At 36.2% G+C, this 72,089-nt stretch overlaps 3 protein-coding genes and 1 non-coding gene across 10 annotated transcripts; 3 read left to right on the top strand and 1 right to left on the bottom strand.

Moving 5' to 3' along the window:
• Positions 1–3,592: 3,592 nt before the first annotated feature.
• On the top strand, positions 3,593–3,699 carry LOC142164474 (small nucleolar RNA R71). The gene has a single exon (XR_012695242.1). It is a non-coding gene; the product is annotated as a small nucleolar RNA R71 (small nucleolar RNA).
• Positions 3,700–25,779: 22,080 nt separating this feature from the next.
• On the top strand, positions 25,780–28,943 carry LOC142164082 (uncharacterized). Its single transcript, XM_075221254.1, has 6 exons — positions 25,780–26,040; positions 26,341–26,558; positions 27,596–27,621; positions 27,778–28,293; positions 28,357–28,400; positions 28,485–28,943. Exons 1-6 carry the CDS (start codon positions 25,780–25,782, stop codon positions 28,941–28,943), a joined length of 1,524 nt encoding a protein of 507 aa, XP_075077355.1.
• Positions 28,944–45,359: 16,416 nt separating this feature from the next.
• LOC107796269 (uncharacterized) lies at positions 45,360–52,511 on the top strand. Its single transcript, XM_016619021.2, has 7 exons — positions 45,360–45,702; positions 48,026–48,081; positions 48,169–49,076; positions 50,765–50,960; positions 51,085–51,270; positions 51,409–51,785; positions 52,030–52,511. The coding sequence occupies exons 1-7, from the start codon at positions 45,506–45,508 to the stop codon at positions 52,171–52,173; spliced, it is 2,064 nt and encodes a 687-aa protein (XP_016474507.1). The 5' UTR covers positions 45,360–45,505; the 3' UTR covers positions 52,174–52,511.
• A 712-nt stretch (positions 52,512–53,223) lies between these two features.
• On the bottom strand, positions 53,224–67,134 carry LOC107796268 (E3 SUMO-protein ligase SIZ1). Of its 7 annotated transcripts, none has more exons than XM_075222007.1 (18): positions 66,847–67,134; positions 66,617–66,717; positions 65,538–65,618; positions 64,877–64,919; positions 64,214–64,286; positions 63,826–63,985; positions 63,200–63,336; positions 62,319–62,387; positions 61,546–61,633; positions 61,390–61,465; positions 60,959–61,032; positions 60,560–60,667; positions 56,915–57,076; positions 55,988–56,092; positions 55,797–55,877; positions 54,526–55,717; positions 53,836–54,152; positions 53,224–53,733 (listed from the first exon to the last, which is right to left on the bottom strand). In XM_075222007.1, exons 2-17 carry the CDS (start codon positions 66,638–66,640, stop codon positions 53,989–53,991), a joined length of 2,637 nt encoding a protein of 878 aa, XP_075078108.1. In that variant the 5' UTR covers positions 66,641–66,717; positions 66,847–67,134; the 3' UTR covers positions 53,224–53,733; positions 53,836–53,988. The 7 variants fall into 7 exon arrangements, with proteins under 7 accessions (XP_075078108.1, XP_075078107.1, XP_075078110.1 ...); XM_075222006.1 differs by having other exon boundaries at positions 53,840–54,152; XM_075222009.1 differs by having other exon boundaries at positions 53,836–54,128.
• Between the last annotated feature and the right edge of the window lie 4,955 nt (positions 67,135–72,089).

Genomic DNA, 72,089 nt, shown 5'->3' with positions numbered 1-72,089 from the left:
CAGTCATGCAGTATAGCATTCATCTCTTCCTCAGGAACACACCTTCGCACCAACTGATCTGCGCACTGCCTATATAAGAATGGCTCATCCCACATGTAGAGCCTCACATCATGTAAGAATCTTCTTCTATTGTCAGGTGTCAATTCTAGTGGCGTCACCCCACTTGCAATAAAATTCACATAATCTGCATACCATGGGGCTTCACCTGAGGTGACTGCTAATAATTGCTCATCAGGAAATATTTTTTTGATTGACCCTCCTTCAGCTACATGGTTCCGACTTTCTAATCTGGATAAGTGATCAGTCACTTGATTTTCTGTCCCTTTTCGATCTCGGATCTCTAAGTCAAATTCTTGCAAGAGGAGGACCCAACGAATCAGCCTCGGCTTGGCGTCTTTCTTTTCAAACAAGTATCTGATAGCTGAATGATCTGTGTAGGCAATGACTTTGGTTCCCACTAGATAGGATCTGAACTTGTCAAACGCCCACACCACTACAAGCAACACCTTTTCAGTAACTGTATAATTCATCTGAGCTGGATTCATAGTTTTGCTCGCATAATAAATGGAGTGAAAGATTTTATCCCTCCTTTGCCCCAAAACCGCTCTGATTGCTATGTCACTTGCATCGCACATCAACTCAAATGGTTGTGCCCAATCTGGGCCAATGATAATTGGTGCAGTCACCAATCTTCCCTTCAGCTCCTCAAATGCTTTCAGACATGCATCATCAAACTTGAAGGTGACATCTTTCTCTAGAAGCCTGCATATCGGAGAAGAAAGTTTTGAAAAATCTTTAATGAATCGACGATAAAAACCTGCATGGCCCAAGAAACTACGAATGCCTTTGACAAATGTCGGTGGGGGCAATTTTTCAATCGCCTTCACCTTTGCTTTATCCACCTGTAGACCATCTTTTGACACCTTGTGCCCCAAAACTATACCTTCACGTACCATGAAATGGCACTTTTCCCAGTTTAGCACCAAGTTCGTCTCTTCACACCTAGCAAGCACTTTATCAAGGTTCATCAAACAATTATCAAAAGAACATCCAAACACAGAAAAATCATCCATGAACACTTCTACAAATCTTTCAACCATGTCAGTAAAAATAGCCATCATACACCTTTGAAAAGTTACAGGTGCATTACAAAGACCAAAGGGCATTCTCTTGAACGCATATGTGCCATAAGGACACGTAAATGTAGTTTTCTCTTGGTCCTCTGGGGCTATAGCAATCTGATTATACCCCGAATAACCGTCCAGGAAACAGTAGTATTCCTGGCCAGCTAAACTATCAAGCATTTGGTCAATAAAGGGAAGGGGAAAGTGGTCTTTCCGGGTGGCATTATTCAATTTTCTATAATCTATGCAAATTCTCCATCCAGTGACAGTTCTTGTAGGAATTAAGTCATTATTTTCATTAACTACTACAGTCATCCCCCCTTTCTTTGGCACACATTGAACGGGGCTTACCCATTTGCTATCAGAGATTGGAAATACAATACCTGCATCAAGCCACTTAATCACTTCTTTTCTTACCACTTCTTTCATGATTGGATTTAGTCGGCGTTGATGCTCTACACTTGGCTTGTGTCCGTCCTCCATGAGGATTTTATGCATGCAGAAAGCTGGACTAATGCCTTTAATGTCAGACATTGTCCACCCAATTGCTCGCTTGTGCTCACGTAGCACTCTCAATAGCTTTTCTTCCTGCAATTTAGACAAGTGAGAAGAAACAATAACAGGTAAAGTGTCAGAACTACCCAAATAAGCATATTGAAGGTGAGGGGGTAGGGGTTTAAGCTCCAATTTTGGAGCTTCTTCAATTGACGGCTTTGGAGGAGGCCCACTTGGCCTATTCAAGGGATCAAACGGGTGTATTCTTTGCATGTAAGCACATGATGTATCTAGGATATGCATCATCTTCTCAACCTCATCATCAATCATCAAGCTATCGAACAACATGATTGCTTTTTCTAGAGAGTCGTCTAGATATACACTCGTGTCAAGAAGTTGCTCATCCACCTCTACAACAGATATCATAGAGAGCTCCTCATAGTGGCGGGGAAGTTGGATTGCTTTGTAGACATTGAAGACTGCTTCCTCGTTGTCCACCCTCATAATCATTTTCCCTTCTCTCACTATAATTATTGCATCACCAGTAGCCAAGAGAGGTCGTCCCAATATGATTGAAACTTGTTCATCAGCCTCAAAATCTAGAATAATGAAGTCAGTTGGGAAGATAAATTTCCTAATTTGCAGCAGCACATCTTCAATCACTCCTTCAGGGTAGGCTATGGACCTATCAGCTAATTGCAATATCACAGTGGTTGGTCTTGGAGCTCCCAGACCCAATTGCTTAAACAAGGACAATGGCATCAGATTTATGCTCGTACCCAAATCACAAAGAGCACGACCCACATCAATATTACCGATTCGCACTGGAATGGTGAAGCTGCCAGGATCCTTAAGCTTTTGAGGAAGCTTGTTTTGGACCCTTGAAGTGCACTCCTCAGTAAGTGCAACTGTCTCGAACTCAGTCAATTTCCTCTTGTGAGCCACTATATCTTTTATGTACTTTAGCATACTTTGGAATTTCACGAAGTACATCCACTAATGGAATATTTAATTGAACCTGACTCAACATAGAGAGAAATTTGTTGAACATGCGATCGTCATTCTTTTTCTGCAATCTCTGGGGGAAAGGTGGTGGTGGCCTTGTAGCCTCCATTCGCTCTGAACTTGCATCATTTTTCTTTGACTCGTGTATTGCCTTAGGGGTCAGCTCCCCCTCAGGTATAGGTTTGTCCTTTCTCTTCTTTGGCACTTCCTCTAGTTCTCTCCCGTTTCTGAGTGTAACTGCATTAACTTGAGGGTTCTTCTCTGTATCACTGGGAAGAGAGCCTGTAGGTCTAGTATTTTGATTTGCTGCCAACTGCCCCATTTGCCTCTCAAGATTTCTGAAATCGGTCCTGAGCTGTTGATTGTCAAGTAACAACTTTTTTAGCAAGTCATTCGTACTCTCTTCTGTTTGTTAGGGTGGCTTCTGAGGCTGATTGAAATTTTCTTGAGGCCTATACTGATTCTGATTCTGTTGATTTCCGCCCCATGAGAAGTTAGGATGATTTCTCCAATTTGGATTGTAAGTGTTCCCATATTGTGCATGCTGATTCATCAGACCTCTGTTTTGTTGCCCCACATAGTATATAGATTCAGGATTCGTGGGGCACGTGTCACTCATATGACTGTCACCACATAGTTCGCAGCAAATAGACATTTGTTGTACATGTTGCATCTGTTGTGTTTGTTGCATTGTCATTCTGTTCATCTGATTTGCCAGCTTTGCAATATCTGCTCTCATGGCTGAGACGTCATCAAGCTCAATCACCCCGGCTCCCTTCTGTTTAATTGCTCTTCTTGCGTCCCCATCTCCTTGCCAATTACGGTCATTAGCAGTGAAGTTATTTAGCAAGAGTTGTATTTCACTATACGGACTTGCCATACAACTACCCCCACAAGCTGAATCAAGATTCATCTTTGATGCCTCGTCTAGCCCATCAACAAAAGTGTGACCCAATACCTCATCAGTCTGACAATGATGTGGGCAGTCTCTGAGTAGCTTCTTGTATCTTTCCCAAGCTTGACGGAGTGTCTCGCCATCCCGTTGTTGGAACCCAAGAATTTGGCTCCTTAGTGATTTTGTCTTCTTAGTAGGGAAAAACTTGATTAGGAATTTCCTTGCTAAATCATCTCAAGTGTGGATTGAGTTCGCAGGCTCCTTTTGCAACCATTCCTTAGCTTCCCCCAACAATGAAAAGGGAAATAGTGTCAGCCTGACATAGTCCTTGGAAATGTTCGGATAATTGTAAGTGTCCGTAATTTCCAAGAAGTTCTGAATATGCCTCTGCGGGTCTTCATGAGATAGACCCACATATTGCCCTGTGGACTGAATCAGCTGTACCATGTACTGTTTGAGTTCATAATGCCCCGTGATATCAGGCTTTATGATAGCCTGAGTCATATTAGCAAGATTGGGCCTTGCAGCTTCTATCACCGGACGCTCCTCATTACCTGCCATCTCTATTGGCTGTGGTTGAGCTACAATGTCCAACTCTCTTTTTATTCTCGTTCTAGCTTCGACTTCCCTCCTTACTCTATGAAGTGTTCGTTCAATCTCTGGATCAAAAGGAAGGAGGTTGTTTGCACTTCTACTTCTCCGCATTCAAGAGAAGATTCTGCGTTAACACAAACAAGGCAAACTGTTGATTAAAACTTGAACTAATAAGTAATAAAAGCTTAACTCAGTCAAGTAGCTAATTTCTAAGTCCCCGGCAATGGCGCCAAAAACTTGTTGCGACCAAACACACTCACGCAAGTATACGTGGTCGTCAAGTAATAGAGTAGTGAATAAAGTATCGTTCCCACGAAGACTTATGATTAACTTTTGACTAATTCAAACTCGAATAGCTTATTGATTCAAGCGATTTCTTATAAAATAGATAATTGTCTAATTTACTACCTAAAGACTATCAAGTAATGAAATACTAAAAATCAACACAACACTTAAATAGTTTTAAATAACAATCAATGGAGGATAATATTCCAGGGTCACGGGTTATCTAACAATCATGTTGCATTCTTAGCTTAAAATAACTAATTGATTTATCTGGATTGTTGGTTGACAGGGTTGATATTACTCATAAGAATCTGTCGAACCCTTACTCGCCTATTCAAGCTAACTTAATACCTATATGTCTATGGAATTAAGATTAACAAGCACGCATTTACAATTTCTATATTGCAACCGAGCAAGGCAATTAGGTATATGTCTATCCCAATTGCGAATCCATTCCCCGATGCCCGGGTTTAAGACTTTGCTCTATTCGATTCTATATGCAATCTAGAATTCCCACTTTCGAGTTCAACTCTAGATTCGTAGATAGTATTTCACTATTAGCTACTCAGCAAAATAATTAAAAACAGAATTAAATAAACAACCCAATATGATAAAATCAACTTTGTCAAATTAAACTTCAAACATCAACATTCATGTATACCCATGACCCTAGAACAATAGGGTTCTTAGCCACTCATGTCCATGCAATCATCAAATAATTCACAAGAGTGCATAATAATCAATAAAAGAAGGAAAAATAAGAACTCGAGATGAATTCCGTGGTTCCCCAGCTTTTTCGTGGCTTGTTTTCTCTTTCCCTTATGTTAGATGCCCTAAAGGAGGCGTTTTTGGCTTATATATTGCGTACAAAAGTCATGGGCCAAAGTTCTCCTATTCCTAGTCCAAATCGGCTTCAGGGATTGATGCTAGGGTGGATGCAACGCATCCACCTCGTCCTCCATTTCTCAGCTTTGCATGCAAGGATGGATGCGATGCATCCACCCTTTGTTCCTCCATCTCAACTTTGCCCAGGTGCGGATGCTAAGGTGGATGCTATGGGCCGACTTCACTGCTAAGGGTGCACGAAATCTGATATTTTTCTAGATTGGATGCGACGCATCCAACCCCTCTTCCTCTGGCTAGAGCACCTTTTCTTCATATTTTGCACTCCAAACTCCTTAAATCATCACACACAACTCAATTAGTCATAAAACTAATAATTAAACCATGTTGGGCATTTTAAAGATCAAATAGCATCAAAAAACGGTTAAAATATGGGTAAAGTAACATCTACACATATCAAAATATGCCCAACATCAGTATTAATAACTTAAATACAAATTTTATACAATGATTCATACATTCTATAACTATTTTTTAACTTTCATATAACACTCAAATAAAAGAAATACATATAACTACAACATAATACAATTTACATACAATTATAATACAACTTGACTATAATTTTGTAAGTATATTGTATGTCATGTGTTCTTCTTCTTCTTCTTCTTCTTCTTCTTCTTCTTTGAGTTTCAATCTGAAATTCAGCCAAAATCAAGTCTAATCTTCACCAAGCACCCTCAAAATTGAGATATAAACTCCAAACAATATTCCCAATTGTTTGCAACAACACCCAAGCCAAACAAATAATATTTTTTGAAAACCCAAATTCGAATTCAAAGCTTCAAAGCTTTTTAATGACTGTCAATGGTAGAGAGTCAAATACCTTCAAAATTTATTGATTGAGAATTTCAATTTGAACACCAATTGTGCAACATGAAAGGAAAAATTCTAAGTTAAAACTCTATATTAAAACGATTAAAATCTATTGATGAATTCCATTAAAAATATATATAACATGAAAGGATAAAAAGTAAAGAACATCAGAGGAAGAGAAATTGGGGAAAGAACATATATAGAACGAGAGATAGAGAGACGGAGAGAGAGAGAGAGAGAGAGAGAGAGAGAGAGAGAGAGAGAGAGAGCGCAAGAAAGAGAGAGAGGCAGAGAGAGAGAACAAGGATTAAAAATAACTGATTCCTTATTCAATTCATAATATAAAGGGATACTCATTTAAAACTAATTTGTATATAATTGGTAAATTATATATAGCCATGTGATTAAGTTAAAATTTGATTAGGGAGGGTAATAAAGTTTTATTTACAGTATAGGAAGGTAAAAATTTCTTTTCTTTTCGATAAGTATATTTTTAACAAACGCGTGTTCTAATAATGTTTTTTTTCTCATATGGAGTTTTAAAATGTATGTTCAAGACATTAATTAGTATTAGATCATTACTGAACGTTTTAAATTCTCCTGTTAATACTCAACACATAATGGTGTTACCTTTGAGATGGAAAAATATTGATCCTTTTATCTGCTTAATTTTTTTTCTCCCAACAATGGCTAGTCCATATACGTAAGAATAATATGGAAACAATGTTTAATTATTCTTTCTAGCCTTTTGGCAGTCAAAAAGAATGTAATTATTTTTAGTAAAAATTCATAAAGTTGAATTCAAAGTTATCACACTATAAATGTTTCTCGTTCCAGGTCCTAAATAGTTACACCTATAATTATTTTGTAAAAATAGCACGGGCTAGCCAGTTTCGGACTGGTAATTAAAAAATAGTAAGTGTTTGCAAAGTTATTGAAAAATAACCACTATTTTGCTACAACACGAAAAGTTCCAGCATAATATACTCGAGATTGGTGCACCTGTGTATGAACTTCCAGCATATTATGTTAGAACTCCAGCACACGGAAAGTTACAGCATAATATACTGGAGATTGGAGCACCTGTGTATGAACTTCCAGCATATTATGTTGGACCAGTATATTATGCCGGAACTCCAGTATATTGTAATGGAATTCCAGTATATTTATACCGGAACTCCATCATAATATACTGGAGTTCCAGCATAATATATTGGAACTCCAGTATATTATGCTGGAAGTTCACATGTAAAAACTTTGAACTCCGGTATATTATGCTGCAATATTTTTCGAATTTTGAACAGTGGTTTCGTTCAGATTTATCTTTACATGAAAAGTGGCTAAATTTTGATTACTTTTGAAAATGTAGCTATTTTTCAATTACCACTTTTAAATCTGGTATATTGAGTAATAAATAATATATTCCTCACATATATAAAATATGCTAGATTTAGAGTACACACGTTGTGCGTGGAACCCTATATTAATGAATATAAGTTTTAAAAAGTTTACATAAATAAAAACTGTGTGGAGTTAAAATTAAATTTAAAGGAAAAATGAACTAAAATCAGTATATTTGTCTTGTATTGTATTTTTTATCTTTATGGTAGTCGATTTATACTTAAAATTAGTAACCAACATACATTATTGTTACTTTAGCCTTCAATTGGTGAACATAAAAAGAATTATGCATCAATTGCAAGGGATTATATATTATACCCAAAAAGTGTAACGACCCGACTTGTCGTGTTTAGAATTAATGTTTCGTTCAGTAACTTAAGGTCTCGAGCAGCTTCGCAATATGTATTATGATCCGCGGGTGTGGTCGAGTTTGATTTTCGGAAGTTTCGGATTTAAATTAAAAGAACAATTCTTATTTAGAAGCTTAAATGGAAAGAGTTGACCGAAGAGTTGACTTTTGAGCAAACGATCTCGGAATGGAACTTTGATGATGTCCATAGCTTCGTATGATATTTCGGACTTAGGCGTGTGTCCGAATTTGGATTTGGAAGTACGTAGGACAATTCGACGAATTTTAGCGAAAGTTGAAAAATAGAAGATTTAGAAAAGTTCGACCGATGGTGAAATTTTTGATAACGAGGTCGGATTTCGATTTCTGAAATTGGAATAGCTCCATTACGTCATTTATGACTTGTGTGCAAAATTTTGAAGTCATTCCGGATTGATTTGATATATTTCGGCGTAAAATATAAAAATTGGAAGATTTGAATAGTCATAATTCGATTCGACGCCCGATTCGTAATTTCGGCGTTGTTTGACGTGGTTTGAAGCCTTAACTAAGTTCGTATTGTATTTTGGGACATGTTGGTATATTTGGTTAAAGTCCTGAGGGCCTCGGGTGGATTTCGGAAGGTTAACAGAGCAATTTGGACTTGAAGAAAGCTGCTAGAAAATGGCAGCAGCTGTTGGAATTGCACCTGCTGAACTATGAGCGCAGGTGCGACCATCGTAGAAGCGAAGATTTTTCCCGCAGAAGTGGCCTCGGCAAGGCTGATGGAGAAATCCGCAGATGCGGCCACAATTGCGCAGAAGCGCAGGTGCGGCCATTATGCTCGCAGAAGCGGAGGCAGTACAGGTGCGCATCTTGGCTCACAAAAGCGAGGCCGCAGATGCGGAAATATGTCTGCAGAAGCGGAAACTGGACAGAATCATAAGGACCAAAAATGGTCATTTTGCCATTTTCGATTTTGGATTTTTGGAGTTCGGATTTGGGCGATTTTGGAGAGATTTTGTCACGACCCAATTTCACCTATAGGTCATGATGGCGCCCAACACTACAGCTAGGCAAGCCAACCAATAATTTAAAATAACCAAGAAAATAAGCAACTCTTAATTCAACCAATGTGTGTGCCAAGACCTGGTGTCACAAGTGTATGAGCATCTAGTAGATTATACAAAACTCCAAATACTGTCTGAAATAAAAATAGACAGAATTAAAAATACAAGAATAGGCACTGGTAGCTGCAGGACGGCTCAGAAAGGCAGCTCACCACTACGCCCCTGGATAACGAGGATGTGCGATGATAGGTCCTCCACTAGTATCTGTCTCAGATCCTGCACAAAAAGTACAGCAAGTGTAGCATGAGTACGTAAACAACGTGTACCCAGTAAGTATCAAGCCTAATCTCGAAGTGATAGAGACGAGATGGCCGACTTTGACACTCACTAAGGGTCAACAATAATAAATGAAATAAATTATAATTATTCAAATCAGCATGATTCACAGAGTTAACAATAATTTATTCAATTAGCAGAAATAATAAAAATCCTTCAAATGCAATAATTTTTAACCTATTAATTAAATCCTTCAATTTCAATAAAACCTCCAATTTATCAAATAGCTTTACGAGCTACAATTCAATTGTCCAAAAATCGTGTAATTATTATTATTATCAAGCACGATTTCTGCCGAGGTCGTACGGCCCGATTCAGAGTTTCGTGTACACTGTCGAGGGACGTGCGGCACGATCCGTAAATGCATTTATCATGCCGAGACGTTCGGCCCGATCCACAAGAAAGGAGGACATTTTCTTATGTACCTCCGGAATAAGAGTATTTATTATAAAATTTATTCGAGAGGATAACAATTTATTTCAATAATTAATTAATCTAAACAAAAATTAAGCATATGAAAATTTCATCTTTTACTACCTTTCATAACAATTCACAATATATACATCAAATAATTTAATTAATAAAGAATACAATTTACACAAGTAATTCATGCTTTGAGTCCTAAACTACCCGGACTTTAGCATTAATAGTAGCTACGCACGGACTCTCGCCACCTCGTACATACGTAATCCCCGCAATTAGCAATAATTATTTAATTTAATCACTTATAGGATAAATTTTCCCCTCACAAGATTAGACAAGAGACTTACCTCAACTTGCTCCAATTTAATCCACTAGAAGGCCCTTTCCTCGATTATCCAACTTTGATTGGCTCGAATCTAACCAAAAATAATTCGATACAATCACTAAAATTTATAGGAATCAATTCTATAAGAAAATACTATATTTTCAATTAAATCCCGAAATTAATTAAAAATTTGTCCGTGGGGCCCACATCGAGAATCCAGCAAAAGTTACGAAATCCGACAACCCATTCAATTACGAGTCCAACCATACCAGTTTCACACAAGTCCGACTCTGAATCGATACCGAAATCTCAAAAATTCGTTTCTATGAGATTTCTAAAATTTCCCAAATTTCAATCTCAAAACACTAATTTATGGTGAAAACAATGATATACTTGTATATATAGACCAAATTTGAGTTAGAATCACTTACCCCCAATGTTTTTCCCTTGAAAATCTGTCAAAAGTCGCCTCTGCTCAAGCTCAAGTTCGTCAAAAATGGCAAATGGGACGAATGCCCTCTCTTATAATCTGCCCAGGCAACCTTCGGAATTGGGCCTCGATCGTGGCCCTCGAGCCTGGGCTTTGGTCATGGCCTCGATCATGGCCTCGAGATTAGGACTCAGTCATGGCCTCGATCATGGCTTCGAGCCTGGGACTCGGTCATGGCCTCGATCATGGCATCGAGCCTGTGCCTTCGATCGTGACCCTCGATCTTGGGTCTTGATCCTGGCCCTCGAGTCTTGCCTTCGATCATGGCCCTCGAGCTGGACCTTCGATCGTGGCTTCGATACACAAGCTCGAGCCTGAGCCTCGTCAACCCTGGGCTCGATATCTGGGCTCGATCACAACCCATAATGTCCAACACAAGAGGAAAAATTGCAGCAGCTTTTTAAGTCCAACTTTTGATCCGTTAACCATCCGAAACACACCCGAGGCCCTCTGGACCTCAACCAAATATACCAACAAGTCCTAAAACATCATACGAACTTATTTGAAACCTCAAATCACATAAAACAATGCTAAAATCACGAATCATGCTCCAATTCAAGCTTAATGAACCTTAGAATTTCCAACTTCTACATTCGATGTCTAAACCTATCAAATCAAGTCCGATTGATCTCAAATTTCACACACAAGTCATAATGACATAACGGAGCTATGAAAATTTTCGGAACTGGATTCCGACCCCGATATCAAAAAGTCAACTCCCTGGTCAAACGTCCAAACTTTAAATTCCTATTTAAGTTATTTCAAGCCTAATTTAACTACGGACTTCCAAATAAAATTTCGAACATGCTCCTAAGTCAAAAATTACCATACGGAGCTGTTGGAATCGTCAAAATTCTATTCTGGGGTCGTTTTCTCAAAATATTGATCGAAGTCAAACTTGGCCTTTTAAAACCAACTTAAGGAGCCAAGTATTCCGATTTCAACCCAAACACTTCCAAATCCCGAACCAACCATCCCCACAAGTCATAAATCATTAAAAGTACATACGGAAAATTTTATTTTAAGGAACAAAGTTCTAAAAGTTTAAATGACCAGTTGGGTCATTACATTCTCCACCTCTTAAACAAACATTTGTCCTCGAACGAGTTTAGAATTGTACCTGGAGTGCGGAATAAGTGTGGTTATCTGCTCTGCATGTTTTCCTCGGTCTCCCAAGTCGCTTCCTCGACTGGTTGGCCCCTCCACTGGACTTTTACTGCAGAAATCTTCTTGGACCTCAACTGGCGAACCTGTTTATTAACAATGGCAATTCTCTCCTCTTCATAACCCAAGCTATTATCTAGCTGAACTGTGCTGAAGTCTAACACATGTAATAGGTTGGCATGATACTTCCGAAGCATAGATACATAGAAAACCGGATGAACTCCCGATAGGCTGGGAGGCAATGCAAGCTCATAAGCAACCTCCCCAACTCGTTTCAACACCTCAAATGGGCCTATAAACCTTGGGCTCATTTTCTCCTTTTTTCCCAAATCTCATGATTCCCTTCATCGGCGAAACTTTCAAGAAAACTTTTTCACCCATCATAAAGGATAAATCACGTGCTTTCTGATCTGCGTAACTCTTCTGTCTGGACTGTGTTGTACGAAGTCACTCCTGAATCAACTTTACCTTTTCCTAGGCATCCTTTACCAAATCAGCACCATATAACTTAGCCTCACCGGGCTTAAACCATCCGATGTACGAACGACATCGCCGACCATATAAAGCCTCAAATGGAGCCATCTTGATACTGGATTGGTAACTGTTGTTATAAGCAAACTCGGCCAAAGGCAAGAAACGATCCCACTGACATCCACAGTCAATCACATATGCCCTGAGCATATCCTCCAAAATCTAAATTGTCCGCTCTGACTGCCTGTCGATCTGTGAATGAAAAGTTGTGTTGAGCTCTACACGGGTCCCCAACTCACTCTGTACTGCTCTCCAGAAATGTGAAGTAAACTGAGGACCTCAATCTAATATGATGGAAATTGGCACACCGTGCAACCGAACTATCTCCTGAATATAAATTTGGGCCAACCTCTATGAAGTATACGTAGTCACAACCGGAATGAAATGTGTTGACTTGGTCAACCTGTCAACGATGACCCAAACTGCATCAAATTTCTGCAAGGTCCGCGGTAACCTAACTACAAAGTCCATAGTGATGCGTTCCCATTTTCACTCCGGTATAGTCATCTGCTGAAGTAGGCCACCTGGCCTCTGGTGCTCATATTTAACTTGCTGACAGTTTAGACACCTCGCTACATGCTCAACAATGTCCTTTTTCATTCGTCGCCACCAATAATACTGCCTCAGGTCACGATACATCTTCATAGCACCTGGATGAATAGAATACCGAGAATTGTGTGCCTCCTCTAGGATATTTTTCCTCAGTTCATCCACATTAGGAACACATAGACGACCCTTGAGTCGTAGAACACCATCCGCACCAATAGTAACTTCTTTGGCACCACCTCGTAGTACCGTTTCTCGAAGAACCATCAAGTGTGGATCATCATAGTGGCGAGCCTTGATCTGTTCAAATAGTGAAGACTGAGCTACCACACATGCAAGAACTCAGCTGGGCTTTGAAATATCCAGCCGCACAAGTCTGTTGGCCAAGGACTGAATATCTGAAGCCAATGGCCTCTCCTCTACTGAAATGAAAGCCAAACTACCCATACTCTCCGCTTTTCTACTCAAGGCGTCTGCAACCATATTTGCTTTGCCTGGATGATATAGGATAGTAATATCATAATCTTTCAATAACTAGAGCCATCTGCGCTGCCTCAAATTTAGGACCTTCTGCTTGAACAAATGCTGCAAACTACGATGATCAGTGTAAACTTCACAAGAAAACCCATATAGATAATGCCTCCAAATCTTAAGAGCGTGAACAATCGCAGCTAACTCCAAATCATGTACTGGATAATTCTTCTCATGGGGCTTCAACTGACGTGAATCATATGCAATAACTCGCCTTTCCTGCATCAATACACAACCCAAACCAATGCGTGAAGCGTCACAATACACTATATATATTCCCGAACCGGAAGGCAATACTAATACTGGTGTTGTAGTCAATGCTGTCTTGAGCTTCTAAAAGCTTACTTCACAATCATCGGACCATCAAAACGGAGCACCCTTCTGGGTTAATTTGGTCAAAGGCGCTGCAATAGATGAAAAACCTTCCACGAATCGACGATAATAACCTGCTAAACCCAGAAAACTCCTGATCTCAGTCGTCGAAGTGGGATGATGCCAATTCTGAACTGCCTCAATCTTTTTGGAATCAACCTTAATACCTTCGCCCGATACAATATGCTCCAAAAATGCTACAGACTCTAGCCAGAACTCACATTTGGAGAACTTAGCATATAGTTTTTGGTCCCACAATGTCTGAAGCACTACTCTCATATGCTGCTCGTGCTCCTCCTTACTGCGCGAGTAGATCAAGATGTCATCAATGAAGACAATGACAAACGAATCAATATATGGCCTGAATACCATGTTCATCAAATCCATAAACGATGTAGGAGCGTTAGTTACACCGAAGGACATCACCAGAAACTTATAATGACCATATCTAGTCCGAAAAGTAGTCTTCAGAACATCTGAATCCCGAATCTTCAACTGATGGTACCCCGACCTCAAGTCGATCTTAGAGAACACCCTAGCACCCTGCAACTGGTCAAAAAGATCATCAATACGCGGCAACGGGTACTTGTTATTAATAGTGACTTTGTTTAATTGGCGATAATTAATACACATCCGCATTGTTTCGTCCTTCTTCTTCACAAATAATACCGGTGCACCCCAAGGCGATACACTCGGTCTGACGAACCCTTTGGCTAGTAACTCCTCAAGTTGCTCTTTCAATTCTTTCAATTCTTTCGGAGCCATGCGATACGATGGGATAGATATAGGCTGGGTATTTGGAGCCAAGTCAATACAAAAGTCAATATCACGATCAGGTGGCATACCTAGAAGATCTGAAGGAAATACATCGAAGAACTCCTGAACTACAGGTACTAAATCAATAGCCGGAGTCTCTGCAGTAGTATCCTGAACATAGGCTAGATAAGCCAAACAACCCTTCTCAACTATGTGTTGAGCCTTTATAAAAGAAATAACTCGATTAAATGAACTAACAGACTAACTCTTCCACTCCAGCTTAGGCAATGCTGGAATAGCCAAGGTAACAGTCTTGGCATGGCAATCTAGAATAGCATGATATGGAAATAACCAGTCCATGCCCAGAATAATTTCAAAATCGGTCATCTCAAGCAATAGGAGATCTGCTCTAGTTTTATAACCACAGAATGTAATAATACAAGACCGGTAGATCCGGTTCATAACAACAGAATCGCCTACAGGAGTGGACACATAAACAAGAGTACTCAAGGACTCATAAGAAACACCCAGAAATGGAGCAAATAGAGATGACACATATGAATGCGTGGATCCTGGATCAAATAATACTGAGGCATCCTTGCCGCAAATAGAAATAATACCTGTAATCACAGCATATGAGGCCTATGTGTCTGGTCTGGCCAGAAAAGCATAGAATCAAGCTGGAGCGCAAACTGGCTGGCCTCCACCTGGCTGACCTCTACCTCTAGGATGACCTCTACCCACTTGTCCTCCACCTATAGGTGGTCGGACGACTGGTGGAGCAACTGGGGCGGTAATCATAGGCTGCTAACCCTGCTGCACTGGTCTACCCCGCAGCCTGAGGCAGAATCTCCGTATGTGACTGGGATCCCCGCACTCGTAACAACTCTGCGGTGCAATAAGTCGTTGACTAGAAGTCTAGCCCTGGGGACCTAAATACCCACTGGAAGAACCCTGAATAGCTGGTGGGCGATAAGAACTCTCTGGTATAGCATTGAAATAAGGTCGTACTGGAGCACCTCGAGGAGGCGGTGGTGCTGGATATGGGGGCATGTTGGACTGCCCTCTCACGAACTGACCTCTGCCCCCATACGGAGCATCTCTGAACTCTCCACAATACCTTAATCGCTTATCTCTCATACCCTGCTCTCGGCTCCGCTAACGTACACCCTCAATCATGCGGGCTATCTCCACGACTAGCTTATAAGAGGTACCCATCTCAACCTCTCGAGCCATAGTGGCCTGAATGCCAGTATGTAAACCCGTAACAAACCTCTTCACTCTCTCTGCCTCAGTAGGGAGTATCATAAGTGCATGGCGAGATAACTCAGAAAACCTCGCCTCATAATCGGTCACTGACATATGACCCTGTTGGAGCTGGTCAAACTGAAACATCAACTCTTCCCTCTGGGAAGGTGGAATATACTTGTCCAGAAAGATACGGGTGAACTTGTCCCAAGTTATGGGAGGAGAATCTGCTGGTCTGCCAAGAACATAAGACTGCCACCATCTACGAGCTCTGCCCTCTAGCTGAAAAGTAGCAAAGTCTACCCCATGAGACTCCAATATCCTCATGTTGTACAGTCCATGCTTGCACCGATCAATGAAATCCTGGGGATCCTCATGTCGCTCACCCCTAAAGACAGGAGGATGTAGTCTAGTCCATCTATCCAATAGTTTTTTAGGATTGGCGGCTACAACTGGCCTGGGCTCAGGTGTAGCTACTGCCACTGGCTGGGCTCCACCCACGGGTAGTGCACCCTGGGTCTGATATACAACAACTGCCTGTCCATGAGCCTGTGCGGTAGGGGTCTGTGCTCCCCTGCCCGCCTGAGATATGGCTGGGTCTGTCGGAAATAAACCGGCCTGAGTCATATTGTCCATGAACCGCAATATACGACCCATGACATCCTGAAATCCCGATGCACTTGTGAAACCTACGTGAACCTAGGGCTCTGATATCATGTTGTCATGACCCAATTTCACCTATAGGTCGTGATGGCGCCCAACATTACAGTTAGGCAAGCCAACCAGTAATTTAAAATAACCAAGAAAATAAGCAACTCTTAATTCAACCAATGTGTGTGCCAAGACTTGGTGTCACAAGTGTATGAGCATCTAGTAGATTATACAAAACTCCAAATAATGTCTGAAATAAAAATAGACAGAATTAAAAATACAAGAATAGGCACTGGTGGCTCAGAAAGGCAGCTCACCATTACACCCCTGGATAACGAGGATGTGCGATGATAGGTCCTCCACTAGTATCTGTCTCAGATCCTGCATAAAATGTGCACCAAGTGTAGCATGAGTACGTAAACAACGTGTACCCAGTAAGTATCAAGCCTAATCTCGAAGTGGTAGAGACGAGATGGCCGACTTTGACACTCACTAAGGGTCAACAATAATAAATGGAATAAATTATAATTATTCAAATCAGCATGATTCACAGAGTTAACAATAATTTATTCAATTAGCAAAAATAATAAAAATCCTTCAAATGCAACAATTTTCAGCCTATTAATTAAATCCTTCAATTTCAATAAAACTTCCAATTTATCAAATAGTTTTACAAGCTACAATTCAATTGTCCAAAAATCATGTAATTATTATTATTATCAAGCACGATTTCTGCCGAGGTCGTACGACCCGATCCAGAGTTTCGTGTACACTGCCGAGGGACGTGCGGCCCGATCCGTAAATGCATCTATCCTGCCGAGACATTCGGCCCGATCCACAAGAAAGGAGGACATTTTCTTATGTACCTCCGGAATAAGAGTATTTATTGTAAAATTTATTCGAGAGGATAACAATTTATTTCAACAATTAATTAATCTAAACAAAAATTAAGCATATGAAAATTTTATCTTTTACTATCTTTCATAACAATTCACAATATATACATCAAATAATTTAATTAATAAAGAATATAATTTACACAAGTAATTCATGCTTTGAGTCCTAAACTACCCGGACTTTAGCATTAATAGTAGCTACGCACGGACTATTGCCACCTTGTGCGTACGTAGCCCCCGCAGTTAGCAATAATTATTTAATTTAATCATTTATGGGATAAATTTTTCACTCACAAGATTAGACAAGAGACTTACCTCAATTTGCTCCAATTTAATACACTAGAAGGCCCTTTCCTCGATTATCCAACTTTGATTGGCTCGAATCTAACCAAAAATAATTCGATACAATCACTAAAATTTATAGGAATCAATTCTATAAGAAAATACTACATTTTCAATAAAATCCCAAAAATAATTAAAAATTCGTCAGTGGGGCCCACATTTAAGAATCCGAAGAAAGTTACGAAATCCGACAACCCATTCAATTACGAGTCCAACCATACTAGTTTCACTCAAATCCGACTCTGAATCGATACCGAAATCTCAAAAATTCAATAATATGAGATTTCTAAAATTTTCCAAATTTCAATCTCAAAACACTAATTTATGGTGAAAACAATGATATACTTGTATATGTAGACCAAATCCGTATTAGAATCACTTACCCCAATATTTTTTCCTTGAAAATCTATCAAAAGTCGCCTCTGCTCAAGCTCAAGTTCGTCAAATATAGCAAATGGGACGAATGCCCTCTTTTATAAATTGCCTAGGCAGCCTTCGGAATTGGGCCTCGATCGTGGCTCTCGAGCCTGGGCTTCGGTCATGGCCTCGAGCTTAGGACTCGGTCATGGCCTTGATCATGGCTTCGAGCCTGGGACTCGGTCATGGCCTCGATCATGGCATCGAGCATGTGCCTTCGATCGTGACCCTCGATCTTGGGTCCTAATCCTGGCCCTCGAGCCTTGCCTTCGATCATGGCCCCCGAGCTGGACCTTCGATCGTGGCTTCGATACACAAGCTCGAGCCTGAGCCTCATCAACCCTGGGCTCGATACATAGGCTCGATCACAGCCCATAATGTCCAACAGAAGAGAAAAAATTACAGCATTTTTTAAGTCCAACTTTTGATCCGTTAACCATCCGAAACTCACCCGAGACCCTCGGGACAACCAAATATACCAATAAGTCCTAAAACATCATACGAACTTATTTGAAATCTCAAATCACATAAATCGACGCTAAAATCACGAATCATGCTCTAATTCAAGCTTAATGAAACTTAGAATTTCCAACTTCTACATTCGATGTCGAAACCTATCAAATCAAGTCCGATTGATCTCAAATTTCGCATACAAGTCATAAATGACATAACGGAGCTATGAAATTTTTCGGAACTGGATTCCGACCCCGATATCAAAAAGTCAACTCCCCGGTCAAACTTCCAAACTTTAAATTCCTATTTAAGTCATTTCAAGCCTAATTTAACTACGAACTTCCAAATAAAATTTTGAACACTCTCCTAAGTCCAAAATCACCATACAGAGCTGTTGGAATCGTCAAAATTCTATTCCGGGGTCGTTTTCTCAAAATGTTGACCGAAGTCAAACTTGGCCTTTTAAAGCCAATTTAAGAAACCAAGTGTTCCGATTTCAACCCAAACACTTCCAAATCCCGAACCAACCATCCCCGCAAGTCATAAATCATTAAAAGCACATACGAAAAATTTTATTTTAAGGAACGGGGTTCTAAAAGTTAAAATGACCGGTTAGGTTATTACAGAATTTTCACAAGCTTGGTTGGGGTAAGTGTTTTATATCCTAAAGTGAATATATTTTATGAATCTATGATTATATTCATCGTTTAATTCGGATTTAAATGGAAGAAATCAAGATGTTTGCAAAATCTTCCATAAATGCAAATTTAAGATTTGGAGGTCGATTTGTTATTAGAATTTGATAAAATTGGTATGGTTGAACTTGTATCGGAATGAGTGTTCGTATTTCATGAAAATTATGTCGGGTTCCGAGAGGCGGGTCCCGCGTTGACTTTTGTTGATTTTTTAGAATAAATTTTTAAGTCGATGTATTATTATCCGGAATTATTTCCGATGATTTTAATGAAGTTATACAATTGATTTGGATAGATTTGTCCGAAGGTCAATTCAAGCAAGAAGGCAATTTTGGAATATCGGCATAATTTCAAAAAAGTAATTATCTTGCTTAACCTCGAGTGAGGGAATTACTCCTTAGGCATCGAGTCTTATATGCCATTTGTGAAATGTGAAAAGCCGTGTACGCGAGGTGACGAGTACGTACTCGGGCTTATATGTACAAATTTTATTGGGTTAAAGTCTTAGGCATTATTGTGTAGTAAATTGGATAATCGTCTGTATTTATTAAATCATCTATTTACCATGCCTAAATCCTTATTTGTTGAATTTATTTTTATATGACAATTTGATATGATTGTTATTTGATTATTTATGTAATTCCGTGAGTTAGTTGGTTTAATATTTCTTGGAATTTAATCTCATTATGGATATTTCCTCTGTAAATAATTAATTAAATAAGCTTAAGAAGAGGTATTTATATAATTATTGAGAATGTGGATTAATGAAGGCGCTGCCCTATGCTGAGTAATTTCTATCTATGTTAATTATTTTTGAGGTCTTATACACATTGTGTGGAGCCTTCGACTATTTATTTTGAAATTAATTGATTTGTTGTATTCTTTGGAATTGGTTGTGGCCATTGGGGAAATTGTGATAGGATTTGATTTTGTTATGTTGTCGTGATAATTTTTCGTGTAAATTTTTGTGTTGTGTGAGTTATTATTTCGAGGATATAAGGGTAGCATTCCAATGTTGATATTATGTGGGTATAAGTGTGGCATTTTACTGTTGTTATGTGTATTGGGATATTGTCTGAGCGAATTGATAAGGGTGGCTATATGAGCGATAAGGGTGGCTATTGATATTGTGAGGGCGAAGGAATAATGGAAGCTACTATATGAGTGATAAGGGTGGATATAGGAGAGATAAGGATGGCTATTGCCAGGGATGATATGTGATGATGTGGAGTGGTTGCATTGATAATTTTTATATGATGTTGTGATTTTTCTTGTATTTATTTTATACCTTGTGCAATTTGTCTTGTTGTTGGTAAATTGATAATAGTCTAATTTATGTTGAAATTGGGAGCCTGTGGCAATTGCCAAGAGGATTTTGAAAAGAAATGTGGGCACAGGGTGCTGTGAGTAAATAATGATGATATTGACACGTGAATTGTCAGTGCATATGTGATATGAAAAGTAGGCACGAGGTGCCGGAAAAATATGATGATTTAATTATGGGCACGAAGTACTGTAAAAATATAAAAGTGGGTTGAGACCCGTATTTTTATGATTATGAAATGAGGTGTCACGTGGTGACTTTTTATTGAAAGAATTATATTCAAAATATTTACTTGAAAGGATTTTTTTTATTCAAAAAGTATTTATTGACAGAATTATATTCGAAAGATATTTATTTGAAGAAATTATATTTGGAAGAAATTTATTGAAAGAATTATATTTGAAAGATGCCTATTTGAGAAAATTATGTTTGAAAGAGATTTATGGAAAGAATTATATTTGAAAGATATTTATTTGAGGAAATTATATTTGAAAGAGAGTTATTTGGAAGAATTATATGTGAAAGATATTTATTTGAAGGGCTTGATTTAATTGGATGTACTTGTATTTATTATTCGTTGAGCGATATTAGTGGTGTTCTTGTTGCCCTGTTGTACATATCACTGGTTGATTTGTGTTGCCCTTATTGTTATGTTGTTTCCTATTATTTTTGCATATTATATTGCACAAGTTATTAGACTAGTGAGTGTCTTGACTGTACCTCGTCTCTACTCCACTGAGGTTAGTCTTGATACTTACTAGGTACCGATCGTGGTGTACTCATACTACACTTCTGCACATTTTTGTACAAAGCCAGGTGTTGGAGATATCGGACTCGGACAAAGTTAAAGTGTGATCGCAAGGATTCAAGCTAGAGCTGCTTGGTCGTCGCAGTCCCTTGGAGTCTTTTCATTTTATTGTACTGTCAACTCTTATTCGAACAGTATTGTATATTCGATAATTGAGATCATTGCATGTATTCAGTTAGAGTTCGTGACTCAGTATTACCAGTCTTGGGAAGGTTGTTATATTTGTAATTATTTCCGCTGTTAATTTTTTAAAAAAATATTTAGCTTGAATTGTAATTAAAATCGGCTTACTTAGTCTAGTAAGCTAGACTAAGTGTCATCACGACGCCTGTGGTGGGATTTTGGGTTGTGACAAAAAGAAGAAAAGGCATTAACCAGTAAGGAATTAGAAAGAACGATAGTAAAAATTTGAATCTTTGGTTCCTCCCTCGATTAGAATATATGTCCCCCACTTCTTGCAATTAAATTTATATAAATAATTTTTCGGATTGCTAGGTTTCTTTTCTAAAACTTAATTTTATTTTGTTTTTGTTCCTCTTTTTCTAAAACAACACCTTATTCTTTGAAAATTATTTGTTTTCCACCATCAGAGATATAACAGATAATAAAAAGCCTTCTTTTTACATGTAATTTTTCCAACTTGGACAGAATCCCTTATGGTTTCAATAAATTACACTTTGTTGCTTTGTCCCGTAGAGTTTATAATATTCTTTGTAGAGTTTATAATATTCTTTATAAAGTACTATGACGTGAAATGAAATTTTGACATACTTCAATTTATCAATATTTCAAAAATATTTATATAAGTAGAAAAACTTTTGAAATTAAGATTTAACTTAATTTACTGTGATTAAAGGTGGTGATCCTACTAAACAAATAGGAGTATATAAAATTGACTAAATATCATATAATTATGTCTGACAATTATGTGCTACTGTCATTCTACTTTGTAATTTTTAGTCGTTCTAATAAACAAAGTCTGCATTTCATATTGTAAATTGAAAAAAGGCATATATAGAGAGAGAGAGAGCTGCAAAACATAGATTACGAGGAGTGGGGGGAAAAAAGAGTGAGGAACATAAAATAAAATTAAAAATAAAAAATTATTAAAATTATGTGTTGCGGTGTTGGCTTCGATGAAATCCCAAAGTTTCTAACGACTCAGAACACCATAATCTAAAATACGGAAGAGGCATAAGGATTAGATAGTAACGTACAAAACTCTATGGCAATTTGCTTTCGTTGATATTTGCACTTGATGATCTTCATAAGTTCATCCAAATAATTTGACGTAGCATAAATATAAAAAAATAGGACGGTTGTGACTTCAATAGCTGTTTGAATCAGAAAACATAGGTTTTTAAGTGTTATCTTTTTTATTGTAGTTTCCTTCTCCCAGACGAATTTTCTATTAGATTGTCATTTTTTACTTAATAAAAATATATGTACTTGAATTCAAGTTTTAAAGGAACAAAATCGTAATTGAATAACTTGAATTCAAAATTTTAGTTATTAGGTAAAGGTAATAATTATTTTCGTAATATTTAGGACAAAATTAACTTTTGTTATTAGATCTTTCCTTACGTAGAATATCCTAAATATTAGGAAAATATTTAAATATCTATTTTGTCCGTTGTGAAGTCACATTATAAAGGGTAAAAAAGGCGAACGACATTTCATTAAGGCCTTCGTGCTTTTAATATAGTATAGATATATGTCAAATATACATAAAATATATTCAGATTTCATAAATACATCAAATACATAATACATGCATCGAATATGTAGAGAATTATACATTTTTTAAATAATTATACGTCAAATATATGCTATATACATAAAAAGATATGCATGTATTATGCATTTGCCTTTGAGAGAAGAATGGAAAATGTGATTTTAAGAGCAACTAGCAATTCAAAAGGAAAAGTTAATAGAAAACGGTTTGTGTATAAAGTTTAGATTAATGACGAGAGAGTATTGTGAATAGATTAATATGAATCAAAACTGATTCCTTAAATTGTTGGTTACTCCCTCCGGTCCACAATAAGTGATCAATTTGCTTTGGGCACGCCAAAATATAAAATTCTAGACAAAAATAGTTAGTACGACTAAACTACCCTTAATTAAATATTGCAGCATAGTTAATGTGAGGAGCAAAATACTTTTTAGGGATACGTACATAAGGGTAATTTTGGAAAAACAAATTGAATTTTTTCTTGATTATATAAATGGACACTTATTTTGGACCAAAATAAAAAAGCAAATTGGTCATTTATTGTGGATCGGAAGGAGTAGTGTTTAAATGTTTAAATTTACGAAATTGAAGGCCATTAAATGAGGTAAAGAATCTTTAAAAATGCTATAATTATAGATGAATATGTTGTTTTTGGAATAAAACAAAAATACTATTACTTGTATAAATATTTTTTAATAAGAATCCTACCATGTAAAAATCTCTAAATAATAGTAGCAGTAGTAGTTGCATGGCTTATTTAAAGTTAATCATTGTATAAAGAAGACAAAATATGTCAAGAAAAGCAACCTTTAGCTGGCCAGCAGAAACCACATATATTACATGCAACTTTACAATTTAAGCATTAGCTCTTATTTCTTTCTTTTTTCCTTTTTAATCAAAGCCTGGACCCCTACCCGTAGATTAATAACCCAATAAGTGTACAATGAAGAGGAAGACATACATTATTTAAATTGTATTTTGATTGCCAAATGGCTATATATTTATTATTTAATAATTATTAAATAATGTGTATTCTTAATTTAAATTGGAACTCCCATCTAGTAAAACCTATTGGATAAGCTAAGTTATTATAGACAAGGAGTAGTCTAATGCAAAGGTTAATGCCAAATAGGAGGGCATTTGCCTCAACTTCATTGTTAGAACAATTTCCATAATAGCATCAACTAAATAAAACAAATAGATACAATACTTTCTAACAAATATGTTTTCATACCTGGTGCTCAAATCTAATTCTAATTAAGGATAAATAAGTATTTAGCGCTGCATTACAACCCTTGTTGTCATCAATACTTTATTTTTATTATTCTTCATCAAGTAACTTAATAGCTAACTTTAAAAGAAAAAAAATATACATATATAACATTTGTACATGAACACAAATAAGTATAAGAGAAATTATAAGAGAAATGAGTTCACTGGCTCAGCAAGTAATAATATAACAAAATATATAGAATGAGAAAATTATAATTTGGCCGCGGAGTTTCTTTACTATAAAATTCTTAACTCAATACTTAGGCAAATTGTTAATTTAATAAACATACATATAGCAAGAAGATCATATGCTTCACAATATAACTTTAAATTCACCCTTATAACCCAGCAAAATATTTAAAGTATGATAAGCATTTACCAAGAACAAATTACATAGACTCATGCACTTGTCCCAATAACCAGCATGCTTGTTTGTAAGAACACACATATAATATATTTCATAATTAAGTGAAGTCACAACATTTTTTAGAATCGTGCGTATATCAATACGAAAATCATGTATTATACTTCTTCCGTCTCAATTTATGTGACGGAGTTCCAATTTTCAAAGTTAAATGAGCTTTTTTTTATTACGATCTTTTATACGCTTTTTAGATATTTTAAATTGTTAATTATTATGACTTATGGTATATTTTAGTAGTTTTAAAAACATATAAAGATTATATGTCTGAATCACGGTCAAAATTGAGATATTAACTCTCGAAATCCGAGTTCAACCACATAAATTGGGACATACGGAGTAACTATTTATGGATAGAATTATCTCTTTACTAAAAGAACAATTAATTTAATTTTTTCACTGCACACATTAAAGTTAAGGACAGCTTGTCCTTAATTTTTACAATGCACACATCAAAGTTTGTCCTTAACTTTTACAATGCATACATCGAAGTTAAGGACATCATGTCCTTAACTTTTACAATGCACACATCCAAGTTAAGGACACCATGTCCTTAATATTTTGACTGCACACATCAAATTTAAGGACATAGTGTCCTGTTTTTGCAACTTGTACTGATAAAGTTTAGGACATGATGTCCTTAATTTCATGACTACTGTGTAAAAATTAAGGACATAGTGTCTTATTTTTGCAACCTATACTAATAAAGTTTAGGACATGATGTCCTTAACTTCATGACTACTGTGTAGATATTAAGGACATAGTGTCCTGTATTTGCAACTTGTATTGATAAAGTTTAGGACATGATATCCTTAACTTCATGACTGTTGTTCTAAATATTAAAGACACAGTGTCCTGTGTTTTGTAACTTGTATTGATAAAGTTTAGGACATCTTGTCCTTAACTTCACGATTGTTGTATAAATATGTCCTGAATTTCCCATTTTCTTGACTTGCAGGATGGATACAATATGTATTATAGTTGCTTTTAATGGTAGATGAACTGCAGACTATAAGTATCTTGATCATCAAACAAAGCTTGTTCTATTACATGAGGCAATTCGATTTGAAGATTTCATTAACCAGGTATTTGAAGTTATTGAATTGGATAGAGACAAGTTGGAAGCAATGATATGGTTTGATATCAATCTGGGAACAAGCAAGGGAATGCTTGTATCCAAAGATTTAGATCTTCACCCATGTATAGAGTTACTAAAAAGTCATTCACTCTTCAAGGGCTGTCGTTTCATTGTTGATATTTCGAAAAGAGTTTTTGATTCTACAAGTACCTTTGAACATGTCAATACAGAAACTCAACAAGACAATCAAGACAAATGCCAACAGATAATGGAAATAGATGTGGTTGAAGCTCAACCAATAACTGAAGAGGTGCTTCAAATATTTGATTCTATTCAAGTAGAAGGACAAAGCATTATATAGATTGACAACGAACAAGCTTTGGATATTCAAGTCTTAGAGAGTGCACCGGTAATAGAAGAAGTTGCTGAAAAAAACTTTACTCAACTAACTAGACAAAGCTCAAATTCGAAACAAAAAGAATCCCCAACTACGATATTAAGAGAAAATGCTTCGTTGGATGAAATAAAAGTGGGATCAATATTTGACAAAAAGAAGAGTATAATTAACTGTTTTTCCAATATAGCAATTAAAGGACATTTTGAATTCAAGGTTGTTAGATCAAGCTCAACAAGATATTCGTTGAAAGGCAATGATGATAGGTGTGGGTGGTGTGTGCGTGCTTTCAGAATTAAAGATTCAACACTATTCAAGATAGTAAAGATTGAGAAAAATCATGACTGCTCAGTTAACACTATGAAAGCTGATCAAAGGCATGCAACTTCAAAGTTGATTAGTGGTTACATTATTGACAATCTTCGAGACCCAAGGTTTGAGTTACACCAGCCTTTGTCGTGGCAGAAATGCAAAAATTACATGAACTAGACATTGGTTATCACAAGGCGTGGCGTGCTATTCAACGTGCTTCAGCTTTAATAAGAGGAAATCCTGAAGAGACTTATGAATTATTGTCTTCATACTTGTATATGATGAAAAGTAAAAATCCGGAAACATACACTAACATAAAGATAGATGACAACAACAGGTAAACAATCAAAAAGAGTTTATTAATCTGTTTTATAAACTTTAGGACATGGTGTCCTTAACTTGGATGTGTGCAATGAAAAAGTTAAGGATATGGTGTCCTTAACTTTGATGTGTGTAGTAAAAATATTAAGGACATGGTGTCCTTAACTTTGATGTGTGCAGTAAAAATGTTAAGGACATGGTGTCCTTAACTTGGATGTGTGTAGTGAAAAACTTAAGGATATGGTGTCCTTAACTTTGATGTGTGCATTGTAAAAGTTAAGGACACAATGTCCTTAACTTTGCTGTGTGCAGTGAAAATATTAAGGACATGGTGTCCTTAACTTGGATGTGTGCAGGAAAAAGTTAATGAGATGGTGTCCTTAACTTTGATGTGTGCAATGAAAAGGTTAAGGACATGGTGTCCTTAACTTTGATATGTGCAGTGAAAAAGTTAGGACATTGTGTCTTTAACTTTGCTGTATACAGTGAAAATATTAAGGACAAAGTGTCCTTAACTTTGATGTGGCAGTGAAAAAGATAACGAGATGGTGTCCTTAACTTTGATGTGTGCAGTGAAAATATTAAGGACGTGAGTGTCCTTAACTTTGATGTGTGCAGTGAAAATGTTAAGGACGTGGTGTCCTTAACTTTGATGCGTGGAGTGAAAATGTTAAGGACATGGTGTCCTTAACTTTGATGTGTGCATTGTAAAAGTTAAGGACATGGTGTCCTTAACTTTGATGTGTGCATTCTAAAAGTTAAGGACAAGTTCTCCTTAACTTTGATGTGTGCACTGAAAATATTAAGGACATTGTGTCCTTAACTTTGATATGTGCAGTGAAAATATTAAGGATTTGGTATCCTGTATTTTTAACCTTCTGTTAAACTGTATTTTCAGGTTTCTTTATATGTTTTATGCATATGCATCATCAATAGCTGGTTGGAATCATTGTAGACTAGTGATTGTTGTTGATGCAACTTTTTTGAAGTCAAAATATCATGGTGTTTTAATGATTTCAGTTTCAAAGGATGCAAATAACCAAATATTCCCACTAGCCTTTGGAATTGCGGAATCTGAAAATAACAATTCCTATGAGTGGTACTTTAGTGAGCTTCGCAGTGCAATTGGGAGCCGTGACAATTTAATTTTTTTATCAGACAGGCATCAATCTATTGCATATGGCATTGCAAAGGTATATCCTGAAAGCCACCATGGGATTTGTATCTATCATTTGGAGCAGAACCTAAAGCGAAGGAAAGTGAAAAGTGAGGTCATAAAACTTTTTCAAAGTGCTGCAAGAGTATACAGGCGCAAAGAATTTGATCTATACATGTCAGATATAGCAAAAGTTGATAAGAAGACTTTTGACTACTTGATGGAAGAACCACCGGAAATGTGGGTACATTCTTATAGTCCACGACGAAGATATGACATGCTCACAACAAACATAGCTGAGTCAATGAATTCTGTGCTATTAGAAGCAAGGGAGTTGCCTATATTAAGAATGATGGATTTCATCCAAGTGAAGCTACAACGTTAGTTTTATGAAAGAAGAAATGAAGCAGAAGGAACTTTTTATGACGTTTCTTGTTGGGTAGAAGAGGAATTGAAGAAAAAGATAGATTTAGCTTTTACTTTAAATGTAAGTATTATATTCTTACTTAAGCTTATTATTTTAATGATAATTTAACATAATGTACTAACTTATAGTTTTTCAACTTTGAAGGTCTTCCCTGTTGATTCATGGCGTTCTAGAGTTGAGGAAGAAGGAATTACTTTCTTGGTGGACTTAAACAAAAAAATATGTGATTGTTTTCAGTTTCAATTTGATGAATTGCCATGTATACATGCAATTGCAGCTATCGAGAAGAGAAACATCAAGAAGTCCAATTTCTGCTCAGACTGGTACTTAAAGGAATCTTGGCTGAAAACATATGAAAGACAAATATATCCTGTAGGAAATACAGATTCTTGGATTGTACCAGAGAGTGTTAAGTCACAAATTATTAAACCTCCAGATTTCAAAGTCCCGCCAGGTAGAAGGCAGAAGAAAAGGCATATTCCAGCTACCGAATCATCAAAAATAACATTCAAATGTGGTCGTTGCAGAAGAATTGGTCATAATAGAACATCTTGTATATATTCTCCGGCAGTCCATCCATTTTCAAGGAAGCATAGAGAATAATAGATATATCCACTTATGTTTATCTACTCTTTTAAGCTTTTGCTATAAATTGGATTTATTTAGATTGTTTTTATTTGAGCAAGTAAACATTAGCATATGGTTATATAAAAGATGTCCTGAATTTTCAAAGTTTCTTTGCACTTACTTGCTCTTTATTTTTTTTTCTTTTTTTGGGAGTTTAATTTACCTTTGTCGGACCAATTATTGTTTATGAGATTTTATTCTTGCCGTAAGTAAACAAGAAAGTCCTTTTCTTTATATAATTTGACGCCTGCAACTTGCTACATTTTTATTTTTAAAATGAGATTGGTACAAGTAAAACTTAAGGACATAATCTTTTACAAGTCCTGAAAATTTCAAGTATGAATCTAATATTAAGGACATAAATTTCTAAAATGTCCTTAACTTCTGGATTATTATCTAGATTTCCAGAAGTTCAGGACATTTCAGAAAAATATGTCCTGAATATTATTTTCATCCTTCAACAAATCAGGACGTTTATGAACATAATGTCCTGAAGTTCTAAAACAATCAATGTATCTTTTGCTATATCTCTACAGATTTAATAAAAAACTGGCAATTTAAAATGGACAAATCAGTAGTTATAAAATTTACATCTGCAGCTTGCTAAACACAACTTGCTACATCTTATTTTTAAAATGAGATTGGTACAAGTAGACTTTAGGACATAATTTTTTGAAACGTCCTGAACATTTGAAGTATGAATCTAATATATAGGACATAAATTTCTAAAATGTCCTTAACTTCTGGAAATCTCAGTTTATTATCTATATTCCAGAAGTTTAGCACATTTAAAAAAATATGTCTTGAATATTATTTTCATCCTTCAACAAATAAGGATGTAGTTAACAGATTTTGAAGTTCTACAACAATCAATGTGTGTTGCTTTGAATTTCTAAAAACTTCAAGACAATTTAATTAAAGATTGGCCCTTTAAAACTGTGAAAAAATGGACAAATCAATAGTTAACAGAAAGAAAGAAATTAATAATATGATGCCTTCATATTACTGCTGAAACTGTAATTTAGCATAGCTGTGACCAAAAACTTATGCTATGCAAACAAAATAAAGTGCCTTGTGATAATTTACATGATATTTCAGAATTCATATGGATTTTTTACAGCAATGTTATATCAATTTCATTACAGCTGACTTTCTTTACAACTACACTACAGCTCCTTTGGGTAGGAAGTTTTATTTTCACTATCATAGTCGTCGCCGACATTTTCTGGTGGTGTATCATAACCAGAATTTCTTTTCCACTCTCCATGTGCCCAAAGATTTGCTGCAAGTTCTTTTCTGAAGTTTGATAGGTCCTCAGGTTGGAATTTCTCCACATCCTTTCCTATCATCAACAACTCCACATACTTGATTAGGAATGCACCACAATCAGTCCTAAGAAAAATATGGAATCAATTAAATAATATCTTTAATAAAATAAATCTAAAGTACATATAAATTATATAACAAATGACAACACGTACGATCCAGTTTGGTGTGGTGATCTTTGCCACTGAATATCAAATTTGTTGAATGCATTTCCAAAAGACTTGTGATTTTTCTCAAACTGTGAGAACTTTAGCAAGTGGGGGATCATGCGTGCATACATTTCAATGTGTTTCATTCCTTGCTCAGATGGCTCACTATATATGGAATCGTACACATCAATCTTTCTCTCATTCAAGTCCAATACCCCCAAAAGAAAATGTGTCACAACATCATTATCTTCTGAAGGAAGATGACATGGAAAAAAGATTTTGTCAACCTCTGTTCAAGCAATTCCACATCTACGATTGTCACCCCACACATATGGTGTGAGAACCAACTGATTATCATCACACCAAAATAAATCTGAAGTATCTTCATTGAAATCCTTATACACAATTAGCATATATTTATCAAAAAGTATATTTGTAGTTGTGCAACGAAAAGGATGGGCGCAAGGGTGGTAGCATTCCTTCTTTCTCAAATAATACAGGGCAATGTCAATATGCTTCATAAAAAGGCAAAAAAAGAAAGAAAAAATCCATCAGTCATAAATAAATAAAAAACAATAAATTAAGAAGAAAGAAAACAAATGCCTTGTGAATTATCAAACCTTATCATCAAGTACATAGCTACTATCTGCAAGCTCAAGGAAGAATATTTTTCTACTGATTTTTTGATGGTACAATTTATATGGATTTTTTCTCACACCATTATCCTCAGCATATATATCAGTTTGTCCCCTGAAAATTTTGAAAATATCAAAGTTAGAAAGTTTATAAGTTAGTTCTCAATCCTAATTAAGGACTCTTGGTCCTGAAGTTAGAGTTGCAAATTCAAAAGTTAAGGACAGGATGTCCTTAACTTACAGTTACAAGTGCAAAAGTTAAGGACACTTGGTCCTGAACTTAGACTTACTAGCTCATAAATTAAAGGACAATTAGTCATGAACTTAGAGTAACAAGTGCATAAGTTAAGGACAATTGGTCCTGAACTTAGAGTGGAAGTTCAAAAATTAAGGACACTTGGTCCTAAAGTTAGAGTTGCAAATTCAAAAGTTAAGGACAGGATGTCCTTAACTTACAGTTACAAGTTCAAAAGTTAAGGACACTTGGTCCTGAACTTAGACTTACTAGCTCATAAATTAAAGGACAATTAGTCATGAACTTAGAGTAACAAGCGCATAAGTTAAGGACAATTGGTCCTGAACTTAGAGTGGAAGTTCAAAAATTAAGGACACTTGGTCCTGAAGTTAGAGTTGCAAATTCAAAAGTTAAGGACAGGATGTCCTTAACTTACAGTTACAAGTTCAAAAGTTAAGGACACTTGGTCCTGAACTTAGACTTACTAGCTCATAAATTAAAGGACAATTAGTCATGAACTTAGAGTAACAAGCGCATAAGTTAAGGACAATTGGTCCTGAACTTAGAGTGAAAGTTTAAAAATTAAGGACACTTGGTCCTGAAGTTAGAGTTGCAAATTCAAAAGTTAAGGACAGGATGTCCTTAACTTACAGTTACAAGTTCAAAAGTTAAGGACACTTGGTCCTGAACTTAGACTTACTAGCTCATAAATTAAAGGACAATTAGTCATGAACTTAGAGTAACAAGCGCATAAGTTAAGGACAATTGGTCCTGAACTTAGAGTGGAAGTTCAAAAATTAAGGACACTTGGTCCTGAAGTTAGAGTTGCAAATTCAAAAGTTAAGGACATGATGTCCTTAACTTACAGTTACAAGTTCAAAAGTTAAGGACACTTGGTCCTGAACTTAGACTTACTAGCTCATAAATTAAAGGACAATTAGTCATGAACTTAGAGTAACAAGCGCATAAGTTAAGGACAATTGGTCCTGAACTTAGAGTGGAAGTTCAAAAATTAAGGACACTTGGTCCTGAAGTTAGAGTTGCAAATTCAAAAGTTAAGGACATGTAGTCCTTAACTTACAGTTACAAGTTGAAAAGTTAAGGACAAATGTAAGCAATTAAGAAATAATGAATACATTTAGGGACTTACACTTTTTTGCGACCTTTCCATTTCTCCTTGCCCAACCACCCAATGAATTTCTTTAATAAGTTTTTATCATCTTTGGCATAATGAAAAATACATGTACGAGTATATTTTGATTTTATCCAGCCTGTATACTTAGGAGTATTTTCATTGTGTGCCATCGATGTTCCTCTTTTTCTTTTCTGTTCAAAAGGAGATTTCAATTGCCAACTAAGCTTCTTATTCTTTTTCCCTCGACCAAGCTCTTCTTCAACATTTCCTTCAACCTCCATAGACAAACCCTCATCAATGCTCATTTGTGTAGTCGGAGGAGCAGGAGTAAGAATAGCAAATGATGGACCATCAAAACCAATACTATCTCTCTTCTTTTTCCTAGTATATTGGTTAACGGCTTCATTTTTGTTTTGCTCTACAAGCAACACTACATATACATTAGTTTGCTGCAAGTCGTCAATTCTATGAATTGTCAAATGAAGAGACAAAAACTAAGGACATAATTTTTGAAATGTCCTGATAATTTGAATTATGAATACAATATTAAGGACACAATCAATACTTGTGTTGGCCATGCTACCTTCTTGTATTTCTTTAACAGACAATAGTGTTGACATATTGCTTGCATTTTCTTTATCTTGCAACTGTTCTTCATGTTCTTCGATTGCAAGTTCACAAGATTCTGCAAAATATTTACAGGAGCTAACACAATTAGTACTTGTTACTAATCTTTTGTTAAAACAAACATGTATAAGATGAAAAAAAAACTCCGTCTAACCTTTTGCAACTGTCAAGATCATGCCAGTTAAATCATTATCTCGACTAGCATTCTTTTGGCTTCCATTATTGTCTGTAAGAGAGAGAGAGGTGTAGAGATATCATACGTTCCTTCTATACATTTGCAAACAATCTCATTTATGCTTGTTCCTTGGGTATTTTCTATGTCTTGAGATTGTCCTCCACTTCTCTCTTTTGAAATTTCATCATCATGATAGTCCACTCCATCTTCTTTCCTTGTAGTTTCAAAAGATTCTGTAACATTTACAATTAATACTTATTACTAATAGTTTACTAAAACTAACATTCAACATGTCATGAAAATTCCATCTAACCTTGATTGGCATCATTTTGATTTCCAAATTTCTCTTTAAATGAGAGAGGTGTAGATATATCATATATTTTTTTAACATATTTGCATACAATCTCACTTATACTTGTTTCCAATAGATTTTCTAAATCCTGAGATTGCACTCCAGATTTACAAATTATGTCTGTTACACTTGTCTCTTTTGGATTTTCCTGGTCTTGACATTCCATTCCATCTTGAACTTGCACTCCATCAAAAGATTCTACACACATTTGTAATCACAAAAAAGTTTATATGTATTATGCTATTGAATATAAATTTCAATGATAACAAATTCAAAAACTGTATCTAACCTTTCCCAATTTCGATGCCAATATCAGTTTCATCTTCTAGATGCGCATCTCTATAATCGCTTTCATAATGATCTTCTACATGCATATCTATATCATCACATTGATCATCAACTGCATATTTGCTAATTGGAACACTAGGTTCTCTCTCTATGGTCCTTTCATGAGGTTTGTCAAGAAGCTTCAATAAAGTATCAATCTTTGATCCTAGGTTTTTTTTTTAAAGACTGTGAGATAGTATTTAAAATAAGAATCAGAATGTTAGCTGCTTATAAGTTAAGGACATGTAGTCCTGAACTTAGAGCTACAAGTTAAAAAGTTAAGGACATGTAGTCCTGAACTTAGAGCTACAAGTTACAAAGTTAAGGACATGTAGTCCTGAACTTAGAGCTACAAGTTAAAAAATTAAGGACAGGTAGTCCTGAACTTAGAGTTACAAGTTAAAAAGTTAAGGACATGTAGTCCTGAACTTAGAGCTACAAGTTAAAAAGTTAAGGACAGGTAGTCCTAAACTTAGAGTTACAAGTTAAAAAGTTAAGGACATGTAGTCCTCAACATAGAGGTACAATTTAAAAAGTTAAGGACAGGTAGTCCTGAACTTAGAGTTACAAGTTAAAAAGTTAAGGACATGTAGTCCTGAACTTAGAGCTACAAGTTAAAAAGTTAAGGACAGGTAGTCCTGAACTTAGAGTTACAAGTTAAAAAGTTAAGGACATGTAGTCCTGAACTTAGAGCTACAAGTTAAAAAGTTAAGGACAGGTAGTCCTAAACTTAGAGCTACAAGTTAAAAAGTTAAGGACATGTAGTCCTGAACTTAGAGTTACAAGTTAAAAAGTTAAGGACAGGTAGTCCTGAACTTAGAGTTACAAGTTAAAATGTTAAGGACATGTAGTCCTGAACTTAGAGCTACAAGTTAAAAAGTTAAGGACAGGTAGTCCTGAACTTAGAGCTACAAGTTAAAAAGTTAAGGACATGTAGTCCTGAACTTAGAGTTACAAGTTAAAAAGTTAAGGACATGTAGTCCTGAACTTAGAGCTACAAGTTAAAAAGTTAAGAACATGTAGTCCTGAACTTAGAGTTACAAGTTAAAAAGTTAAGGACATGTAGTCCTGAACTTAGAGCTACAAGTTAAAAAGTTAAGGACAGGTAGTCCTGAACTTAGAGTTACAAGTTAAAAAGTTAAGGACATGTAGTCCTGAACTTAGAGCTACAAGTTAAAAAGTTAAGGACAGGTAGTCCTGAACTTAGAGTTACAAGTTAAAAAGTTAAGGACATGTAGTCCTGAACTTAGAGCTACAAGTTAAAAAGTTAAGGACATGTAGTCCTGAACTTAGAGCTACTAGTTAAAAAGTTAAGGACAGGTAGTCCTGAACTTAGAGTTACAAGTTAAAAAATTAAGGACATGTAGTCCTGAACTTAGAGTTACAAGTTAAAAAGTTAAGGACATGTAGTCCTGAACTTAGAGTTACAAGTTAAAAAGTTAAGGACATGTAGTCCTGAACTTAGAGTTACAAGTTCAAAAGTTAAGAATATGAAGTCCTAAACTGAGAGTTACAAGCTCAAAAATTAAGAAGATGGTGTCCTTAACTTAGAGTTACAAGCACAAAAATTAAGAATATTACCTTGATGTCATTTTGAATCCTTTTTTCTGATAAAGCTATTTTTTGATGTATTCTAGTACATTCTACCTCCATATCCTTTTTGAACTTCTCCGATAATCTCTGAATCAAAAACCATAAAAACAAAAAAGTCTCTTAAGCAAAAATAAGCAAATAAAAAACTAATGGTATTCAAAGACAGAAAACCTACGTTAACAATTTTCTTAAGCAAGACTTCATCAAATTGTGTTGAAGGTACTGAACTTTGATCTTGAGACAATGGCACATGCACACTAGTGGGCTCCGCATCTACTTCAGAAGAAAAAAATGGTACCATCTTGAGCAACTCATACAACTATTATATAAGGAAAAAAAACGTAAGTATTCAGAACTAAAACACAAAAACAAAAAAATAGCTAGTAATCCTGTTAACTTACTTTTTCATAATGGAAGTACTTTTTACATAGGGTGTCATAATATGGAGATTTTATATCTGAATAACATAGCATCCGGGGGAACCCACATTATCTGAAGTTCACAAATTATTTTTCCTGAAAAATTGAGAATACTTCCATAATCCAAACACAGAAGGCGAAAGGGAAGCCAAGTATAGTATAACTGTCCTTCTCTTTATCTTTCTCTTTCTCATTCTCATTCTCATTCTCTGAAGTATTTTGTTTGGGCTTCAAGCAGCTCTTCAATGATTTTAGTAACTTTTCATAATAAAGAGAGCCCCAATTGAAAGAAGAGCAGAGTTCATCGTCATCTACGATTTTCATTACCCGCTCAGACACATTCCGATTCTTGCGCTTCCCCATCAACACAGATTCAACAAAATAAATTATTGCCAACTTCATCGCATCGTCATGGCTGCCTACAAATGATGCAGTTGTACCATATGCGTGACTAGTAATAAAATGCCATAAATCGCCTAACTCGATTCTATCCTTTTCAGGGAAGTAGACTTTCGAAAGCCTATTCTCTCTTTCACCTAAAACTTTGAAGTCCACTGAAGAAGAACATTTTAACCCAGTAATTATCTGGAACGCTTCACGTGTAAACTTCACTTCATGATCAAAAATCTTGAATGTCATTGAATGGGAGTCATTGCTTATAATTTCTGAAAGCAACACACAATGAATAAGTCTACCACAGAACTTCACACCTTGTAATCGGAAAAAGTTTCCGAAAACACCATCCCTCAACTTCTTCCATTGCGTGTTCGACAAGAAATTTTTTATTGTTTCCTTATACTGAAAATCTCCTTTCCAATAGCTCATCAATTACGCCAATCATCAAACTCGAAAATACGATCTCCTTCCATTAGCACACTACAAAGAAGGAAATAGAACGTAAACATTAGGACTATTTTTCTGAAATGTCCTTAATATTTAAACTAAAAAACTAAATTCCAGGACCTAAGTAGATGCATCTTTAATAGAAGAACAGTAAACTAAACTTAGCTTACAAATTCTTAGGACTATTTTTCTGAAATGTCCTTAATATTTAAACTAAAAAACTAAAATTCAGGACCTAAGTAGATGCATCTTTAATAGAAGAACAGTAAACTAAAATTAGCTTACAAATTCTTAGGACTATTTTTCTAAAATGTCCTTAATATTTAAACTAAAAAACTAAAATCCAGGACCTAATTAGATGCATCTTTAATAGAAGAACAATAAACCAAAATTAGCTTACAAATTCTTAGGACTATTTTTATGAAATGTTCTTAATATTTAAACTAAAAAACTAAAATCCAGGACCTAATTAGATGCATTTAATAGAAGCACAATTAACTAAACTTAGCTTACAAATTCTTAGGACTATTTTTCTGAAATGTCCTTAATATTTAAACTAAAAAACTAAAATCCAGGACCTAATTAGATGCATCTTTAATAGAAGCACAATTAACTAAAATTAGCTTACAAATTCTTAGGGCTATTTTTCTAAAATGTCCTTAATATTTAAACTAAAAAACTAAAATTCAGGACCTAATTAGATGCATCTTTAATAGAAGCACAATTAACTAAAATTAGCTTACAAATTCGTAGGACTATTTTTCTGAAATGTCCTTAATATTTAAACTAAAAAACTAAAATCCAGGACCTAATTAGATGCATCTTTAATAGAAGCACAGTTAACTAAAATTCCTAAACACGGCTAGCTTACAAATTCTTAGGACTATTTTTCTGAAATGTCCTTACATAATCAATATATTGATTGAACCACAAATACATTTCAATACCAAAAGGTTTTTAATAACTTTCTCACAAAAATCTGTACCTTATTCCTCAACGAATCAAGTTATAATCATTATTTTGGATATTTCACACATACTTGATGACAAATATAGCATTGATCATGATTAGAGATATACAAAAAAAAATGCATAAAAGCAGAATCGAAAACATACCTGTACGCTGGTTCGCTGCAGAGAAGATGACAAATGAGAAGAGATTAAGTTGGACAAAGTATACGCAGAAAATTTTTGTGGGCTGGGCAGGAGCGATATTGAGGAAACGAAATTTTGGCTCTGAACTTCAATCGAGAGAAGAGAGTTGCATGCAGAAACGATATTGAGGGAGCGAAATTTTGCCTATGAAATTTTGGCTCTGAACTTAAATTAGAGAAGCATATAAAGGAAGGGTTTGGGAATAAAAGAAATAGAAGAACGGGTAAAAATATCTTTTCATAATAATTTTAATAGAGTAGTAGCTATTTTTGCTCAACATTAGAATTGGTGGATAAAAAATAAACACCACCTTATTTAGTGGCTACCACACGCTATTTTTACGTTTTCAATTGACGTGGCTACGCCACTTTAGAGCTATTATAAATTAATTTTTAGGGCAAGGGAGAGTTGTAAAACATATTGGGCCAGCTATTTACGTTTTTTTTTCCCTTACTAAAATCGTTAAATTCATTTGGGCTTCTTTCTGGTGCCCAACTATAGTAATTTTAAAAAACATCTAAGGATGAAACAATCAAACTGGATATTTCACTCATTAGGATTCACGAAGTCTATCCTGGTTTAATTTATAAATTAACCCATGACCTAACTGCCCATCTCATTCGAGTTGTATCTCAAGACCAAACTCGGATTTGTTTATTAACAAAACGATGATTGAATTGTACAAAATTTCAAATTATAGAGGGTTAATTAGTACCTTAGTCTTGTGGTTCTTGGGATTAATTGACATTCGTTCTCATTCAAAACTCTTCAACTGATGTTCTTAATAGGGATTGTGTACCTAGAAAAGTTACCCTTACTATAGTCTGTTTGGCCAAACTTTTTGGGGGGCTCAAAATTTATTTATTTTTTTATTTTCAAAAATAATTTTTTTTCTAACGTTAATGTATTTGTCCAAACTTTTAGAAGGAAAAAAAATACTTTTGAGTAGAAACAGAAGTAAAAAAAAAAATAGTTTCTTCCCAAAGTACTTTTCGAGAAAATACACTTAAAAATACTTTTTAAAAGTTTAGCCAAACATTAATTGCTGCTCAAAAATACTTTTCAAATTGATTAGCCAAATACAATTAGCTTCTCGTCAATTCTTTTTTTTTTAAAGATACTTTTTAAATTGATTTTAAAAGCTTGACCAAATATGCTATAAATATGCAAAGAGGTCATTCGATTCACTTACTAAATAGGCAGAGGAGATTACAATACGAGGATTATTTTTATGGTAATTAATAATAAAGTAATTATTATATGATAATTAATAATAAATTAAGTACAACAAACAACAACAACCCAATAGAATTCCACTAGTGGGGTCTGCGGAGAATAGAGTGTACTCAAACCTTATCCCTACCCCGGAGGATAGAGAGGCTATTTTCGGGAGACCCTCGACTCAACATATGAGACAATAATATGAGAAAAGAACAAAAAAAAAAAATTTGTAACAACAAAAGAAACCACAAAAATAATAATCAACATCGTAAGAGACAACAAATAAGTGAAAAGGCAATAACCCAATACTATAAAAAACGAGAAAAATAATGTGAACACAACATAAACTGCTAGCAATCCTAGACAAAGCTCTATCAGACTAGCCGGTACAAAGAGGAAAAACGCTCGACTACCCCCTAACCTACAACCCTAATGCTCGGCCTCCACACCTTCTTATCAAGAGTCATGTCCTCGAAAATCTAAAGTTGCGCCATGTCCTGCCTGATCACCTCGCCCCAATACTTCTTAGGCCGCCCTCTACCTCTTATCGTACCTGCCAAAGCCAACCGCTCATACCTCCTAACCGGGGCATCTAGGCTTCTCCTCCTCTCGTGCCCGAACCATCTAAGCCTTGTTTCCCTCATCTTGTCGTCTATGGGAGCAACACCCACATTCTCCCGAATATCTTCATTCCTAATCTTATCCAGCCTTGTGTACCCACACATCTATCTCAACATCCTCATTTCAGCTACTTTCATCTGCTGAATATGTGCATTCTTGACTGGCCAACACTCAACCCTATACAACATGGCCGGTCTAACCACTGCTCTATAGAACTTACTTTTAAGTTTCGTTAGGACATTCTTGTCACACAGAACTCCAGACACTAACTTTAATTTCATCCACTCTACCCCAATTCGGTATGTGACATCCCCGTCGATCTCCCCATCCCCTTGGATAATTAACCCTGGGTACTTGAAACTTTCGCTCTTGGGGATGACTTGTGAGTCGAGCTTCACTTCCACATCTGCTTCCCCCATCACGCTGCTGAACTTACACTCTAGGTATTTTGTCTTAGTCCTACTCAACTTGAAACCTTTGGACTCCAGGCCTGCCTCCATACCTTCAGTCTCTCATTAACACCGCCTCCCGTCTTATCGATCAGAACTATATTATCATCGAACAATATACAGTATGGCACCTCCCCTTGAATATGGTGTATTAGGGCATCCATAGCCAGGGAAAATAAGAACGGACTGAGCGCAGATCCTTGGTGTAACCCCATAACCATCGTAAAAAAGCTCTAAGTCATCTCCCACAGTCCTAACCCAAGTTTTAGCTCTATCATACATATCCTTTTATCGCTCTAATGTAAGCTACATGCACACCTTTCACCTCTAGGCATCTCCATAGAACGTCCTTAGGAACCTTGTCGTACGCTTCTCTGGTCAGTAAACACCATGTTTAGATCCCTCTTCATATCCCTGTATTGCTCCACCAACCTCCTGATAAGGTGGATAGCTTTCGTAGTAGAATGGCCCGACATGAACCCGAACTGGTTTTCTGATATAGACACCGCCCTCCTAACCCTCTCTTCCACTATTCTCTCCCAAACTTTCATGGTATGACTTAGTAACTTGATGTCTCTATAGTTGTTACAATTATGGATATCACCTTTGTTCTTATATAACAGAATCATCGTACTCCATCTACACTGATCTGACATCCCCTTCGACCTAAAAATAACATTAAACTGCCCAGTCAACCACTCCAAGCATGTTCTACCCACATACCTCAAAATTGTATTGGAATTTCGTCTGGTTCGGTCGCTTTGCCCCGACTCATCTTACGCATAGCTCCCACGACTTCCTCAACCTTAATACGCCTACAGTACCTAAAGTCTCGGTGACCCTCGGAGTGCCCCAATTCCCCTAGCATGATATTGTCATCCCCTCTTCGTTCAGAAGTTTATGAAAGTACGTCCGCCATCTTTGCTTAATCTGGGCCTCTTCTATCAATACTCTATCTTCCTCGTCTTTGATGCACCTCACTTGATCCAGGTCACGAGCCTTCATCTCTCTTACTTTGGCCAGCCGAAATAACTTCTTGTCCCCACAATTACCCCTTAGTTCCTCATACAACCGACCAAACGCATCAGCCTTAGCCTCCGTGACTGCTGATTTCGCCTCCTTCATATCTTCCTTATATCTTACTCTATTCGCTCTCCTCTGCTCCTCGTCGGTGCTCTCCACTAACTTAAGGTACGCCGCTTTCTTTGTTTTCATTTTACCTTGGACCACGTCATTCCACCACCAGTCGCCTTGGTGCCCGCCATAGTAACCCTTCGAGATTTCTAACACCTCTCTCGCCGTCTCCCTAATACAGTACGCCGTCGTCGTCCACGTAGCGTCTCCTCCCTTATGTATAAAGTGTTATACATAAATTATTTACTATAGTATTGAATTGCTGTTTACGTTTACGCAAATAGTTATAACCCGCGTTATTGACACACATTATATGATTATATCTTACATAAAATAATAAGATACTCACGAGTTAAGGCAAATAGTAGGATTTATGGTGGGATTAGTTACTCCTGTATCATGCGGGATTCGGGGAATATAATTTCTAATAACTAGGGCTCAAATACAATTTCTCAAACATGTGTGTATCTAGGGCTGGCAAGTGGGCCGGTCCCGGGCCTAAACGGGCTAAGTGGACCGGTCCAAACGATCCCGGATCGGGCCCAAATTAAACGGGTCAAACGGGCCCGTGCCTAAACGGGCTTTTTCTAAGGACCGGCCCAGGACCGGGACTGTTTGGTCCCGGTCTAAACGGTCCCGGGCCGCGGGCTAAACGGGCTAAGTGGGCCCAATATATTTTTTTTAAATAAATAGATATTAGAGACAAAAGGATGTTAAAATAAATATCTAAGATGTATAGATATTCGAATATATATAGTATATAAGATGTATATATAGTATATATATATATATATATAAAAGCTATATTCGATAAGCTATATATACATCTTATATATAGTATATAAGATGTATATATAGTATAGTATATATATTAAATGTATATATAGTATAGTATATATATATATATAAGCTTATATATAGTATATCGATATAAGATGTATATATATATATATATATATATATATATATATATATAAGATGTATATATAGTATATTTATATATAAGCTATATTCGATATGCTATATATACATCTTATATACTATATATAAGATGTATATATAGTATAGTATAGTATATATATATATTAAATGTATAATATATATATATATATAAAAGTTATATTCGATAAGCTATATATACAGCTTATATACTATATATAAGATGTATATATAGTATAGTATAGTATATATATTAGTCTAAAGACAAAAGGATGTTAAAAATAATATCTAAGTCTAAAGACAAAAATATTATAAAGAGATATGCCTTGTAATTTTATTATAGCATTAAAAAATATGGCAATATCTTTCTTAGTCTTCATCCCCCTATGGAATGAGCACAACAAGGTGCTAATACCACCATTGAGAAGAAAAAAAAACTAATCAAGATGTGCCAAAATATAAGTTACATAATACATACTAATTTTTGTTCATACAAGTTACATGGTATCTCTTACAAACTTCATAAATCTATCAAGGTCCGGAGGAATTTCCGTTGGTGGTGGCGAAAAAGTTGCTTGGTCATCGCCACTTCCGGGCGAAGCAACATCCTCCGCAAGTTCAGCTAGCATTTCTTCGTAAGCTTCGTCTTCATCTGGTTATGATTCAGCAAGTCCAAAATTTCTTCTTTCCGACCGGATCCAATCTCTGAAAAGTACTGATTTTTCCAAACTCTCCCTCATAGACGCTCTATAATCACCGAGTTGAAGTCTTGCTTGACTGAAAGCGCTCTCTGATGCCACTGTTGAAGCTTGAATAGTTAAAATGTCTCGGGCCATCCTTGAAAGAACCGGAAAGTATTTTTCTTTGTCCTTCCACCATTCCAAAAGATTAAAGGAACCGTCGGGATTCACTTCCTCAATTCCCTGCGACAAATAAACTTCAAGCTCATTTAGTTGTGAAAAATCACTACTACTAGAACCTTGAGAACCCCTAAACCCCGCCCAAGCACTAAGTGCTCTTACTCGCGCAGTTCTTTTAGATGATTGAGAATCAGAAGAAGAATGAGTTGGAACATTTGGTCTAGCATGATTTAATGCAACTTGATAAGTATTAAAAATAGTTTGAGCATTTATTCTAATTGAGGCTATTATTTTCGGAACTTGAGACAATTCCTCATCTTTAAGTGCTAAACTATTATAAACAGTTTCATACCAAAAATGAGGACCTCCTAATTTCATACAAGGATTTAACAAAGCAGAAACACCATAAATAGGGGAAATAGGAAAAAAATATTTTTTAAACTTTTTTCTCATAGAATCAATAGCAAGTTTATAAATTTCTCTACCCTCTGAGAAATGAGCAAACAAATTTGCAAGTTCTGCAATATAAACTAAACAGTTAGAAATAGTAGGATAATATTGCCCAGAAAATTTATTTGTAGCAATATGAAATTTTTCTAAAAATTCTACAAGTATTTTAACATTAGCCCAATCCCCATTTGTAAGGTACTCATCATCATCACTTACATGTGCATTAAATGTTGAGTTTATGGGGTTTCTATATTCATATGCAACAACCAAACTTTCATACATGCAATTCCATCTAGTTGGACAAGGTTTAGGAACCTTTCTTTCTCTTAGGCCAAATTCATCGCATCTTTTAAAATCTTCTCTAAGTCTACTTCTACGGTTTGAATAAAAAAGCCAGTTAAGAGCCATCTTAACCTTTTCAATTTCAATATTTAAAATTCTCATACCATCACCCACAATTAAATGGTAAATATGACAAATACATCTAACATGAAAAATATTACTAAATGTAGGATTTAGCGTAGTGGTAAGCAAGGCTATAGCATTTGTGTTACTAGTAGCATTATCCATTGAAATTGACATTATTTTATCACTAATGCAAAAATATCTACAAATATCTGTAACTGTGCTAGCAATAAACTGCCCTGTGTGACGTGAATTAATTATTCTATAAGAAATAATGCACTTTTGCATTATCCAATCCTCATCAATCCAATGACTGGTAACAGTAAGGTAATCACAGTCGTTACCACTTCTACTAATATTAGTTGTAATAGCAACACGATAATTTATATGAGTAAATAAATAGCATAAATATTATTCATATTTATGTTTATATTTATAAATATCGCTCTTTACGGTTGTGCGAGGAAAACCTTTATAAGTAGGATTAATAGTTGGATTAGAATAAAGAGCATTCATTAATTCATGGTCTAATTATTCACCAGATCTAATATTATGGCAAAATTGACTTTCAGTAAATTGTAATAAACTATTATCGCTATCAAGAATAACAGGTGTAGGACGTATATGGAGTTTGGTTCGGGGAGCCCGGGACAGTGGGAGAGGAACAGATTGAGCACTACATTCGTCACTCTTGGATTTTTCCTTATTTTTACCAAAAAGTTTTTTTAAGGAAGACATCTTAATTAATAAAGTAATAGAAAATAAATAAACACAAACAAAATTATAATATTAAAACTTAAGAGTTGGAACGAGTTTACCGAATTGACAAACAACTTATTGGAAATTGATTATCGTTGAAGATTTCAATTCACCAACTTCACAATTGTTTCACAAATTGTAACAATAGTAGCAATTATAGAAGAAAATTAGAGAGAGATTGTGATAGATTGATGATTTTGTAGGAAAAAATGAAAGAATGATGGGGTATTTATAGTTGAAAATAGGAAAAAAGTGTAATTATAAAAAGTTTGGGATTAAAATAAAGTTGGGGGTTAAATGGCTATTTTATAAATAGCCAACGGCTATATTTTTTTAAAAAAAATTTTAAAAAAAAATAGCCGTTGGGACCGTTTGGCCCGCTAAGGAACCGGGCCGATCCCGGATCCTGGCGGGCTAAACGGTCCCGAGCCTCACGGACGCACGAGACCGGCCCAAGCCCGCTAAAACCGGATCAAACGATCCTGACCCGTTTGGCCCTCGGTCCCGAACCGATCCCGGCCTGAACCGGCCCACTTGCCCCCCTTAATCTAATTACTATAAACCAAAAACTCTTTCCTTCTTCTCTTGTGCGCATGCTCTAATTTCAAACAGCAAAAAATTCGAGCACTGTGAGGTGAGCGGCGAACTCGATTGCTAAATCGAAGTTTCCAATAATGGCGATTGTTGTATAAAACCACAAGGGGAAAAAAACAGAGAAAAAGCAGTGAGAATGAGTGCTGGCGGCGGAGGAGTAGTAAAAGAGCAGAGCTCGACGCCACCTAAACCCTCAAAATTCACGGTGTACCAGAATCCAGCCTTCTCTGCTGCCCTAACAACCAACAGCCTTCGTCCCTCCAAGTCTACTTTCCTTTTCATACTCTCTATTTCCTTCGCTTCTGCTTCTGCTCTTCTCAGCATATTTATTAGGTATTAATTTTGGTATTTTTATTTAATCGCACTTTTCATTGTTATTTATATTAATTTGGAATTGAGATATAGTTGTTGTTATTATTTTTGTTGTTGCTGAACTCAGCAACGTTTGCCAATGTATGATTTATTGGACTCACTATGCAACCCCCCCCCCCCCCACACACACACACAGAGAGACATATTTATCTTTTAATTTTTTTAATTATATATAGATATCGAGCCAAAGGCGGAGTGTGGACCTGCATTTGTCCATGGTTGGTAAGGGTTGACATAAAAGTTGTTTAGTGCAGTTAGTGGCAGAGGAATTTATACAAGAGAATTAAAAAAGAAACTACAATGTCGCACCTAGTATTTGAACCTGCGACCAAAACAAATTTTGAATGCCTTTGTCACAGCACTAGAATTTTTCCTTATATAAGAAGGATTCAATAGTTTATATATAACAAAAAAATCTCGTTTTTTTCTATATTTGCACAGTATAATTGACGAAGGGGATTCAATTGAACCCCCTTACTCCTACTTAGCTCCCCCCCTGAGTGCTGAACGTGGAGTAAAAGAATTGAGAGAGGTGGCGGAATGATATTTGCCAACATGTTGGAACGGTTGGAAAAAAGTGAAACTTTGTAGTTAAGCCGGAAATTACCTGCTTTATGTTTGTGTTGTGGAATGTATATACCATTTGATTAAGATGTTGATTAAAAGCACGCGTACAATGTCAATAGAAATTTTATGATGAGTGCATTAACAAGATTACACGTATTAGGATGGACAGCCATCTTAGTTTTCGAGTTTGAAAGTTCAATTCAGCTTGGTTTTGCCAAACACATTTGCTAGCAGAGGGAGGAGCGCTATATTCCTTTTTCTCCTCACTTTTTAAGATATAAGCGAGGCTATATCATCTTGTTGTTGATTAGGGCAGTGGAAGGGATGGCTTACCTGTCCATTTGATAATTTTGTTGTGGCCTCTAACGAAGACTTAGATGAATTGATGAGAGCCTAAATCTAGAAGGAAGGAGTTATCGTGCTTTCAGAAGCTGCTCTGGAACTTAGAGTTGATGGGAATTAACTGCACATTTGTTTAATGCTTCTTTTTTAAATAAAAAAAATGTTAAAAGACTTTGCATTTCAACCCTTAATTGAGTTTCCTTAAAAAGGAAATAAGGTTTAAAGAAGGTATGGCTTGAATTATATATAGATATCGAGCCAAAGGCGGAGTGTGGACCTGCATTTGTCCATGGTTGGTAAGGGTTGACATAAAAGTTGTTTAGTGCAGTTAGTGGCAGAGGAATTTATACAAGAGAATTAAAAAAGAAACTACAATGTCGCACCTAGTATTTGAACCTGCGACCAAAACAAATTTTGAATGCCTTTGTCACAGCACTAGAATTTTTCCTTATATAAGAAGGATTCAATAGTTTATATATAACAAAAAAATCTCGTTTTTTTCTATATTTGCACAGTATAATTGACGAAGGGGATTCAATTGAACCCCCTTACTCCTACTTAGCTCCCCCCCGAGTGCTGAACGTGGAGTAAAAGAATTGAGAGAGGTGGCGGAATGATATTTGCCAACATGTTGGAACGGTTGGAAAAAAGTGAAACTTTGTAGTTAAGCCGGAAATTACCTGCTTTATGTTTGTGTTGTGGAATGTATATACCATTTGATTAAGATGTTGATTAAAAGCACGCGTACAATGTCAATAGAAATTTTATGATGAGTGCATTAACAAGATTACACGTATTAGGATGGACAGCCATCTTAGTTTTCGAGTTTGAAAGTTCAATTCAGCTTGGTTTTGCCAAACACATTTGCTAGCAGAGGGAGGAGCGCTATATTCCTTTTTCTCCTCACTTTTTAAGATATAAGCGAGGCTATATCATCTTGTTGTTGATTAGGGCAGTGGAAGGGATGGCTTACCTGTCCATTTGATAATTTTGTTGTGGCCTCTAACGAAGACTTAGATGAATTGATGAGAGCCTAAATCTAGAAGGAAGGAGTTATCGTGCTTTCAGAAGCTGCTCTGGAACTTAGAGTTGATGGGAATTAACTGCACATTTGTTTAATGCTTCTTTTTTAAATAAAAAAAATGTTAAAAGACTTTGCATTTCAACCCTTAATTGAGTTTCCTTAAAAAGGAAATAAGGTTTAAAGAAGGTATGGCTTGAAGAAACCTTATCCAACCAGCCTCAGAGAAAGAAAAAGAAAGTAATAATCATAACAATGCATCGCTATAGCTCACTTATAAAAAAACAATGGGTAGCTATAGCTTGGTGTTTCGTGTCTCAACTAATGGATTCATTTCAATTTGAGTGATTGCAGGGAAAGCGGGATTGTTGACAGTCTGAGATTCAAATATGTTTCTCAAGAAACTGCTTGTAAGTGATGTGGTCCTTCACTCCTTCTCGACTGATCTCAAACACTATTGCATCAGCTTGTTACTAACATTTTACCATTATGTTCAGGTCTTTTTGCCAGACTGATACAGGCTTTTGCAGCCATAGTTTTAGTTGGAACCTTTCTTGCCCTTGTCAAGGCTATTTATCTATGTACAACGAGGACTACTGATGTAACAATTATGTCACCTACCAAAGGAACAAAGGAGCATACACATCTGACTAATAGACAGTTGGGGCTTTTGGGGATTAAACCAAAAGTTGAGCAAACTACTCTAGAGTCTTCAAAGAGACCTCCCAAATCAAGAAGTATCTCAGCCTCTCCATCTGATGTCCTTGTCCCTCTTCATCAGCCAATTCCTAGTTCAAACCATTCATCTAGACTTAGTGGTGACAAAGCAAGAACCGGTAGTGGAACTAAAGTACCATCTTTCAGCAACCCATCAAAATCACCGGCTTCCCCATCCTTGTATCTTGTTCCAGCATCTTCTTCTCTATCACCTTCAATCCAGTCTTCACCAGGTGGGGAACACTTGGTTGCCACACCTTGGTCGAACAAACGAGCTACTTTTCATAAAGAGATTGCAACAGAGGAACAGCTTGAAAAGTTCTTGGCTGATGTTGATGAGAGAATTACTGAATCAGGAAGCAAGCTGGCAACTCCTCCACCCACCATAAGTGGGTTTGGTGTAGCCAGTCCTGGTAACTTGCCCAGTTCCACTAATACTTCTGGAACTCCAAGACGTACTCCTCTAAGGCCTGTTAGGATGTCCCCTGGTTCCCAAAAGTTTACAACTCCACCCAAGAAAGGGGAAGGCGATCTACCTCCTCCAATGTCAATGGAAGAGTCCACTGAAGCATTTGAGCATCTGGGGATCTATCCACAGATCGAGCAGTGGCGTGACCGACTCAGGCAATGGTTTTCCTCCATGCTGCTAAAGCCTATGCTTATCAAAATTGATACTAGTCACACGAAGGTGGATTCTTGCACCCACTTTTATGTTTAGAATCTTTGCTCATTCTCTTTTTATTCTTTTTTCTGATACTTGTGGTGTTCTGCTTTTCTCTTTTTCTCCTTATCTCATGTGTTTTCCTCTTGTTGGCACATTTGATGATCTTCCCGAAAAACCTTAAGTGTTGATTTAAACCAATCTTTCCTGCAATACTGCTCATTGATGTCATTTAGAGCTCCTTAGGTATGTATTGGCTTCATATTCATAGTGACCATGATAGATTGGGTTGTAGGCTTGTAGCACATTATATCAAATGGATATAGAGGAAACGCTCTTATGCCTTAGAGATTCTTCTGATTGTTCCACAGAAGTTTTTTTCTTTTTTAAAACGAAGAGGAATTCTTTTGATGAAATAATCAAAATAAGGATGAAATAGAGCAGTCATGTATGTGCATCAGACAATAATAGAACAACTTAAGCTAAGCTTACAAGCATTGAAGTTATGTATTTTCTGCAGAGCACTGGACTGAAAAAATGTAGTGCGAAAAGAGTTGAAAGAGTTAGCACCTACTTTTTATCATCGTATCAGAATTCATAAATACAATTCCTGTTATCCTGGACAGAAGGAACATAATTTTGCTCGCTTGTTCTCTTGTAACTTTCAGAATTATGGAAAAATACTCCTCATCTTAAGGATTGTTTTTATATACCGATTGGGCCACTTAAGAATGTATAGAAGCTACAAATTATGAAAAAGAAAGAATCCTCTTTTTGTTACAAACATGTTTTAAAGGAAAGGTAAAGGTAGCTATGTTATTCATAGAAAAGAATCATAGTATTATGTAATTTGTTCTTCCCTTTCATCAGCGACCTTAAAGTTCAATGGTTTTGTGTGCAGTTTAAGAAATGAAGTTTGTATACTCAAAAATGTGCTCAGCTTCTAAACTATAAATGAAATTTTCTGGTCCAGCAGAATTGTCTTATTGTAATTTATGTTCATCTTCTATTATAAGCATTTGAATCATTGCATCCTTATACCTAGTTTGATGCCTTTGTACTCTTGGAAGTATTTTCTAAAGGATTTAAGTTACATACTTTACACTGGTAGTGAACTTTAACCTATAATAGTAGGCTACTTACCATCTTTGGCAGATTAACAATTAATGCTTATAAAGAGATTTACCAGTAGTTACTTAATAAGTTACCTGATTGTGTAAATAATTTTTACACCGTCAATACATATAACTTAAACTCTTTTCTAATAGTCTGAAAAAACTTCTTACTGACCTGTTGAATTAAGAAAGTCGAAAGAGACTGCCAAATTTGACTTTGGTTTTGGCACTTCCTGGTGTTAGGTGCACTTCAAAGCATCAAAATTTGCTATGTTGGAGAAATGCATATTCCTTTTTGTTTCTTTTGATGTATAACTTATCATTTCATTAAAATGCACCAACAGGGTGCTGAATTTGTACAACAAGGACTCCATCACGCTCGTAAGTGCTTGGTTTTAAAGCATGGTAATCTTGAGAAATTAAAAAGAAAAAAAGGAAAATGCATTAGAATCTTTTTTGAGAGAAAAGCATTAAAACCTTCAGATGTCAATTCATCATCTCCTTTGTATTTATACGTTTCTCAGCTTTTTGACTAAGATCAAGTTAGTTTCATCTCCTTTGCCATTTTACTAGCCATTTCATGCTTAGTGATGCTCTCAGGTTATGCAAGCTGCAGCCAAACTAGGCATTACAATCACAATCAGTCAAGTCGGAAATGAAGCACCTGATACTGGGACTGCTGCTATATCTGCTACGGAGAGGACTAATGAATGGAAACCCTCATTTTCTGTTGACGAAGATGGATTACTTCACCAGCTGCGTGCAACTCTTGTTCAAGCTCTTGATTCTTGCATGCGTAATTCACTTCACCTCCCATTAAGATTATTAGTCTTGCACTTCATTATTCAAGTTGTCTCTCATTGTTGGACATGCCAATGTAATAATTCTGAAGTATCTTGTCGATGCTTCTTTGTTTGCAGCAAAGACAACTTCTGGAGTTCTTCAGCTATCCTCGCCACAGAATTCTCAGATCCCTATTTTACAAGAGTGCATTGATGCCATCACTGAACACCAAAGGCTTCTGTCCTTAATGAAAGGAGAATGGGCCAAGGGATTGCTGCCACAAAGCGGTGTCCGTGCAGAAAATACAGTACAGAGGATCCGAGGTAGTTTGACTCTCGGCTTTGCCTTGCATGTCAGTCACTCTTGGATCTCCATTACATTTTTGGAGAAGAAATAAGAGATAAACTATGCTGATTTCTATTATTTTTGCATGACTGATCTGACTCCCAATTTCTTTGCAGAGCTTGCTGAAGGAACCTGTTTGAGGAACTATGATTATTTGGGCAGTGTAGAGGGGTATGGGAAAGGAAACAAGAAATGGAGTTCCGAGTTTCCAACAGATTCTCATTTGCTCCTATATTTATTTTGTACTTTCCTGGAGCACCCAAAGTGGATGCTACATGTTGATCCTACAGCTTATGTTGGAGCCCAGTATAGCAAAAACCCCTTATTTTTGGGTGTTTTACCTCCTAAAGAAAGGTTCCCTGAAAAGTATGTAGCTGTTTTGTCAGGTGTACCCTCTGTGCTCCATCCAGGAGCTTGCATATTGGCTGTGGGAAAGCAAAGTCCCCCAGTTTTTGCCCTATACTGGGATAAGAATCCTCAGTTCTCTCTCCAGGCAAGTTATTATTGCAAAGATGCTTATTGACTGCATTATGCTTGTTTTATAAATAGAAAATGATAAGATACCACCTCTCCGAAAAGGTTGATGGATAATACAACAGACAATTGAAAAATTATTGAAAATTTGCGTGCCCTTAAATATGGTAACAGTGTACTATTCAAGTTCATCGAGTCATCCTCAAGTGCTAGTTCAGTAATTTTGTCTAACTTTATACCTTACACTTGTTCTCTCATTGCAGGGAAGAACAGCACTTTGGGATTCTATCTTGCTTCTGTGCTATAAGATAAAGATTGGGTATGGAGGTTTTGTGCGGGGTATGCATCTTTCTTCGTCAGCGTTGGGCATTCTCCCAGTTCTTGATCCAGAAAAGGATGACTGCTGAACTTGAATTCACCCCACCTATGCCATAAATTATATGCAAACTCTCATGGACACTCAGTGTGAAGAACAGCTGCATAAGAATCTTGCTGTAGGTGGATCAGGTTTATCTTGAGATATAGGGTCATTGTAAGCAATTATAGTTGTGTAATTTAGGCTCGCAAAAGAATCAGAGATTTTTAGTAGACAGGTTCCTATCCTCTATTTTGACTGCAGAATTTTATGCACTTCAGCAGTTAGAGAATAGTTCCATCAGTTCCCATTAGTAATACTATTATTGGATTAGAAGATTGATAGTATATGTATTCATAGCTTGATCAGTAATAGCATAGATTTCTTGTATGCCGCCCAAGTCAAATAGGACTGTTGCCGCTTATGGACATCAAAAGCCAGTTTTAAAGGAGAGCATTGTTCCCTTGTGGCACGTTTAAAGAAGCAAAAGTAACAGAGAGAGATGTGATTACGTTCTGTTGAGTTTCTGCTGTTGCAGTGAACTGTTGTCTTTGGAGATAATGGTAGATTCCTTTTCCTGATCACAAGTGAGGTTTTAAGCAGCACGAATGAATGTAATAACATCTATAATGAGCCAGAAAACCAAACACCCCACCCACATGCCTAGCAAGGAGTCCGAGCTGGTTAGGATCTCAAACCTACTTGCCACGTTGAATCATCAGCTTTTAACTATACTGAGTGTTAAAAAGTATACTGGTTAATTGGTTATCCACATACCTTTTAACTATAGCATCCATAGGTCGGGATAAAGTTTCTTGAAAACTAGCCCAAAAAATGTTTGCAAAAGTTCGTTAGATATGCCATAAACCTCAAACAGACGCAACCAACAACAATTTCCATCTCTAGATGCATCACCAAGTAATCCTATTGTTGGCAAGTCACGGTGCTTTTAAATGTCAGTTTCTAAAAACCAAATCATGGTGTCTTAAGATTGCGATCCTTTAAACCACAATTTAACCAGCCAGTATTGATGATATTAAGGTGTCAAGGAGAAACAAACTAGCAAATATCAACTGAGTCCGGCTTATCAATACGCTGTACAAACAAGAAACAAGGGGCAGGTTCTCATTTTCACATAAGGGTTAGGCACAGTTCTCCACCTTCATATCACATAATCATACAACTCTATCATGGGTTCTGCATTCCTTTCTCATTCCAAATAAATTGGATAGAAAAAACCCTCAGTGTCAGTCGGTCCCTCCTACCTTTCCTCGCACCAAAAATATCACGAGATTGAACCTCATTTTCACTTTGTGCACTCATGGCACAATCTGGTACTATCCAGCGTCCATTGAGCTAGAACGATTAACACATTCACATACATTATACTTTCTATAAATTAGTTAAACAGATTTACAGGCTATTGGCCTCCCACAAGGCAAAAGGAGATTTTGAATCACTAAAATGCCTCCCCTCTATCCAAATTTGATTTACCAGTGGATGTTACTAGAACTTTTTGTACTGAGCTAAGCTGTCCAAATGTACAATTCACCAGCGATCACCCTCCAGGGAATCATCAAGGAAATGGAAGAGAAAAGAATGTGTTCCGGTCCTGCTCGCAACATAAAAGAGAGAGGTGAGGGCACCAGGGAATTAGGAATCTGATATGAACAAACATGAATACATATTAATACGAATTCGCAGAGTGGAGTACCTACAAATAAGAGAACTCCTAGGTGCCAGCAGTGATGTAAGAGAGCGGTTTCCTGTTGATCGATGTGTGCGCACTAGCAAGAGCTCATCTTGTCACATCCACATACTTTGCTGAGTAAAAGTAATCATTGTTCTGCCACCATGGAATCTGCTCCTATTCAGAATCCGAATCAATACTTAGATACAATCTTGGTCTTACAGAACGACGTTGACGAGGAAATGTAAAAGGACTATCTGATCGTTCTCTACTGCTCTTAGTTGGTCTGCTGTCATTCATACCAAGAAGCAATGAAGCTGCACAAACAGTAGCATCACTGCCTACATTTAGAAAAGCTCCAATACATGAATCAAAAAAGAACTACTGATAACACATTCTCTTTTGTAAGAATATCATCTACCAGGATAGGTAGACATACTGCACCGAAAAGAAAATAACTGTAAAAGAGCTACATGGCACTACTCTAAGGTCTGTGAATTGTGCTCATACTGGAGCTTCCCAACTAGCGCTGTTGTAAATCCAAACAAGACTAGCGGCTTACCAGTTAATTCTGGTCAATTTACCCGTTATATTTTTTTTGGCAGGTAAAAGTACAAAACCCGCAATGTAAATTCTGACATAATGGGATAATGATCTCTCCCCCCCCCCCCCCCAAAAAAACAAAATAAAAAAAACAGGAGAACAAGAAGATACCAGTGTCAGCCAATGAGTCCAAGGCAGTGTCTTTTGTTTGTACTTGCTGCCCAGAGCTTAAAGCATTTGCAACAGAATCACCATGAACCCCTCCATCACCACCAAGTCGAAGTGATATCCAATCCTCAGTACCAACGCCATTTGAAACATCAGGCTGATCCCTCGTAGCCTCAACTGACGTATCAGATGGTCTAGTAGGAAGAAATATCTGAAGTGAGGGATCATTACCACTAAATGCTAGGGAATTATCAACTAAACTGTCATTTATATTAGCATTGGGGCGATTTGCATATGTTCCAGGAAGAAGAGAAGTAGATCCAATGCCGGTATCTGCAGCCAACCCGTAGCCACTGAGAGAACTGGGACAGTTAATAGAACCATGCTGCTCATCTACTAAAGATCCTGAAACATCAGCATCAGAACTAAATAACTGAAAACCAGGCCCCCCTTGGGTTCCAGAAGGCAAAGACCACATGTTCATCCCAAATTCATCATCATTAGAATTGAACAGCCCGAGACATGAATTCCCACCGTTAACCAGCGTAGAGTCATGAAAAGAATCCGGAATTCCTTGTGACTGACATGGAAAAGGAACTACAGGTGCATCACTATGGTTGTTATTAAAGATAGGCCCAGATGAGATAATTGGCTCATTTTCTTCTTCAGAATCACTTAGTACTATAACTTCAGCATCCCCTGCTGGTACCGACGGATTTTCGTTACCAAAACCATATGTTGGGTCAATAAGAGAAATGGCCTCAAGATCAAACGCATTGTTCGAGAAGTCAAGGTTCCCATTGCCATCTTGATTAACGCTGGCATCTTCACCTTCTTTGCCACTACCGGTGGCACCGCTGCTCATTGGAATGATATCCTGACCAAAATTGTCTCTCAATCTACTTCCGGATGAAAATGTCTGGTCTTCCGGTTTGCTGATTTCCCACAAACCATTTCTGTTCTTCCTCAATCCAACTTTAAGACCATTGCCATCAGAGCCTCCTTCCTGTTTAATCTGCTTAAGAATTTCGGGCTTAGGTTTCGACTCTATATCTAGAGATTCGCTCAGGCTCCCATCAGGTAAGTGCCAGCGCCCAAGATCCCCAAGACTCTGTCGATCACCTTCTATCTTTGCACGCCAAGAACCATCAGGTTTCACTTCAATTTCTGCAACATCTTCTCCACAACTTCGCAGCTGTACCGCAAAACCGAGTGAAAAATCAGCTAAAGAAGGTTAGGACATAATTATTATCATAAACAAAAGCTAGCAATACCCGAGAAGTGATTCGATTGAAATATGGATCTATGATGACATGCTCCAAAGCGTAGTTCTTGAGACAGATGGGGCATTGCCACTGCATCACATGAACAAGATTTGTAAACAAACAATATTCGGTGGATAATATGATGGAAACTTAGATATTATGCTGACGGAAACATCTAGTTCTGGGCCATAGTTCCTTGCCTTCCTTGACCTTTGATTCATTTCAACAAAGACTTCAAGATCAAAGCAGCCCATGTGTATACAAGGTTTGAATCTTCCAGCAACTTTCATCCTTGAACCGCTCATCTGTAATGCACATACATAAAAAATTGACCACTCTATGACTCGTGCTGCACAACACAGCAATAAAATATTGCAACAAGGCCATACAGAGGATAGAATCCAAATAGAAGAAAAACATTGAAAATATTGACGAGCTATCCTCCAGAGAAATTAATTCACATAATAATAGCAGGATACAAGGTGGACACCAGTACAGAAGGAAGACCTAACGGGAGCCTGTGCACCACCGTGTTTTCTTGATCAGGTGATACCTACATGTCAATCCTATGGTTTCTTGTTCAAACAATAAAATAAACACTTAAATAACGTCCAAGACTAAGCTCCCGTTTGGCCATAAATTTTAGCTTCATTTATTCAAAAAAAAAATTGAAAACATTGTTTGTTTATGAAATATGATCATGTTTTGGGAAAAAAATTCTAAAATTTTCAAGTTCCCAAAAACTGGTGTAGGGCAGTTTTTGGGTGAATATTTTTCTTCCGCTCACAAAACTTCAACTTTTCTTCAAATAAAATGCATGTCCAAACAAACTTCAACTTTCAAAAATTATTTTTCAACACAACTTCAAACACTCTTTTTTCAAGTTTCAATCAAATCTATACCCAAATGCTAGCTAAGATTGTGGCTAGTGGTGGCTCTTGAAACACAAATAGAGCTCTAGGGGTCGACTAAGGCCACATTGCGTGCAATTGCACAAGCTTGCAGCTTGATTATCTAACTTTGAAGGGGCATGGATGTACTATGTAGAGATAACACAGTGATTAACTTAACAACACCAAATAATAGATGCTGCAAGCAACAGGATTATAAGTTTGATATGCACTTACAGGGCAGCGAAGATTGACAGGAATACAATCAGCAACCACTTCCAGATCACTATCACTATCGGCATTTTCAGTTGCCGTCCCACCACCAACACAACGACGAACGCGAGTAAGAGCATCTTCAAACTGCTCACCATCTGACTCCTTTGGGATCAAACTAAGAACCTAACAATAAAAAAAATTATATCAGAAACCATAAAACAGTCTATACAGAAGATCCCTTGTATATTAACATGTCTATGTTCATGTAAATGGCAAGCTATCGGGAACTATTCTTTTTATTACAATATCAGGAATATATTAGGGCCAGAACTGGAAAGCTATAGCCATAGTATAATCTTGAGATCATGAAAACTGTTGATTGCTCAATTGTCTGTAAGATACTTGGTTTGCTTTTGGATCAATTTTTGTTTCAATTTAAGACCTTGAAACCTAGTAAAACATTACTCACAAGCAACAAATGTTATAGCTCAGTTGGCAGAGCACCTTTTTTACACGAGAGACAATATCTTTCAAGGGGGTTCCAGAAGAAGAATCAGGTCAAAATTAGGATACACTTTGGGAAATCAGACTTCCAGATTTAAAAAAACAAATGAAAGGCTTTAATAAAACTCAGTTGAATTTTACGAACTTTAAGGTGTATGAAGTTTCATATTTGATTTTTTAAGCAGTACGATAGACTTCATTTAACTTGGGTTGATCTAGGCCAGAGGCCAAGGTACAAATCTACTGTTCTTTATTTTCAATAAAGTGATAAAAAATCCATGCGTACAGCACATTTTGGGAAAACCAAACTTACATGAAAAAAAGCAAATGAAAGGCTTTCATAAAATTCAGTTGAATTATATGAATTTTAAGGGGTATGAAGTTTCATATTTGATTTTTTAAGCAGAACGATAGAGACTTCATTTAACTTGAGTTGATCTAGGCCAGAGGTCAAGTTACAAATACACAACAACAGCAACAGCATACGCAACATAGGAGGGTAGAGTGTACGCAGACCTTACCCCTACCGTGTGAAGGTAGAGAGGTTATTTCCGATAGACTCTCGACTCAAGGAAAGCATAATCATAACAGTTATGACAAAGAAATACGAAAAGAGAAGCAGTAACAACCAAGAAAAATAATATAACCGAAACAAAAGAAACAACCGATAGTAATAGAAACCTAAGAATAGGAAATACGAGAACACTAATACTACAGGCATGGAAAAGAAATACAGGTTTGAAAAGGAAATACGCTCGACTACTTACTAACCTAATATCCTTATCCTCGACCACTACACCCTCCTATCAAAGGTCATGTCCTCGGTAAGCTAAAGATGTGCCATGCCCTGCCTGATCACCTCTCCTCAATACTTCTTCAGCCTAACTCTACCTCTCCTAGGACCAGCCATAGTCAACCTCTCACACCTACTCACACCTACTCACTGGGGCATTTGTGCATCTCCTCTTCACATACCTGAACCATCTCAGACTCGCTTCACGCATCTTGTCCACCACATAGGTCACTCTCACCTTGTCCGGAATATCTTCATTCCTAATCATCTCTCTCCTAGTATGCCCACACATCCATCTCATCATCCTCATTTCCGCTACTTTCATCTTCAAAGTTACAAATCTATTATTCTTTATTTTCAATAAAGTAATAAAAATTCCATGCATACAAGATGTATACTATAGTGAATCTTCACAAATAATTCTCTACGAAGGTACTCAATTGTCTATAAAACCCAAAATATCATAGGTGCTCCAACGCCGATGCTGACACAAACTCCTCCCTTTTTGTTTCTCTCCCCTTCCTATTCCGCCTACGTAGAACATCATAGGTGCTGCAAAGCACACACTTTTACAAACTCTCTCTAATCCAGTCCCTCCCTCACCACCTTCCCAATTTTTATCGCAGTCAGTAAAACACTACAACTTTTTTGATTTCTCATCCTTTTTGTTTTTACACTCCCCAAGTTGTTCCTCGCCTCTACTATCCTCTTCCTCCCAACTCTGCTTTCCCATATCCCTCCAGCACAGTCAATTGTGTTAAAATATAACCAGAGCTAAATTGTAAAACTATTAAATTCAATCCAAAATCACATTTAACTCAAAAAATATAATATAAAAATTCATATATATATATATCAGTGTTTAAAAAAGCGATCGCTTCGTGCTTTTCGCTTTAAGCGACGCGAGTGAAGCTGAGGCGATGCGATTTTCAAAAGCGATCGCTTCAATACCTGAAGCGAGAAGCGACGCAGAAGCGAAAAAGCGATCGCTTCAGTCAAAAGGGGTCAATTTTTTTTAAAAAAAGATTGGGTCTTTTTTTTATTATACAAAACATAGACCCCAAAGTGAAGACATTTCATTCTCTTCTTCCATTCCATCGAGCATCGATGTTGCTGCTGCTAGGGTTCCAGAAGTCCGTCCAGGTAATTTCTTCTTCTTTTTTCTTCTTTCTTTTTCTTCTCCTTTTTTCTCTCTTCTTTCTTCTTCTTCCCGTCGCGTCCATTGTTGCTCACTGCTAGGGTTCCAACGGTCCCTTTTTTCTTTTATTCTTCTTATTTAGCCTTTATTTATTAAATTTTGTGTGTATTTCAGTTTATAAACTTAATTATTATATTTTGAAATGTTGTTGCTTTGCTGATTTTAGTATATTAAACTTAATTATTATTTTTTCAGCTTTTTTCCTTCTTCTTTGAAATGTTACTGATTTCAGTTATATATATATATATATATATGTGTGTGTGTGTGTGTGTGTGTGTGTGTGTGTGTGTTATATTTTCAGTTTATTTCATTACGTTTGTTTTTCTTTTATCTTAATAGGGATATATATAGAACTTTTTTATTCTTTATATTGTCTCTTTGCAAGGTCTACTTCAATGAAGTGTGTGCTCCGCTTCGCGCTTCGCTTTTGAAGCGAGGCGAGCCCCTGTCACTTTTTTGAGCTTCTCGCTCTCAAAAACACTAATATATATAAACTTATATTCTCACAGCCGAAAATTTCCAACAATAGTAGAGGTGCCAAACAAACAAAAAGGCATGAAATAGAAATAAAACATAAACTCATAGAACTAATACCATAAAAAATACTGTCTTCATACCAATTAATGTGATGGTGATTGACTGGGCCCGGAATTTAAGAAAAAAGTAACTTTTTAAATTTGCAGTCTAAGACGAGCCATAGAAGTTTATGTTGCTATAAAACATCTCATTAAAAATAAAATGGAAAGTTTAAAAGTAAATTGTTTCTAAATGAGGAAAGTATTATACCTTTGGACAGACTAAAAATAAAAAAGTATCACATAGATTGGGACATGGAGTAACGGAAAGGGAATGCAATTGTGTAATACGGAGTATGGTGCATTATGAATGCAGTGTATTGACTCAGCACCAACCTGGATTAGTATTGATACCTAATAAGATGTGCAATCTACATGCAAACCACCCCTATGCCGTTAATGTGCAATACCCCAAAAAAACTGTAAATACCTTTGACATCGGATTAGTGTGCTTTTAGTGAAAATATATTTTTGACTTGTCAACAAATTGAAAATTTCCAAATTAAAACTTCAACTGAATACTGAGTAAGAGCAGGTTAAAAAGTTACTTTGCAAGAGATAATTTACATTGCATAATGCTGGTCAAACTTGACTACCTGTTGAACAGTACGCCGCTTCACAAGTCTAACCCCCAAGCAAAAGACACGAGCATCGCATCCTGTTAATGTGATTTTGTTGATTCCATCTCTGGTGCATGGTGTGATCTGATAAAATGGTAAGGCATATATTAAGAGAAATGCCTCTGAAATGAATCACAGTTTTACTGTAACTGTTCCTAAGAACAAACAAGAAGGATATATGCTCTATCCCAAAATTTAGTTCCTTTTGCTTTTCTGGACTAATTTGATCAATTTTCCGGACTTGAATCACACATTGATTTAGAGTCCATATGAGACATACTATAATTTGCTACTTTTTCCATTTCAAAATACCAAAACACGCACATATTCACTCCCCAAGAAGCATAAATAAAAGAGCATGCTATTAATACTCACTATAGGGCCGTCATCTCGACCATTAGCACCCAACAATTGAGAGCCAGGTCTATTTATCGCGCGCACAGGAACCCCTGTTGGTTGAGATTCAACTGAAGTTAATACACAGGGAAAAGATCTTCTGGAAAGAAAATGTAAATGCAGTCTTCACTGCATTTATGGCAATTGAATCTTTGCAGCAGAACACACAGGAAAAAATTACACAAACAATATTTTAAGTTAAGGTAAGAAAGAAACCCAGAACATTATCTCAGGTTTATGTCACCCCTTGAGTTCTTTAAGGCCAAAAAACTATAAACTAGAGAGAGAAACATAACTAAGACATAATACTTTATTGAAGACAGAAGAAAACTTCTGAGGAAAGATATAATTTCAGCATTTATTTCCAATTGGAGCAGGAGTAAAAAGAAGCAACATAGGACAGAGCATACCATTCACCTGCAAATCTGCATATTGAGGCCACTGCATCCTAAATTGTACCTTGTCGTTGAGAAGCATGCACCAAGCCTGACAAGTTTGTAGAACAAACACAATGAATACAAAAGGACTTTTTTTAATCTGAAACCATCACTAAGAGAACCAACAACCTGGAGATCATATTCCTGTTTTGCCAACAAGTCTCTGTCTGCTCTAGTGATCTGAAATGTTTTCTCAATACTCTGCACAGGGTTCGTGCTGAAAATACACAGATGAGATGAGTAACTAGGAAAGGGATAACATACTTGCATAGCTACAAATGCAAAACAATAAGAAAACAGAACATGCCATGTGGATGATAGAACAAATAAGTCAGGAAGTAAGACAGGCAGAAGCATAAATCCTCTAAACAATTTATACAGATATCTAAAGGAAAAAGAAAATCACCATTTAACAGAGAATCCTCCTACGTTGAAGAGACCACTTGCAACAGATACAGATGCAAACACAAACCCAAGACATCCACTTATACACTAAATAAAAATCGTGCATGCACAAGATACAAGATTAAACTAGCGTTAAGTCTTTTGACAAATTTTCGTAATTCACTAACCACAAACGACTTACCCCAAAAGCAGACAATAGAAAAGCTGTCTTCTTATACCCCCCCCCCCCAAAAAAAAAAAACCCAACATGGAATAGCAAGAAGAATATGCAAGTGCACCAATCAATTTGTGGCAATCAAAGCCCATCCTTTGACATCGTTTCAGGGGAAAACAAACAAAAAAATCTCTTTATTAATAGTCACCAAAACAGGCAATAGAAACTGCATGTCCCGACTCTTCACAGAATTAACACCTTAAACAAATTAAGCCCGAGTAATAAGAACTGTAGCAGCAATAATAGAGAACAGATAGCCGAAACAAAGTTGCAAGTAACTCACCCATCGGCAGGAACGCTTGTAATAGACAACTTTGCAGGGTATAAAGGGTGTCCCATTGTCACCCAGAAGCTGCATATAGAGAATTCAGTTATGGAAGGTAAAACAAGCATTACCATATAAAGTACTTATATAACAAATTAAAGCCGCATCAAATGGTCATTTGTGTAGCCATATCCATGGTAAATACAGTGTCAGATCCTATTCCCATGCACTCAAAATTCCAGGTTAGCACCCACTTGTTTACCAGGCTTATGGATAACAAGCTACATTGGAAAAAGTGCTACTCAGACTTCACATGCTATGGATGCGAAAAGTACAATATAAGGGAAATGTTTACCCCCAATGAATTTCAGACCAACTGCAGAAACTAACATAAAGCTAGATCATTTAAGGTTCTCAAATCAGTTGCCACTAACAACTCTCACAACTCCTACGATCACATCACTGTACTAACAGATAGAACGAGACCACCCCTATGCCCCATTAGCACCCTTGATTTCTACCTAAAATAAGGGGGAGGCAGCCTAGTTCTCTTGTCAATCAGTCCAACACATTGGCTCATCATAGCCTTAATATAGCCTTAATGTCAAATTGACCTACTTAAGATGTCAAAGATTTATAAATAAATAATGTCAAAAGATAACTTTTTTGAGTGGAAGAGAACTAGAATATTTAAATAGAAAGTAGAAGCAAACACCTGCATGTTTGACATCTAGAGATTTCTAGAACACGATTTATTTGTAAAGAATAATCCTCAAAATGAAGATATGTGACTAAATGCAGCACCCATTAAAAGGCAAAGGAAACACAGCCACATCACACAATTCCTTCTGTTAATGGAACCAGATAAAAATGAAGTAACCACTAAAAGTGACACTTACGGGTCAGCACGACCCAGTCTGCACAATTCACAGTAAAAAGTTGTAGGCGGAATTGGTGGATCACCACCCTCCATCGGCTTATCTGGTATGATAACACAACGCACATGTTGCCAAGTGTGACACCTTCTGTCTTCACACTGCAAGCAAGATTACATCATGAGACACAAATGTGATACATCGAGCACAAGAAATGGAAGCTTCAAATGCTTAGGCAAGTTGTGAAAATAATAAGCTCAGGCTGACATCATGTATAATGCACCTCATCACACACAAGAAATACATAACCCCTCATCGTGACAGAGATTTAAAAATTAAAAAGGGCATACTTTATGCTGAAATCACAGCAATGTACGAATGAACAAGATGATTTTCATCATAGTAGCAATAAAAATGCAATTTACAGATAAGCACGATAGTCCAACATGCAAAAGATCCAATTCTGTAAAAGCCTAACTAGGAAATATTATAAGCAAATAATGAGATTCATAGACATAAGCAGATTTGGTATATCTTTTGAAAGAGAATCTGAGCACAAGAGGAGCTTTACCCACTCAATAGTATATCGAAAATAAAAGTATGCATAAGTATGAGTAAGAGAGACAAGAGAATTAGTACAAAAGTAAAACCTGAATCATTGTTTCAGTTTGTAACGAGCTTGCGCACACACAGCGAATTTTCATATGGTAAGAAGAGTCTTCAATTTCCTCTTTTAACTTCACATTACTACTATCCGAGACGACTTGTGACTTCGATGCTAGCTCAGTGGCCCCACCCACCTGCATTTTTCTGGGAGACAAAGAAAGATCACTATGCATAACACAGAAGAATTTCTTTCTGAGTACCACCAATTATGAGGCAAAAGTCTCACTTATGCAATTCATTTAAAGTTCATGAGAAAATAATGTTGTCAGACATGTCCAACTGAATGAAACAATGGAATAGGGAGACTTAAACATCAAAGTCCATCACTACCCTTTCAGATAGGTGTATCCTAGGACTGTAACTGCTTTATACCTGTAAATGTCATCAACAAGTTTTGCAACATCTTCCTTCCCAACACTGTTTTTCTTTGGCCACATTCCTGAAACTGTTCAGCATCAAAAAGGTATGTGAGAATCAGTTATCAAAAAACCATGATCGCAAACAAATCCACCTGCTAAAAGTGAGATTCAGAAATAATGTATATACAAGCACACTAAACATGAAAAAAAAAACACAGAATAACCCCTCAATTAACAAGTATTTGAAAAGTAGAGTTTTAAGCAATTTCACTATTATCAAACAATGATCACCAAGACAACGGGTAAGATTTAATTATGAAAGATAATTTCAAGCATTACAACCCTTACAACATCCCAGACACAGAATAAAATCATACATGTGTCCCACAAGAACTGCACGAGAACGAGGGAGGAGGGCTGCAGATATATTCGATTGAATAATTAGGAAATCTGGTACCTCCAGTTGGAAAAATAAAAGGAAAGAATGAAGATTCTAAATCCCCAACAGAAATGCGTCTGTATCATCAGCAACTCCAGAACAAGATTGGCGTGTAATAAAAGGAAGCAAGTGAATGATAAACATAGAACGGCGAAACACACAAAGAAAACCGACAACAAACAAGATAAGTCTAAGATTTCCCCGCAGCTTCGTCAAGCAAGAAATGTGGCTGCTCACCTCTTTCATCAGAAAGTGTAGCTAATATGCGATCAACAAGGTCCTGCATTACCAAATACTAGCGTTAAACATCAAACTAACATGTAGCTGTAACAAATGTTGTGCAAGAATGCAACTATTCTATGCTTAATCATGAAGATAGACAATGTTGATCCTTAGACGAAAGATAAAGAATAACTGTTCATGAACAAAGACAGGCTAAGATCTAATGCGCCAACCAAAAAGGGAAAAGAAGCCCTCTCACTTCCCATGTTTTGGGATAACGTAATATATTCTATGCTAAGCTGAGAAAAATCCCAATAAGCCTTCCCGTTCTGTAACACTATTTGCAGATACCCAAACTAAGGCTTCTATTTCAAAGCACGAAGAGACAGCTGCACAGGTAACATCATTTACCATTTGGAAACGACAGACGAGAGGGCTAACTAAATTCAGCATGAGAAAAGAGTCCTAAATCAATCAAAATACAGATAATGAGGATAACAGGTCATAAAAATTGCAATGCCCATGCTCATTATCACAGGTCTCCCTCCCACAAGTGATAATGTAGAAAGGAATGATTTTTATGAAAGGCGAACACATCAGTCACCTGCCTGAACAAAAAACAAAGAAGCCATGTTTCAACCATAAAACCTCAAAAATGCATGGAAAATCTACAAACCTGCTTCTTCCCTTGCTTTGAAAGACCAAGTTGAGTCAGAACATCTTTGAGCTCCTTTATCCGAAAATATGCCAATTTATCCTACAAGAGACAAACAATTGTCACCAAAACCAACTAATTGAAATTCCAGCAGCAGACAGTAGTCAGTAAATTGATATGAAAATATATTTCCATAAACCACGTCTAGATTCTAGAACTTATAAAACAGGAATCACTAAGCCAACCGCTAACTGCTTAATTTTTAATTTTAAAATCAGAATATTAAGCAATATGCAATTCGACACATAACATACATCAGCGTATAACCCATATAGTTTCCACAAATGCAGGCACGTTTGGAGTGTCTAAACACCAGAATCATTTGGTACATTTCTTAATCCACCACCAGGACAGACCCCTTACGGGATTATCACTATTTCACATTCTCCGGCATCTTCCTTTTCTACTTTCTTTTTTGAAGCGGTGGTGTCCGATAATCTTGCGCACAACTCAATTATTCTGCAGAATACCTGCTATCTTCTACCAATACATGTACCGGGTAATACTACTCATCAAGGCTTAGGCCCTTTTCTACTTTTAGTTTGTTCCCCCTTTTTTTAACATGGTACTAATTCCCCGGACCCCGCGCATAGCGCGAGCTTAGTGCACCGGGCTGCCTTTTAATTCCATGGAGTACCTGCTACCTCTCGCCAACATAGGTGCTAAGAACTCTGCCCACCCAGACTTGGCCGTGGGGAAGAAATCACCTACTAGTATTTTTGCCTCTGCTGGAATTCTAACCATTCTAAACCCACTTTATTGACCACTGAGTCACGCCCTTGGGTGCTCTATTTTAGTTTGTTCGTTCGACATTTACGCACTTACCGGTCACTAATCCTAAATCTTTATCATCGAGAACTAGTTATACTATTATACTAAAATTATCTAAGCATTTCATTACTTCAATAAAGAGTCAATCCACCATAACATATGAAAATTAAACTACTCCAAGCAACATTCACAATTAGCACCAGAAAATGAAAAAATTAACAGTTCAACCAAAAAAATTGCAAAATGCTAAGAAAGTAAAACCTAATTACCTTGCAACTAGCAACCAAATCCATCTTTATACCCTTCCGTAGATACACACAACTGCAAGAAGTTACTCCGTAGCAGTTGAAATATCCAATTAATAATTGATCTGAATCATATTGCAAGTGAAAAAACAATCAGCAAACCTGAAATAACTTTGATCAAAATTATACACCAAATACTATTAATATATAAAAAAAAGTCAATTCACAAAAGAGAAATTAACACAAAATCTTACAAGGATTAGATGAATATGTGCGGGTTTTAGAGAGAGAAACTCGACGGCGTCAGCAGACTTTCTCTCTCTTCTTCGGAATTGGTATGGTGGCGCTTTTGCTTGACCGAGAACCGGCATGAATGAAGCTATCCTCGAATTACTACTACCAAAGTTCCGGACGTATCACTTGGTTTATCAAATCCGGTTTAATCTGTGAAAACGAATCCGGGTTTGGATTCTCTGCTCTCACGTGTACGTGCCCGTATCCTGCTCTTCAGTTTCTTTTTGACTAACGTCAGCTCGTTCGGTGGGAAGAGACTTCTGAGGTAAGAAAAAATAATATTAACAAAAAACGAAAATGTGAGGAAGGTGATTTTAAGATTGGTGGGCCCCACAATGGCCAAAACAAATGAAGAGACCGATAAAACTTAGGTTTTTGCATTTGGTTAGTGGTTGGAGGTTTAGAAAACTACAACTCTTTCCAGCCGTACGATTAGATTACTCTTTAATCTCTGCATCCAAATAATGACGATGTGCATCTAACAACTTTGAGTAAAATTCATGGTTTGTCATCGTTTATTTCTTTTGTTACGTAAAAGTCATTCAATTTTATGTTCGTTACTCAAAAATTATTTTTCTTTTTTTTGTTAAACAAAAATAGTTTTACTATGCTCTAGTTATTACAATAGTTATTTTGACAAGATTTTACAAATCTTTCACCTGAAAAGTCTATTATCCACTTGACATTATAAATCATCTCATTTATGCAACACAATCTATATTATAATTGTAAGGCCCCGTAAAAAAAAATCGCAAAGGAAATTAAGGTTTCATAGTGCCGAACTAGGCTTACGTGACTCGGGCTTTTTGGGTTGAACAATGCGTTGGAGAGTAAAGGAAAACTTTCAGCAGAAAAAGACATTTCTGCGACCCACTATGCGGCCGCAGAATCACTCTACGGACCGCATAATGGTCGCAGAGTGAATCAGAGGTTGGGCAATATTGGAAGAAGGTCTGCGGTACACTATGCGATCGCAGACCAGTTATGCGGTGCATTATGCGACCGCAAAACAGGTATGTGGCCCGCATAATCACCGTAGACCCAACCAGACGACCCTAGTTTTGGAACGTCAATTATGCAGCCGGTATGCGGGCCGCATAATGGTTCTGCGATACGGTCTGCGTTCGTATACCCGGTTTCGACAAGTTTAAGTTTTGGAAATTTTACCCCTCTCCATTTTGATAAATAGTATTTGAGGCTTATTTTGGGGCATCTATCTGGTGATTTTAGAGAGATGTAAGAGTATTTTAGAAAGAGAAAGAGAAAACCTAACATTCTAATCATCCATTCTTGTCCCAATCTTCAAGAATCAAGGAAGTCAACCACAAGATCTTCATATAAGAGGTAAGATTCAAACTCTAATCTTTAATTCTGAGTTTGGGTATGAGATGGTAATTTGGGAGTATGATTTTGGGGTATGGGAATTGTTATTTATCACATGCATAGGCTAGTAGGGATGGTAGGGAACTTGTTGAACAATATTGGGTGGTTTTGGTATTGAATTAGTTGTGGAGTGAAAGAAATCTTGTGGGTGAACCTTATAGTGTAATTTGCACACCTAGTATTTGATAAAATGCTCAAGTGAGCTGGAACTATGAACTTCTTCATGATTTGTGTTTAATTTTTCTATATCTCTAAATAGATCGAAATAGCTAAGATATCCGGAACGTTGTAGTAAATTAAAAGGCTCGAAGCAAGGTATGTTGGTTAAACTCCTCTCTTAGAATTGAATCCCACGGTATGTAAGTCCCGAGTTGTTCATATAAAAGTGACTATTCCGAATAAGCTTGTGTTGAAAGATATATGTTCAATATGTATCCCAAATGCTTTTATCATGTTATGTTATCATTTGAGAATGTGTTCAAAGTATGGGTTTGCATTAAAATGTTTTGACTTCAAGCCAAGTTCAAGCGAAACTATTATGTCAAATTTTGTGAAAAAACTATATGTGCCTAAAACTCTTAATTGTTCACGTGTATACTAAAAACCTTGAATTGAAATGCAGTATTGTTGATGATGGTGATGATATTTGAAAGTGAAAAAGGTGAGCATGAAATACTAAATACGCCCGACGTACTAAGAATGATTTTATAATTGTGGCCACTAGTGCTAATGAAATGAAATGAATGTGAAAGAAGTATGAAACAAAATGATTGGTTTAAAATGATGATGTCTCGAATTAGTCGGCCTAGCCGATCGGGTCGTGATCGAATACCATGCCGCACACATGGTGGTGATTATGTTAGAAATTATGGTTGTGGTAGATGTCTCGAATGAGACGGCCTAACTGATCGGGTCGTGATCGGACTCGGTGCTAAAAGTACGGTGGTATTAGTATTGTGAACGGTGGCATATTGGTAATAAAGATCTCTCAACTTAAGATATGGAAATTTATTTGAACAGTGTCTTGATCCTAATTTGAGATTTGATGTTATTTGTTGCTTCCACTGATATTATGATTGTTCTTGCTTGTATTATTTATCATTCTATTGAGATGGTGTTTTCATTCATACTAGTACTATTCCATATGTACTAACGTCCCTTTTGCCGGGGGCGCTGCATCTTCAATGGATGCAGGTGGTTCCGCAACAGGAGACATTGATCAGTGATAGCGGTACACCCTCTTCCCAACTGACTTGGTGAGCCCTACTTCATTTCGGAGTCATGCATCTTTTGTTCCTTGTGTATTGTGTTTGAGGTATAACCGGGGCCTTGTTGCCGGCATTATCATAATACTCTTCTGTATCTATTAAAGGCTTCGTAGACATAGTGTGAGTTGTATATTAGTGTTGGAAAAGTCAAACAAGTTATGTTTGTGTTTGAATAGCTTGTTCCACTTTAGACCATGGAAAATGTGTGTAATTCGAGATACTAAAATGAAGTAACTAATGGTAATGAATTTGTATTATATATATGGACTCCTTATTGTATATTTAACAAAAATATGTATTCTCTGTATTCATATGTGAGTTTGGGTAGAAAGTATCTAATAGGTTTGCTTGACCGGGTTCACTCGGTTGAGCGCCGGTCGCGCTCTCCGAGTTCGAGGCGTGGCAATAATATACTTTTACTCAATTATTTTACTTATGATTAAAATGACTTTATATTATTTTATTTATTATTTTTATAATATATTCATACATTTGATTTTTTTTAACATTACCTTTCAAGATATATAAGTAGCATTATTAAATTTGTCGGTAACATAATTGTGAACAAATCTCAAGTCCATGTTCTTAACCATGCTTAACAAAATATTTTTAATAAAAATTATAAAATCAAAGTTCATTCATTTATCAACCAAGTCATGCTCATTAATCCAATAAATAAAATACTTACATTTAGCCAGTGACACATCGAATTAATACTTTCAAATAAATAATATTAACAAATAAAGTTTTAAAAAACTTAATATTAAACACAAATATCTTTGAATTTTTTTCTAAATTCTCATTAACTATAAGAAAAAACTATCATTTGTTAAACAAATATATTTTTATTATTTAAAATAAATATTAAAATATAATTTTATTATTATTTTTATATTTAAAATATGTTCATGTTTGAGTATGATTAAACAAATTGAGTGTCATGAAAAAAATTAAATGTATGGATATATTATAAGAATATTAAATAAATAATATAAAATATTTTAATTATAAGTAAAAACCTAGGTAAAATTATATTATATAGTATATAATATAGGAGGTGTTACATAAATGAGAGGATTTATAATGTTAAGGGCATAATAGACTTTTCAAGTAAAAGTATTATAAAATCTGGCCAATGTGACTTTCGTGATAAATAGAGCAAAGTAAAATAATTTTTGTGGAATAAAATAAAGAAAATTGACTTTTGAGTAATGAACAAAAAGCTGAATGATTTTTATGTAACAAAAAAAAAAAAAAACTTTTTCCTAATGAACACAAAGTTGAATGACCACTCATGAGTGGTCATTCAACTTTGAAGTATTTGTTTTAGATAGATTTTAAGGGATAAAAGTTTTGAAAGCATGTCCTTAGCAATGATTGTTGCATAAATCCTTAATTTACCATGTTTTTATTTTAATTGATCTAGCCTATGTACCAATAACCCTTTCTGTTATTGAATTTACATATAGGTGTCTAATAAATAGGAATATTTTTTTTTATAGCTTGTTGACCATTTGTATAGACCTTAAGTAACTAATGGAAAGGTGACGGAAAAAGCAGGTGCGCCTCGCCATAGTAGATTAGATTCATAATTTAGATACGGTGAGCTTGGAATGTATGAAATTTATAAATGAATATGAATATGCGATATAATTATTTCGGCTTAATAGCAAACAATTTAACGCTATCATTTTAAAAATGATAAATTTTTCATGATCCACATGTACTCTGATTATTTAAGGATAATGGTATAATAATGATAGTTGTTATCGTACTAAATCTTCATGATCTTCAATGGTATAATAATGTTTGATATGATTTGCGCTTCAGCGCTAACTTTATTCTTTCTTTGATTTTAAGTTTCAAAGTCTTGTTTTTTTAATCTCCTCTTAGTTTCCTTAAATTAATAAGATTGGTGCAATTGTGTTATAGTATGAAAATCCCTATAACCCAAGGTAAAAAACGGATACATGCAAGGAAAACGAGTCTTACAATAAATGCCTAGGTCTAGCTTTAGTTGTGTACAATGGTTGTAGACTTTGTGAATATTGCAAACAAAGTATGCATTTACAAGGGAATTAGTAGAGAAGAAAGTCGTCAATATTTTATGTTATGACAATGAGAAATGAGAATAAATAGAGACGTTTTACATTGCAATTTATGTATGTATATGTGCGTGTGCATTTTTAAGAATATCATGCTGAATTTTTTCAATAAATATACATGATGGTAGTCTTTGAGCTTGATTTTTATGCTTTGATACTTATTTTATTTCAAATTGTTAAAAAGTAAAAAGCAATCCTATATCGTGATAAGATTTAAAATTATGTTTAGTATGTGGAATGTTAGATGGGACACAACTATAAAGTATGGATGAAACAAATTAGGAGTATCTATTATAGTTGCCTTTAAAGCATGGTAAAACAAAAAATTATTAACTAGCTCGTAATGACACATTTCATAGTAGAAGAGAATATTATTATTCATTTCTAAAACTACTAGAAAGAAAAAAAGAGTAATAGCATAATGAGTAAAATGCGGGCCCCATCTTG

Source organism: Nicotiana tabacum, chromosome 9 (assembly GCF_000715075.1).
Source record: "Nicotiana tabacum cultivar K326 chromosome 9, ASM71507v2, whole genome shotgun sequence".
In the NCBI taxonomy this organism is placed as follows: domain Eukaryota; kingdom Viridiplantae; phylum Streptophyta; class Magnoliopsida; order Solanales; family Solanaceae; genus Nicotiana; species Nicotiana tabacum.
The sequence above is the reverse complement of the archived record's forward strand: the minus strand, read 5'-3'. Positions and strand labels throughout refer to the sequence as shown.

Excerpts from the sequence above, each read along its gene's own strand:
- LOC142164082 (XM_075221254.1), top strand. The coding sequence starts at position 25,780 with ATGATATGGTTTGATATCAATCTGGGAACAAGCAAGGGAATGCTTGTA. Across the intron at positions 26,559-27,595 it reads GACAATCTTCGAGACCCAAG|TGAAAATATTAAGGATTTGG; the intron begins GTTTGAGTTACA and ends TGATATGTGCAG. Across the intron at positions 28,294-28,356 it reads CATCCAAGTGAAGCTACAAC|AAGAGGAATTGAAGAAAAAG; the intron begins GTTAGTTTTATG and ends CTTGTTGGGTAG.
- LOC107796269 (XM_016619021.2), top strand. The coding sequence starts at position 45,506 with ATGAGTGCTGGCGGCGGAGGAGTAGTAAAAGAGCAGAGCTCGACGCCA. Across the intron at positions 45,703-48,025 it reads CTTCTCAGCATATTTATTAG|GGAAAGCGGGATTGTTGACA; the intron begins GTATTAATTTTG and ends GAGTGATTGCAG. Across the intron at positions 50,961-51,084 it reads AGCTCTTGATTCTTGCATGC|CAAAGACAACTTCTGGAGTT; the intron begins GTAATTCACTTC and ends CTTTGTTTGCAG.
- LOC107796268 (XM_075222007.1), bottom strand. The coding sequence starts at position 66,640 with ATGGATTTGGTTGCTAGTTGCAAG. Across the intron at positions 61,634-62,318 it reads ACAAGCGTTCCTGCCGATGG|CACGAACCCTGTGCAGAGTA; the intron begins GTGAGTTACTTG and ends GTGTATTTTCAG. Across the intron at positions 54,153-54,525 it reads GGACTCATTGGCTGACACTG|GCAGTGATGCTACTGTTTGT; the intron begins GTATCTTCTTGT and ends TTCTAAATGTAG.